The sequence below is a fragment of the Coregonus clupeaformis genome, chromosome 12 (assembly GCF_020615455.1).
Source record: "Coregonus clupeaformis isolate EN_2021a chromosome 12, ASM2061545v1, whole genome shotgun sequence".
NCBI lineage: Eukaryota > Metazoa > Chordata > Actinopteri > Salmoniformes > Salmonidae > Coregonus > Coregonus clupeaformis.
This window is the reverse complement of record NC_059203.1, coordinates 18,865,339-18,937,194: the sequence shown is the minus strand read 5'-3', so window position 1 is coordinate 18,937,194 and position 71,856 is coordinate 18,865,339. Positions and strand designations below refer to the sequence as shown.

The 71,856-nt window shown below is 46.5% G+C and overlaps 1 protein-coding gene across 1 annotated transcript; it reads right to left on the bottom strand.

Annotated features, from left to right (window-relative positions):
• Positions 1–17,503: 17,503 nt before the first annotated feature.
• Positions 17,504–54,102, bottom strand: LOC121577911 (rhamnose-binding lectin-like). The gene is made up of 17 exons (XM_041891900.2): positions 54,032–54,102; positions 53,046–53,081; positions 52,918–52,962; positions 52,640–52,775; positions 52,441–52,559; positions 51,051–51,095; positions 50,773–50,908; positions 50,591–50,694; positions 21,241–21,321; positions 20,248–20,283; positions 20,114–20,158; positions 19,838–19,973; positions 19,639–19,757; positions 18,220–18,264; positions 17,942–18,077; positions 17,754–17,861; positions 17,504–17,684 (listed from the first exon to the last, which is right to left on the bottom strand). Exons 1-16 carry the CDS (start codon positions 54,054–54,056, stop codon positions 17,756–17,758), a joined length of 1,350 nt encoding a protein of 449 aa, XP_041747834.2. The 5' UTR covers positions 54,057–54,102; the 3' UTR covers positions 17,504–17,684; positions 17,754–17,755.
• Between the last annotated feature and the right edge of the window lie 17,754 nt (positions 54,103–71,856).

Here is a 71,856-nt window from a genome sequence, read left to right as displayed (position 1 = left end):
TGGGGACAACAGACTGGGATAGGGAGATATTGAATATGTCCAGTACCCTGCCCTGAACCTTAGTCACTGTTACTGGCCGGCAATCACCCGGTACTCTACCCTGCACCTTAGATGCTGCTGTACTATGTACAAAGCAGTGGAGGCTCCTCAGAGGAGGAAGGGGAGGACCATCGTCCTCAGTGAATTTCATTAAAAATAATATTGTAAAACATTTTAAAAGTTATCCTTTTTAGATAAAACTGTACTAAATATAATCACGTCACCAAATAATTGATTAAAACGCACTGTTTTGCAATGAAGGTCTACAGTAGCCTCAACAGCACTCTGTAGGGTAGCACCATGGTGTAGCTGGAGGAAAGCTAGCTTCTGTCCTCCTCTTGGTACATTGACTATAATACAAAACCTAGGAGGCTCATGGTTTTCACCCCCTTCCATAGACTTTCACAGTAATAATGACAACTTCCGGAGGATGTCCTCCAACAAATCAGAGCTCTTGCAGGATGAACTGACATGTTGTCCACCCAGGATCAGAGAATGAATCTAGTACTGAAAGCATAAGCTACAGCTAGCTAGTACGGCAGTGCATAAAATGTGGTGAGTAGTTGACTCAAAGAGAAAGACAGTAGTTGAACAGTTCTGAACAAATTAATTTATTCCAAAATGAAAGAGAAGCAAGATAGAAATACTCAGTTTTTTTCACTTTCAGTTTCACTTACTTAGCTAGCAAATGCAGCTACTGAAACACCCTGCTCAAACAGTGACATGCTATGTTAGCTAGCTGGCTATAATAATAATAATAATATGCCATTTAGCAGACGCTTTGCGTGCATACATTTTTGTGTATGGGTGGTCCCGGGGATCGAACCCACTACCTTGGCGTTACAAGCGCCGTGCTCTACCAGCTGAGCTACAGAGGACCATATGACTTTCCAACACAACACTGGAACTCTTCCAAGTCAAGGTAAGCTTTTGGTTTTACAAATGTATTGCCACCGGGGCCCGCCAGTGTAACTGCTTACTTAGTGTACACTGATACGTTACTGCATGATTGTAGCGGGTTTACTAATGCATTGGTTCTATTAGCTATGCTGACTATGACGTGACTTTAGCTAATATGGTGACAACGATGTAGGCTGTGTGTAGCGGTTTGGCTTGGAAGGGTTTTTTCGCCTGGTCACATACAGCTGATGTGTTGTGCATTGAAGTCCACAAGCAAAGGGAAGAGGTGAGAGGAGAGCGCATAGATGCGAGAATGAATACAACGTGGCTGCTATGAAAGTGAACTGTGTTTACAAGTGATCAGGGGTGTATTCAATCCGCCGATTCTGTTGAAAAACATTTCTTATACGGAAGCAAACGGAACAAAATGGGGACAAACATACCTGAATTTGTCCAATAGAAACTCTTGTTTGCAACTGTTGGACTAATGATTACACACTATTTCAGCTAGATGCAGGCAAAAGTGTGCAAGGCGGTATTGTCTGTCACCTCACATTTGTCTCTCGAACTTTGTGCCTCAATTTGTCGGGGCATGGTCAAAAGTGTTCCACAGGGATTCTGGCCCATTTTGACTCCAACGCTTCCCACATGTATCAAGAGATGTGGTGGACCATTCTGGATACACACAGGAAACATTTGAGCATTTATATATATATATACACACACAAACATTTACATTTTTACATTTTACATTTACGTCATTTAGCAGACGCTCTTATCCAGAGCGACTTACAAATTGGTGCATTCACCCTATAGCCACTTCACAATTTATTTTTTATTTTATTTTCTTTTCTTTTAGGGGGGGTAGAAGGATTACTTTATCCTATCCCAGGTATTCCTTAAAGAGGTGGGGTTTCAAATGTCTCCGGAAGGTGGTGAGTGACTCCGCTGTCCTGGCGTCGTGAGGGAGCTTGTTCCACCATTGGGGTGCCAGAGCAGTGAACAGTTTTGACTGGGCTGAGCGGGAACTATGCTTCCGCAGAGGAAGGGGAGCCAGCAGGCCAGAGGTGGATGAACGCAATGCCCTCGTTTGGGTGTAGGGACTGATCAGAGCCTGAAGGTACGGAAGTGCCATTCCCCTCACAGCTCAATAGGCAAGCACCATGGTCTTGTAACAGATGCGAGCTTCAACTGGAAGCCAGTGGAGTGTGCGGAGGAGCGGGGTGACGTGAGAGAACTTGGGAAGGTTGAACACCAGACGGGCTGCGGCATTCTGGATGAGTTGTAGGGGTTTAATGGCACAGGCAGGGAGCCCAGCCAACAGCGAGTTGCAGTAATCCAGACGGGAGATGACAAGTGCCTGGATTAGGACCTGTGCCGCTTCCTGTGTAAGGCAGGGTCGTACTCTCCGAATGTTGTAGAGCATGAACCTGCAGGATCGGGTCACCGCCTTGATGTTAGCGGAGAACGACAGGGTGTTGTCCAGGGTCACGCCTAGGCTCTTCGCACTCTGGGAGGAGGACACAACGGAGTTGTCAACCGTGATGGCGAGATCATGGAACGGGCAGTCCTTCCCCGGGAGGAAGAGCAGCTCCGTCTTGCCAAGGTTCAGCTTGAGGTGGTGATCCGTCATCCATACTGATATGTCTGCCAGACATGCAGAGATGCGATTCGCCACCTGGTTATCAGAAGGGGGAAAGGAGAAGATTAGTTGTGTATCGTCAGCGTAGCAATGATAGGAGAGGCCATGTGAGGATATGACAGAGCCAAGTGAATTGGTGTATAGGGAGAATAGGAGAGGGCCTAGAACTGAGCCCTGGGGGACACCAGTGGTGAGAGCATGTGGTGCGGAGACAGCTTCTCGCCACGCCACTTGGTAGGAGCGACCGGTCAGGTAGGACGCAATCCAGGAGTGAGCCGCGCCAGAGATGCCCAGCTCGGAGAGGGTGGAGAGGAGGATCTGATGGTTCACAGTATCAAAGGCAGCAGACAGGTCTAGAAGGACAAGAGCAGAGGAGAGAGAGTTAGCTTTAGCAGTGCGGAGAGCCTCCGTGACACAGAGAAGAGCAGTCTCAGTTGAATGACCAGTCCTGAAACCTGACTGGTTTGGATCAAGAAGGTCATTCTGAGAGAGATAGCAAGAGAGTTGGCTAAAGACGGCACGCTCAATAGTTTTGGAAAGAAAAGAAAGAAGGGATACTGGTCTGTAGTTGTTGACATCAGTGGAATCGAGTGTTGGTTTTTTGAGAAGGGGTGCAACTCTCGCTCTCTTGAAGACGGAAGGGACATGGCCAGCGGTCAAGGATGAGTTGATCAGCGAGGTGAGGTAGGGGAGAAGGTCACCGGAGATGGTCTGGAGAAGAGAGGAGGGGATGGGGTCAAGCGGGCAGGTTGTTGGGTGGCCTGCAGTCACAAGTCACAATATTTTATCTGGAGAGAGGGAGAAAGAAGGTCAAAGCATAGGGTAGGGCAGTGTGAGCAGGACCAGCAGTGTCATTAGACTTAACAAACGAGGATCGGATGTCGTCAACCTTCTTTTCAAAGTGGTTGACGAAGTCATCCACAGAGAGGGAGGAGGGGGGGGGGAGGAGGATTCAGCAGGGAGGAGAATGTGGCAAAGAGCTTCCTAGGGTTAGAGGCAGATGCTTGGAATTTAGAGTGGTAGAAAGTGGCCTTAGCAGCAGAAACAGATGAAGAAAATGTAGAGAGGAGGGAGTGAAAAGATTCCAGGTCGGCAGGGAGTTTAGTTTTCCTCCATTTCCGCTCCGCTGCCCGGAGCTCTGTTCTGTGAGCTCGCAATGAGTCATCAAGCCACGGAGCTGGAGGGGAGGACCGAGCCGGCCGGGAGGATAGGGGACACAGAGAGTCAAAGGATGCAGAAAGGGAGGAGAGGAGGGTTGAGGAGGCAGAATCAGGAGATTGGAGGGAGAAGGATTGAGCAGAGGGGAAGAGATGATAGGATGGAAGAGGAGAGAGTAGTGGGAGAGAGAGAGCGAAGGTTGCGGCGGCGCATTACCATCTGTGTAGGGGCAGAGTGAGTAGTGTTGGAGGAGAGCAGAGAGAAAAAGGATACAAAGTAGTGGTCGGAGTCATGGAGGGGAGTTGCAGTGAGATTAGTAGAAGAGCAGCATCTAGTAAAGATGAGGTCAAGCGTATTGCCTGCCTTGTGAGTAGGGGGGGAAGGTGAGAGGGTGAGGTCAAAAGAGGAGAGGAGTGGAAAGAAGGAGGCAGATAGAAATGAGTCAAATGTAGACGTAGGGAGGTTGAAATCCCCCAAAACTGTGAGGGGTGAGCCATCCTCAGGAAAGGAGCTTATCAAGGCGTCAAGCTCATTGATGAACTCTCCAAGGGAACCTGGTGTCAGGGGTGGAGTGTAGTGGGATGTGGAATCACACGCAGGACACAGAGATATAAATCCAAAGCTCTTTTAGTGAAGTCCGTAGTGCACGCCAAAACCGGCAACAGGCCACAGGCGACAACAAACACACACTAGACAGTCAAAGTAAGTATGCACAACGTGCAGGACTCTCTATTACAACCCGAAAATAAGAGAGAACAAAATACAGAGGACCAAACAACCACACGACAGCAGAACAATTACACACAACCCCTGACCTAACACAAGGGAACTAAATAGGGTGCCTAATGATACTAAACAACGAACAGGTGTGACAAACAGACAAAACCAATCAAACAAGAAACATCGAACGGTGGCAGCTAGTACTCCGGAGACGACGACCGCCGAAGCCTGCCCGAACAAGGAGAAAGGGCCGCCTCGGCCAAAACCGTGACAGTACCCCCCCCTTGACGTGCGGCTCCAGCCGTGCGCCGCCCCCGGCCTCGGGGACGACCAGGAGGACGCGGAGCAGGGCGCGTAGGATGACCACGATGGAATTCGGTCAAAAGAGACGGGTCCAGGATGTCCCTCCTCGGCACCCAGCACCGCTCCTCCGGGCCGTACCCCTCCCACTCCACGAGATATTGGAGACCCCCCATCCGGCGTCTCGAATCTAAGATGGCCCGAACAGTGTGCGCCGGAGCCCCCTCGATGTCCAACGGGGCGGAGGAGTCTCTTCTATCTCAAAGTCCTGGAGTGGACCAGCTACCACCGGCCTGAGGAGAGACACATGGAACGAGGGGTTAATATTTTTGTAATCAATGGGCAGTTGTAACCTGTAACACACCTCGTTCAATCTCCTCAGGACTTTAAAAGGCCCCACAAACTGCCGACCCAGCTTCCGGCAGGGCAGGCGGAGGGGCAGGTTTCTGGTTGAGAGCCAGACTCGATCTCCAGGTGCGTACACTGGCCCCTCACTGCGGTGGAGGTCGGCGCTCGTCTTCTGTCGACGGATGGCTCGCTGCAGATGGACGTGTGCAGCGTTCCACGTCTCCTCCGAGCGCCGCACCCACTCATCCACAGCAGGGGCCTCGATCTGGCTCTCATGCCAAGGTGCCAGGACCGGCTGGTACCCTAACACACACTGGAAAGGGGTTAGTTTAGTGGAGGAGTGGCGGAGAGAGTTCTGTGCCATTTCGGCCCAGGGCACATATCTCGCCCACTCCTCCGGCCGGCCCTGACAATATGACCTCAGAAACCTACCCACATCCTGGTTGACACGTTCGACCTGCCCATTACTCTCCGGGTGGTAACCCGAGGTAAGGCTCACCGAAACCCCCAACCGTTCCATAAACGCTCTCCAGACTCTGGAGGTAAACTGGGGGCCTCGATCAGACACTATATCCTCGGGTACCCCGTAATGCCGGAAGACGTGAGTAAATAGAGCCTCAGCGGTCTGTAGGGCAGTAGGAAGACCCGGCATGGGAAGGAGACGACAGGCCTTCGAGAACCGATCCACAACGACCAGGATGGTGGTATTCCCCTGTGAGGAGGGAAGGTCGGTAACAAAATCCACCGAGAGGTGAGACCAGGGTCGTTGTGGAACAGGCAGGGGTTGTAATTTACCCCTGGGCAAGTGTCTGGGCGCCTTACACTGGGCACACACTGAGCAGGAGGAGACATAAATCCTCACATCCCTGGCTAACGTTGGCCACCAGTCCTTTGTACTAAGGCAGTGCACTGTCCGGCCAATACCTGGATGTCCAGAGGAGGGTGACGTGTGAGCCCAATAAATAAGCCGATCCCGGACCTCGAGCGGGACGTACGTCCGACCCACCGGACACTGTGGAGGGCTAGGGTCGGTGCGTAATGCCCGCTCGATCTCTGCATCGACCTCCCATACCACCGGTGCAACCAGACAAGACTCAGGTAGTATGGGAGTGGGCTCCACGCACCTCTCCTCTGTGTCATACCGCCGAGACAGGGCATCTGCCTTCCCGTTCTGGGACCCAGGGATGTAAGTGATCTTAAACACAAACCGGGCGAGAAACATAGTCCATCGAGCCTGGCGAGGATTCAGTCTCCTAGCTGCCCGAATGTACTCCAGGTTACGGTGGTCAGTCAGAATGAGAAAAGGGTGTTGAGCCCCCTCAAGCCAATGCCTCTACACCTTTAGGGCCTGTACCACGGCTAACAGCTCCCTGTCCCCTATGTCATAATTCCGCTCCGCCGGACTGAGCTTCTTAGAATGAAAAGCACAGGGGTGGAGTTTAGGTGGTGTGCCGGACCGTTGTGAAAGAACATCCCCGATACCGGCTTCCGACGCGTCCACCTCCACTTGGAATGGTAAAGTGGGATCCGGGTGCGCCAGCACTGGAGCCGAGGTAAACAGGTCCTTCAGTCTCCCAAAAGCCCTGTCCGCCTCAGCTGACCACCGCAAGCGCACCGGACCCCCCTTCAGAAGGGACGTTATGGGAGCTGCCACCTGTCCAAAACCCCGGATAAACCTCCGGTAGTAATTCGCAAAACCCAAGAACTGCTGCACCTCTTTAACCGTGGTTGGGGTTTGCCAATTACGCACGGCTGACACACGGTCAACCTCCATCCGCACCCCTGACGCAGACAACTGATAACCCAAAAAGGAGACCGACTCCTGGAAGAACAGACATTTCTTGGCTTTGACATACAGGTCATGCTCCAACAATCTCCTCAATACCCTGTGCACCAGGGCTACATGCTCGGCACGAGTAGAACTGTACACCAGAATATCGTCTATGTACACCACTACTCCCTGCGCCTGCATGTCCCGGAAAATCTAATCCACAAAAGATTGGAAGACTGATGGAGCATTCATTAACCCGTATGGCATGACGAGATACTTGTAATGACCGGAGGTAGTACTAAATGCTGTCTTCCACTCATCGCCCTCTCTAATGCGCACCAAGTTATATGCGCTCCTGAGGTCCAATTTTGTGAAGAACCGTGCCCCGTGTAATGACTCCGTCATAGTCGCAATCAGCGGGAGTGGATAACTATATTTCACAGTCACCTGATTGAGACCGCGGTAATCAATACACGGACGCAAACCTCCATCCTTTTTCTTCACAAAAAGAAGCTCGAGGACGCGGGAGAAGTGGAGGGCCGTATGTATCCCTGTCTCAGAGACTCGGCAATGTACGTCTCCATTGCCCTCTTCTCCTCCTGTGACAAAGGATACACATGGCTCGCTGGGAGCGCAGCTCCTGCCTGGAGGTCTATCGCACAATCCCCCTGTCTATGAGGCGGCAACCGTGCCGCTCTTGTCTTGCTAAACACGAATGCCAAATCCTCATACTCAGGTGGAATGTGCAGTGCGGCCATCTGGTTCGGACTCTCCACCGAGGTCGCCCCTACGGAAACACCCAGACATAGCCCCTAACATTGAGCAGACCACCCTTTAAGAGCCTTCTCTCGCCACGAAATTGTAGGATCATGGGTAATCAACCAGGGAAGCCCCAGTACCACCGGATAAACAGGAGAGTCGATCAGATAGAGTTGAATCGTCTCCTCATGACCCCCCTGCGTCTTCATCCTAAGTGGCGCTGTGACCTCCCTAATCAACCCAGATCCTAACGGACGACTATCTAGGGCATGTACAGGGAAAGGATTATCAACCGGAAGGAGGGGAATCCCTAACTCAACACAGAATTTACGATCTACAAAATTTCCAGCTGCGCCTGAATCTACTAGCGCCTTATGCTGGGAACGAGGTGCAACCTGTGGAAAACAAACAGGTATGGTTATGTGTACGACAGAAAGCTCTGGGTAAGTGGGGCGCCTACTCACCATGGGAGGACTCCCCAATGTGTGGTCTGCCGTCTGCTCCACCAGGGGACCCTCCCCAGCACCTAGCCGCGGTGTGCCCTCCACGGCCACAGTTGGTGCAGGGGACGGCCCCCCTCGGGCTCCTTCTTCTCCCTCCTCTAGCGCCAGCACCTCCGAGCTCCATCGGGCTCGGCTCGGAGGCGCTGGAGGGTGGAATGGGTGACCCCCACCTGGGACGTCCGCGGTTAGCGAGCAGGGTGTCCAGCCGAATGGCCATGTCCACCAACTGGTCAAATGAGAGTGTAGTATCCCTGCACGCCAACTCTCTGCGGACGTCCTCCCTGAGGCTGCAACGAAAGTGGTCTATGAGGGCCCGCTCATTCCACCCTGCATCTGCCGCTAGAGTCCGGAACCCCAGCGCAAACTCTTGAGCGCTCCTCATCCCCTGCCGGAGGTAGAATAGACGCTCCCCCGCCGCCTTCCCCTCTGGTGGATGGTCGAAGACCGCACGGAAGCGGCGGGAGAACTCCGCATAGGTGATAGTGGCGTTGTCTATTCTCCTCCATTCGGCGTTGGCCCACTCCAACGCCTTGCCGGTGAGACAGGAGATGAGGGCGGACACGCTCTCGTGTCCCGAGGGCGCCGGGTGTACGGTGGCAAGGTAGAGTTCCACTTGTAACAGGAACCCCTGACACCCGGCAGCGGTGCCGTCGTACGCCCTCGGGAGCGATAGCCGAATCCCACTGTGTTCCGGTAGTTGGACGGGCGGGCTGACCGATGGTGATGGTGCGGTAGGTGGGGGTGTGGGTACCCCGCTGGTCTCCCATCGATGGAGGGTGTTCATCACTCGGTCCAGGGCGTGCCCGATTTGGTTGATCCGATCTTCTTGACCACGAAGGCGCTCCTCCATGATCTCGGTGGGTGCGGGTGCTCCTGCTGATTCCATCAGATGGTGTGTAATTCTGTCAGGGGTGGAGTGTAGTGGGATGTGGAATCACACGCAGGACACAGATATATAAATCCAAAGCTCTTTTAGTGAAGTCCGTAGTGCACGCCAAAACCGGCAACAGGCAACAGGCGACAACAAACGCACACTAGACAGTCAAAGTAAGTATGCACAACGTGCAGGACTCTCTATTACAACCCGAAAATAAGAGAGAACAAAATACAGAGGACCAAACAACCACACGACAGCAGAACAATTACACACAACCCCTGACCTAACACAAGGGAACTAAATAGGGTGCCTAATGAAACTAAACAACGAACAGGTGTGACAAACAGACAAAACCAATCAAAGAAGAAACATCGAACGGTGGCAGCTAGTACTCCGGAGACGACGACCGCCGAAGCCTGCCCGAACAAGGAGAAAGGGCCGCCTCGGCCGAAACCGTGACACCTGGAGGGCGATAGATGACAAGGATATTAAGCTTAAATGGGCTAGTGACTGTGACAGCATGGAATTCAAATGAGGAGATAGACAGATGGGTTAGTGGAAAAATTGAGAATGTCCACTTGGGAGATATGAGGATTCCTGTGCCACCACCCCGCTGACCAGATGCTCTCGGGGTATGCGAGAACACATGGTCAGACGAGGAGAGAGCAGTAGGAGTAGCAGTGTTTTCAGTGGTAATCCATGTTTCCGTCAGCGCCAAGAAGTCGAGGGATTGGAGGGTAGCATAGGCTGGGATGAAGTCTGCCTTATTGGCAGCAGAACAGCAGTTCCAGAGGCTGCCTGAGGCCTGGAACTCCAGGTGAGTGGTGCGTGCAGGGACCACCAGGTTAGAGAGGCAGCAGCCACGCGGTGTGAGGCGTTTGTGTAGCCTGTGCGGAGAGGAGAGAACAGGGATAGGCAGAGGCATAGTTGACAGGCTGCAGCAAATGGCTACAATAATGCAGAGGAGATCGGAAGGAAATGAACTAAACATCTGGGAAAGGAGAGAGCGGGCCTCCCTCACCAAAACTCCCAAATATAACTCTCCCAACTTCCACCTCAGAAACTATAATTGTTGTAAACTACAGCGGTTCAATGTTTTCTATGAATAGACTAACTCAGCTAGCTAACTAGGCGCAGCACGAATGGCACGAACACACAGAGAGAGCCAAACTAACGTTAACAAGTCACCCATGTCCCGAATTCCCTGAACGACTCGGGCTATCAATATGTAAAAAACAAAACACAAATGTAGGTTATGACTTACCCCTAGCAGCTACTGTTAGCTAGCCAAGTGCAAAGCTAACCACTGAATTGACTCAGCCAGTTCGCGTCTGTTCGCTAGGTCGTTCCAGCTATTGTTTACTAGTAGCTATCCAGGTAGCAACAAGCTAGCTAAATTTCAAGCACAGTAGCCACTTGCTACCTAACGTTAACGGTTCAGACATGAGGTTAGAAAACAGCTGAATGGTAGGCAATTATTGTATGTAATCATTGTAGGCAGCCAGCTGGCGTAATTACAGGCACTCCCAGGCGTGAAATAACTATACCGTTGCTAATTGCTACTCGCCAGCTAGTCCAGGTGGAGGGTTAGCCAGCTAGCTTCGTGCTACGCCCGGCGCCGCCGAATACAGTACTAACCTACAATAATTACATACAACAACCCACGATAACTACCAACAATACCTAACTACAATCTAAATACATATGTAGGTTATGACTTACCCCTAGCAGCTACTGTTAGCTAGCCAAGTGCAAAGCTAGTCACTGAATTGACTCAGCCAGTTCGCGTCTGCTCGCTCGGTCGTTCCAGCTATTGTTTACCAGTTAGCGTTAACGGTTCAGACAATGAGGTTAGAAAACAGCTGAATGGTAGAAAACAGCTGAATGGTAGGCAATTAAGGTATGTAACTATTGTAGGCAGCCAGCTGGCGTAATTACAGGCACTCTCAGGCGTGAAACAACTATACCGTTGCTAATAGTTGCCAGTAATAATAATAATAATAATAATAATATGCCATTTAGCAGACGCTTTTATCCAAAGCGACTTACAGTCATGCATGCATACATTTTTGTGTATGGGTGGTCCCGGGGCTCGAACCCACTACCTTGGCGTTTCAAGCGCCGTGCTCTACCAGTTGAGCTATCCGCCAGCTAGTCCAGGTGGTGGGTTAGCCAGCTAGCTTCTAGCTTCAGCCGAATACAGCTAGCTTCGTGCTCAGCCGAATACAATACTAACCTACAATAATTACATACAACAACCCACAATAACTTCCTACAATACCTAACTACAATCTAAATACATAGTTTTAGCCTTTCTCGACAAAGCCCAAACGATGTATAAAGCCAAGCTTACCCGACGACCTCACCCGACCTCACCCGTCCACCGCAAGCACACAAACGTCATGACTCTCCACGAGAATCCAAATAGGCCAGGTAAGGTTCGAAGTGAATAACTTCAGTCAGATCCCCTCTCACCCGCAGTGGGGGGAAGGAAGGACTAGTGGTGATTAACAGCTCACACCCTGTTGTAAATCAAAGGAGAACATTCAGGCTGCTCCCTCAGGATTAACTAAAGCAATGTTCTTTATTTCAACAGACTTTTTCCCGCTGAAACTTTAGCGCTTTCAAAAGCGAATATTGGAATAATATTCCTACTGTAAAACGTGGGGAATGGTCAGAGGCGATCTGTTTCTTACTCAAAGCGGGCGGCGGTTCGTGTGCCAAGTATGTAATTACTGTAGGTGAGAAGTTTCTGAATGTATCCATGTTAAGATTCTCTGTTGCTCTCTTTCTTCCTCTTCCTCTTTTTCTTTAACAAGCCATGTTGTTGTCATTCCACTAGTGACCTGTTTTCTCCAGTCAATAACCGTTGTTTATCCTGTTTTCCCATTTAATTTACTAGTAAATAAATAATTAAACCAATTTGTGTAGTACTAAATCATAAGCAAGTCTTGGTTACGACGTTCAGAATGATGATATGATACGAGGTTATGATTAATAAGTTAACTGTTTATAGATGTGATAGGTAAAGACCTTTTAGAGTTTCATTCAGGAGATGGTGACTCTTTAAAGAACTGCTCTCGTGGTGCCCCAAATCCTAATGAGTTAATTGTTTCATGATTAATTGAAATCGGTTAACAATTAGACATATTTAGTTAATTAGAGATAAGAGTCTTCATATTAATGTTAAAATCACGACACACAGTACCAGTCAAACGTTTGGACACACGTACTCATTCAAGGGTTTTTCTTTATTTTTTGCTATTTTCTACATTTTTACACACATGGAATCATGTATTAACCAAAAAAGTGTTAAACAGATCAAAATATGTTTGAGATTTGCGATTCTTCAAAGTAGCCACCCTTTGCCTTGATGACAGCTTTGCACATTGTTGGTAGTCTCTCAACCAGTTTCATGAGGTAGTCACTTAGAATGCATTTCAATTAATAGGTGTTCCTTGTTAAAAGTTAATTTGTGGAATTTCTTTCCAAGGTAGGGGTGTTATACAGAAGATAGCCCTATTTGGTAAAAGACCTAGTCCATAGTATGGCAAGAACAGCTCAAATAAGCAAAGAGAAACGGCAGTCCATCATTACTTTAATACATGAAAGTCAGTCAATCCAGAAAATGTCAAGAACTTTGAAAGTTTCGTCAAGTGCAGTCGCAAAAACCATCAAGCGCTATGATGAAACTGGTTCTCATGAGGACCGCCACAGGAATGGAAGACCAAGGAGTTACTTCTGCTGCAGAGGATCAGTTCATTAGAGTTACCAGCCTCAGAAATTCCATCCCAAATAAATGCTTCACAGAGTTCAAGTAACAAACACATCAACATCAACTGTTCAGAGGAGACAGCGTGAATCAGGCCTTCATGGTCGAAATTCTGCAAACAAACCACTACTATAGGACACCAATAAGAAGAAGAGACTTGCTTGGGTTAAGGAACACGAACAATGGACATTATTCCAGTGGAAATATGTCCTTTGGTCTAATGAGTCCAAATTTGAGATTTTTGGTTCCAACGTTGTGAGACGCAGAGTAGGAAAATGGATGATCTCAGCACGTGTGGTTTCCACCATGAAGCATCTGGTTTGTGATTAGCGGGACTATCATTTCTTTTCAACAGGACAATGACCCAACACAACTCCAGGCTGTGTACGGGCATCAGATGAGCTGGCTTCCACAATCATCCGACCTCAACCCAATTGAGATGGTTTGGGATGAGTTGGACCGCAGAGTGAAGGAAAAGCAGCCAACAAGTGCTCAGCATATGTGGGAACTCCTTCAAGACTGTTGGAAAAGCATTCCTCCTGAAGCTGGTTGAGAGAATGCCAATAGTGTGAAAAGCTGTCACCAAGGCAAAAAGGGTGGCTATTTTGAAGAAACTAAAATCTATACTATATTTTTATTAGTTGACATTTTTTTGGGTTACTCCATGATTCCATGTGTGTTATTTCATAGTTTTGATATATGCACTATTATTATACAATGTAGAAAATAGTGCAAATAAAGACAAACCCTTGAATGAGTAGGTGTCCAAACTATTGACTGGTACTGTATATATATATATATATAAAAAATTATACTCAGATTGCAAATTTTAATATTTCTTCATTCCTTTATTTAAATGTTTGAGATGTGTGTTTTGTTTTGTATTGTTAGTTATTACTGCACTGGAACTAAAGATTGAAACATAGGCATTTTGTTGCACCTGCGATAACATCTGCAAAATATCTGTAGTCAGCAGTCTGATGGCTTGTAAATAGAAACAGTCTCCAAGCCTGTTGGTATCAGATTTCATACTCCTATACGGTCTGCCCGACAGTAAGGGAGAGAAGAGCTCGTGGCTGGGGTGTGTGGGGTCCATGATAATGCTGCGTGCCTTCCTCAGGCAGTCGATGTCCTGGATGGGATGGAGCACGGTCCCAGTGATGTACTGCGCCATCTTCACCACACGCTGGAGTGCCTTGCAGTTGTGGACGGAGTAATTCTCATACCAGGCCATGATGCATCTGGTCAGGACGCTCTCGATGGTGCAGCTGTAGTATTTGGAGATGACCCGGAGCGGCATGCCGAATTTCATCAGCCACCTTAGGAAGTATAGAGGCTGTTGTCATGTTGGTCCATGACAAGTCTGCAGTGATGTGGACGCCAAGGAACTTAAAACTCGTGACTCTCTCTACTGCAGTCCCGTTGATGTGGATCGGGGTATGTTCCCTCTGCTTTCTGAAGTCAACAATCAAGTCCTTTCTTTTGCTGACGTTGAGGGAGAGGTTGTTCTCATGACACTACAATGCCAGTACACATAGCTGCTCCCTATAGGCTGACTCGTCATTGTTGGTTATCAGGCCTACAACCGTGGTGTCGACAACAATCTTGATGGAGTTGGTGTTGTGCAAAGCCACGCAGTCATGGGTAAACAGGGACTACAGCAGAGGACTGAGGACACACCCCTGGGGGTCACCGGTGTTGAGTCAGTGTCTCATTAAAGCAGGTGGGGACTACAGCCTGGGACAGGTACAGGTTGAAGATGTCCGAGAAGATGCCCGCCAGCTGGTTAGCACACACTCAGAGGATGCGGCCAGGGATTCCAACTGGGCTGGCAGCTCTGTGAGTAATTTAGCATTGAGAGTTTTTCTTCACGTCTGACTCAGAGAGTGAAAGCACCTGATTGTCTGGAAGAGCAAAAGTCTTCCTGGATGACTTGGTATTGTCGCATCGAAGCGAGCATAGAATGTGTTCAGCTCTTCTGATCAGGAGGTCTTGGTGGATATCGCACAGCTGGATTGGCCTTTGCAGTCTGTGATAGTCTGCAGTCCTTGCCACAAGCGATGCAAGTCTGTTGTCAAACATCAATTCAAGTTTGAGTCTGTATTGTCTTCTTGCATCCCTAATGGATTTGTGGAGCTCTTGAATGCTGCAGAACGGCCTCTCAGCATGGTACGGATTTCTACGTTCATCCAGGGTTTTTGGTTGGGGTATGTCCAAATTATTATTGTGTGGACATCATCACATTTCCTAATGAAGCCTGTGACTGACAATGTATATTCCTTAATGTTGATGGATGGGTATTATCCAAACAATCTTGCAGCATTGAGCCTGCCTCTGTCCAGTGCCTCACTATTTGCTGTGCTGGTGGCTCCCTCGAGTTGCTGCTTGTAGGCAGGAAGTATGAACAGAGAGACGTGATCGTATTGGCCGAAGTGGGGTGGCTTTGTACTTGTCATGGATGTTTGCTCCTACATGGTCAATCCCGGTGGATCCTCTTATTGGGCAGGATACACGTCAGTGATATTTTGGGAACATTTGTATTGAGGCTCCTAGCGCTGTCAGAGAGAGAAAGGAGATAGGAATCCCATTGGGCAATGAATGGAGAAAGGTCTAACACCCCACCAAGCAGACTGTAGACCAGGGTTCTTCAATTCCGGTCCTGGAGGGCCGAAACACTTCTGTTTTTTATTTCTACCTGGTGGTTAATTGCACTCACCTGCTGTCCCAGGTCTGAATTAGCCCCTGATTAGAAGGAGAGGATGAAAAACAGAGGTGTTTCGGCCCTCCAGGACCGGAATTGAAGAACCCTGCTGTAGACTAATCACATTCACCTTGTCATGCTGCGTCACATGGTTGCTAAACGTAATCCCTTCTCAAAGTCGAGAAACCTGCCTATTTTCCACGAAAGTACGTAATGTAACAATTCTAAATCTGTACGATACTATCAAACATGCAATGTACTTCTTGTGCACAAAATATATGCTAATGTTGGGGTTTTTGAACTAGCGCCCAATTGACTCCCATTCACTGTCCAGAGGGTCGTAAGTACGTACTGTTAGAGGTCCGCGATCGTTTGATCTATCGGGCTCACGTCACCCTCCTCCGAAATTAGTCATAAAATCCACCGATAGGTGGGACCACGGTCGCTGTGGAACGGGTAGGGGTAGTAATCTCTGGCACTGTCCGACACATTTCTGCAACGCTCCAATATTGGATGCCAGCTGCTGAAAAACCCCAGGGGACACAAGTACACAGTGTCCTTTGCCCCTGCCTGTGGAGCACTGCTTTGCTGCAGTTTCATAAAACATTGTGGTGAGGGACATAGATAGCTAATGTAATCAACCCAACGCTCACGTGGCACTACCGGGTAGTGATTACCCTCGCCTTAACATTAGAACTGCGGAAAAGCAGGACACTGTCGGTGTCCTAGCTAGCAACCTCAAGATTAGAGAGCGCGGCATGTAATAAGTAACATGTAGTGGGCGTGGCATGTAGCAAACGCAGTCTGCAGATAGTCCATACTCTGTAGAAGTGGCAACTGAAGTGTGATCAGCTATTCTCACCATGAACATTGTGTGGTCAGCTTCCAGCGCCTGCTCGAGCAGAGTGACCCAAGTGGGTGCTACACGGTGTTAGTGGCTATCTAGCTAACCATCTACAAAGCCGGAAGACAGAACTTGAGGGGAAAGCATAGTGTTGCCGAGTCTGCAGCTCAGAACTGACTGGCTCCCGTTTAGACCAGAAACGCATCATCCGCTCTTGATAATGACCTGCTTCAACTCCAGAGAAATTACCATCCTGACAATTAAAATGACATGTCAATGTTTGTATTGACTGCTATATGCATAGTACAACTTGATTAATATATATTATTAAAGCTGTAATAACTTTTTGGGGCGACTCGACCAAATTCACAGAAATATGTTGTAGATCTGTCCCTCATTCAAAGCAGTACATCTGTTTTGCACCATTTCTAGGGTTTTGAACACTGGCGTCAAAGAGCTGAAAATACTGGTATTTGTTATGAAAATGTATTTCACAGCGGTTTAGAGGGTACAACACAATACTTGTTGTGTAAAACTGAAATTAGGCAAACCAGAATTACAGCAACCAGGAAATGGCGGCGTGCTCTGCATAGTGCAGCTTTGTCTGTTATACCATCATTAATATGTCCTGTGGGACTGTCGTTGTGGTGCTGTGCTCATCCCCAACAAAAGCTTCATTATACACCGCACGCTAACATTTGTTTCACGATCTCATCAAGTCTACACACTGTATTAAAACTTCTTAGCCGTCAGTGTCCACATTCTTACCAGAATATTTGGTGCCGTGTGGCAATGACTGTCAATTTAATATGATAAAGACCATTAGGCCTACTAAGGTCATAAGTCAATGGTGCTACCTGGCGATGATTTTAGAGGCAGGTATAATTGATTTGACCGTCCAGATCAGTTCATACTTGATTGAGATCCAGACAAAATGCGTGCTTCACTACAGCCGGAGGTGGTCAGGAAGAGCTGATCACAATGAGTATTTTACTAGTCTACAACTGTGGGCAGAGAATATGGACATCAAGACAAAGAACACATGTTAGCGCCAGGTGTAAATGGGTCTTCAGTGAACAGTGTAAGAGAGAATACAGGACACATGTTCAGTAATATTGGTGTGACAGTAGACATTTAGTAATATAGAACTAAAGACACCAAGTCTTGGATTCATGCTGCTTAGTTTAATTCAGACCAACCACCACAGTTCAGAATTGTTTAAGAAACGATTTAGCACAAAAGGCACAGGTTTACAATGATTTGAAGTTCATTTTGGGGGTTGGAGGAAAATAAACTGATCCACTCGATGAAGAAATCCCAGAAGCCTTTAGGTTCCTCAGGGAAGATATCCTGCAAGACAAACAGTCAGCACCAGCATTCAAGTTCCCAGTCATGTGTGCGAGCATGTATATAACTCACATTTAGTCACAGGTGTAAGCCACCTCCAGGTACTTATAGGTTCCGACACAGGGGTCTCCAAACACGGAGTTGGATGCCTGGACGACACACTGGCTCTTCCCATCACACCTGTGTGTTTAAAATACAAGTAGAGGTTACAATTACAGCCAATGAGTGTACAGGTAAATACACACCGTTGGTTACCGTACCTTTCTGCCATCTTACTGGTGGTGGATTGGCTGAGGCAGTTGGTGTTGGTGAGTTGGTTATCGGGGCGCCCAATGGAACACACGTTGCGTTGACGACGACCATAGTTGGCACTCTGGATATGGATCTTACCTCGATCTGAGGGAGACGAGGAGGAGGAAGAGATAGATGAAGAAAAGGCAGAAGGCCAAGGCTGGGTGTTTGTGTGGGCTAGAGACTAATATACACAACACCACATGAGAGCGGAGAGGATACCGTACTGTAGTGTTGACCTGCTTACCACATTGTAGTTGAGAATCAGAGCCTTCACATATGATGCTGCTTACTGCAAGGACAAAACAGGAGTTACACCACACAGGCCTGACAAATAAAGGCATACTATGGCTTGGTGAAGTGTTAGTGATGGGCACTAATAGGGAACGTTGATTAATTAATGTTTAGGCATAAACAGAGTTGTAGAAAGTTAAATGCATTATCTTCAACCGTTACACTGTGGTTTAAGCTCCTTATGAGACGTCGTCATCTCAAACTGCTCAGAATGTGAAAGTAAGCTGGTTTAGCTAGTCGTACCGCTAGACCAAAGCTATATATTTCTATACAATTTGTGCCTGTGCCGTCTGAATAGCTATAAACGAGATTTGAGCTAGCTAACGTTGGCTGAAACAGATATTCACTGTTGCACCAGATGAAATGCGCGCAAGCATCAACTAAGCCACAATGTAAAGGAGACCTGTGTGGTACGACTACCCATCCTTCTTACCAAGTGCTAGCTGGCTAATTGAGTTAAAGAATAAAGTGACTTATAAATAGCAGCTTAAGTGACGGGGAGTAGATGCTTGCTGGTTCCAGACTTGGTGCCTCGGTACCACTTGCCATGCAGTAGCAGACAGTAGGACTTGGGTGGCTGGAGTCATTGAAAATGTAGGGCCTTCTGACAACGCATGGTATAGAGGTCCTGATGTCAGGGAGCGCGGTCTCAGTGATGTACTGGGCCGTACGCACTACCCTCTGTAGCGCCTTGCGGTCGGATGACAAGCAGTTGCCATACCTAGTGGTGATACAGCCAGTCAAAATGCTCACAATGGTGCAGCTGAAGAACTGAGGATCGGAGGGCCAATACCAAATATTTTTAGCCTCCTGGGCAGGTTGGAGAAGAGGCATTGTCGTGCCCTTTATACTACTGCTGGTGCATGGACCATGATGGATTCTTAGTGATGCGGACATTGAAGCTCACAAAATGCTCCACTACAGCACAGTCGATGAAAATGGGGGCGTGGTCGGCCCTCTGTTTCCTGTAGTCCACAATTATCTTCTTCGTCGACGTTAAGTGAGAGGTTGTCATTCTGGCGCCACACTGCTAGGTCTCTGATCTCCCAATAAGCTATGCTAACGAAAGTTGTTGCCGGCTACTTTGTTCCATAACCACCGTTTGTGGGCTAGCTAGGGTTAGTTAGGAATTGAGGGTGGTGTAAAAGTGGAGAATAGAAAAGGGCATGTATTAAAACACATGGTGGCCATAAAACAAAGTTCACAAGCTGGTCCCATTGGTGACCCAACCCATTCTATGGCTTTGCTAGCCATCAGCAGAGTGCGCTCTTACACCGAAGTATTAAACAATATCCCAACATGCCTCAGTCATACAGATATTCAATTTAACGATATTGGTGCCCACCACCAAGTATTATTAGCCCAGACTGACTTGCTACTTGCTGTTGGACACAGGAGTATTTGGTGTCCAGGTACTTATAGGTTCCGACACAGGGGTCTCCAAAAACAGAATTGGATGCCGGGACGACACACTGGCTGTTCCCGTCACACCTGTGTGTCAAAGACAGGGAGTGGTTATAGCTGCAGCCAATGGGTGTCTACAGGTAAATACACACCACAGGTTCCAGTACCTTGCTGCCATCTTACTGGTGGTGGATTGGCTGAGGCAGTTGGTGTTGGCGAGTTGGTTAGCGGGGCGCCCAATGGAACACACGTTGCGTTGACGACGACCATAGTTGGCACGCTCGATATGGATCTTACCTCTAGCTGAGGAAGAGACGGACAACGAAAAGATGGATAAGGAACGAAGGAGAGCCAAGGGTTGGCATCGTCGGTGTAGGTAATCTACAGTATAAAACAGGTGATAGCTGAGAATATACACTGTTCAGTAGTGTTGACTAGCTTACCACATTGTAGTAAAGCATCAGAGCCTTCACATGTGATGCTGCGTGCTGCCAGGACAAATAAACAGGAGTTACACACCACTCACATTAGCTTGGTGTAGTAGCATCATCATCATTATTATTATTACACACAGTACCTCCATCCGTTAGTGCACAGGAAGCTGCAACCAGCACTGAAACAACATCACACAGCCAGTTCAGCAACAATCCACATCATATGCATTTGGACCGTGAAGCTAGAAATGAGCATTTGTCTCCATCCTCAAGCATTTGAGATATTCTAGTGTATTAAAGTAGTCAAGTTTAGCATTTGGTCTCATATTCCATGCATGCAATGTGACTAAACTTGTTAGACGCATTTGTAGTTGGTCATAGATACTTTTTTGCCTAAAAGGAACTGAATGGTTAAGGTTGTCATTTTGAAGATTACAATACTTCTCAACACGTCTACATACATGCAGATGCTACCTTGAATTAATAGTGATGTGTGAGGAAGTTAAAGGAACAAAGATTATACCCCATAAAAATACTAACCTCCCCAGTTCTTGATAATGTGAGGGGTTGACATGTGCCCTTGTAGCCTGTCTCACTCATGCTTTCTTAATCATGGCATTAATTTAAAAGTGTTCAGAAAGATAACTCCAGCCACTATTGTGCAAAACATACACCAAAACACACTGCAAATGCAGCCAAAATACCTTGTAGAGTCACATGTTTGATGTAGTCATTGTGTGCTAGGAATATAGGACCAAATACTGATCTTTGGACTACTGCAATATAGTATGGGAAAGTGTCCTGACACTTTTGACAAATTCACGATAGGGCTCTAGATACAGTGCTTGTTTCTAGACGGTTAAACAGATATGTATTAAAATACCCTCCAAAAAAAGAGTTCTACCATCATCTCATGAAACATTCAAGCCCTGTCAAATGTCTATTCCCATACTATCAGTCTCCCTCTACATTTCCTGATGTACTATCAAATTATGGAAATACTGAACTTTAACTTAACACATCATACTGTAGACATCAAATCATATGACATGTACATCAAAAACTCTGAAATACAAATTCAAACATTTAGTGATATGTATTCTAACCTGCATCATATACAGAAGTTGTATACTCACAGGTGACCACCGTCAGTCTGAACATGATGCCAGGTACAAGCGTGGTAGTAGCAGATATGATGAAACTGATGGTGACCTGAGCTAATACACCTGTTATTTATGTTATGTGTCATGTCTTAATTAACCCAGCTGTATCTATTTGTCTCCAGGTGCACCTCATTGCAATCAGGGGCTGGGCTTTGCTGGTCTGTACCAGGCTTTTGTGTCAGTCTCATAGAGTTATATAGAGGACTCTAGATGGCTAAAATCCATTTTGGCATGAACATTGCCATTGAGGGCTTCCACCAATTTAAAGTAGTTATCTGGGTGGGGCTTCCTGGTTAAGGAAGAATCACATGGGCCACGTTCAGTTGCAAAACCTTCTCGAGCGTTGCCGATATACATTTCATGAATAGAGCCAACGTATTTCCTTATTATTACTATTATTATGTCGGAGAGACATGTTTGTTCACCATTGCACAGTTCTATCTGAACCTTCCAAAACGTTGCGTCCTGCTGAACGCGCCCCATTATTCCATCCGGGTCATCAGGAGGGATCAGCCAATGAATTATACTCGTGAGCAAACATTGCATGACTGTAGGTGGCAGAAAATCTCCAACTTTGATTTTATACCTATGTGGCAGTGTGCACCTTTTAGTTTGTTTGCCAACTCATAGAAATAGTAGAAGAAGAAAATGGACTACTTTTAAATGCATATTGACTCAATATTGTCTCAAATTTGATTTGATTTGCTTTGAATGGAGCTGCCCGTGCGCTCAGAGACTCCATAATGGGACACATATTAGATGATATACTGTATCTATCATTCTCTATGGTCAGATCCCCATGAGGTATACTTCTGGTGGCTGGGTGTCCTCTTCCTCACCTCACCACCATCTGGAGAGCCCTGTGGTTACAATTTCCATACACTGTAAACCCTAATAAGTTCACATAACTCAAAAATTATTTTGTAACAGATTACACAAAAATATTTTAGTGATGTTTTTAAATGTTTTAAGTTTACATAAAATAAAAATTACATTTACAGTTGCCTTAAATTATCTCAATGTTATCTTATAAATATTGATATTCCTCAATTTATAATTAGGGAGTAATTCACTCAAAATTTTCAATATTTTTCAACTCATATAATGTGGGAAATACACTCAAAATTTTCAATATTTTTCAACTCATATAATGTGGGAAATACACTCAAAGCTTTCAATATTCTTCAACTCATAAATGTGGGAAATACACTCAAAATATTAAATATTCTTCAACTCATATAATGTGTGAAATACACTCAAAATGTTCAATATTCTTCAACTCATAATGTGGGACATGCAATCAAAATTAATTCTAAACTGAAATACTGATGTCGGTCCATTACACAATTATAATCAGCGAATAATGTTAGAAAACATGAATGTGACACCACAGTGACAATTTAACTTTTTTTTTATTCAACACAATGTGCTTTTAAAAAGGCACGAATCAAAAGGAGCTCAGTCAAAACAAAGTGCTTGTCATAAATTAAAACAAAAAGGAAAAGGAAATGACTCCATAAAAACAAAATGTGTTTTAAAGTACATTAAGTGTTAATAGTTCCATATTCTGATAGTGGTCATTGCTACAGAGGGTAGATTCAGTATTTTGGGTCTCCATATCACATTATTCAGTAAACATTATGATAAAAACTCACAAAGGCTTCATGATAAAATTCAATAAGATTCTAATTATAATCCATCCTCAAAAGCAATGACAACTATTAGAATGTGGAGCCATTTAAAACGTTTTGGCACTTACTGTACCTTGAAGGCTGCAACTCACTTTTTAAATAAAACATTCAAATAAAAGTACTGGTTTCTACTGTGCCGTACTTCAACTGGCAACATCAAGGTAAGCATTAGGTCACACAACATTAAACATGTATAGTGCATGAATTCAACAGTCGTTTCCAACAAGTACAGTACAAAAACTTGGGCTTGGCAATACGTCAATGTTGTGATATTTATCTATTAACAATCAATGTATTAAATCTGAGGTAGAAGAGGCAAACAGTGTAACATATTAATCTTCAGTGTAATAATATGAAACGTTTGGGTGTCAAGAGCAATCTTCCATCTATGTTGTAAGCGCAGAGAGGTGTTTTGTCATTTAGCTCTGATGGGGTGTGAACAGCCAGATTGTTTGGGAAAAGTTCGTAAGATCTCAGGTGTTCAATGTAGTGTGATGTGTGCTCTTGGCAAAGAAAGACAACACTACTGTTAACCAGGAGAACCTGTTCAATTCTACAGTAATTAGGCAGTCCTCACCTCTTGTCCCACGGACAAAAACATTCCTACATCATAATCAGTTCCATCAATGCAGACTTTTGATGTGCTGTAAATAACATTGCTTGCTGTTATTTGTTCAATGTATGTCTTGGCAACATTTGGAAGCATTGATACCAGTACAGAAGAGACATTTGATGTCTGCTGGTGAGGTTTGAAGAATCCGGAGGCACTGAGATGGTATGCTACCATGTATTGATGCCTGTCTGCAAGTGTTTTTAACAAATTTTTAAAGTTTTGTGTGTCGTGTACAACTCTCTTGGTGGAGGTGATATGATCCTTAACTAGCTTCTCAAAGTACTTCATGATGACAGAACTGACTGCTATTGGGCAATAGTCATTTGGTATTTTATTAGGATCCCCATTAGCTGTTGCAAAAGCAGCAGCTACTCTTCCTGGGGTCCACACAAAACATGAAACATGACATATTACAGAACATTAATAGACATGAACAGCTCAATTACAGATTTACATACATTTTCTTTTAAAAGCACACAAAGCCTACATATGAATGCATACACACAAACTATCTAGGTCAAATACGGGAGAGGAGTTGTGCCGTGAGGTGTCGCTTTATCTGTTGTTTGAAACCAGGTTTGCTGTTTATTTGAGCAATATGAGAAGGAACGTAGTTCCATGCAATAATTGCTCTGTATAATACCACACTGTTTTGCAATGAAGGTCTACAGTAGCCTCAACAGCTCTCTGTAGGGTAGCACCATGGTGTAGCTGGAGTACAGCTAGCTTCTGTCCTCCTCTTGGTACATTGACTATAATACAAAACCAAGGAGGCTCATGGTTTTCACCCCCTTCCATAGACTTTCACATTAATAATGACAACTTCCGGAGGACGTCCTCCAACAAATCAGAGCTCTTGCAGCATGAACTGACATGTTGTCCACCCAGTCAAATGATCAGAGAATTAATCTAGTACTGAAAGCATAAGCTACAGCTAGCTAGTACTGCAGTGCGTAAAATGTGGTGAGTAGTTGACTCAAAGATAAAGACAGTAGTTGAACAGTTCTGAACAAATTAATTTATTCCAAAATGAAAGAGAAGCAAGATAGAAATTCTCAGTTTTTTTCACTTTCAGTTTCACTTACTTAGCTAGCAAATGCAGCTACTGAAACACCCTGCTCAAACAGAGACATGCTATGTTAGCTAGCTGGCTATAATAATAATAATATGCCATTTAGCATACGCTTTTATCCAAAGCGACTTACAGTCATGCGTGCATACATTTTTGTGTATGGGTGGTCCCGGGGATCGAACCCACTACCTTGGCGTTACAAGCGCCGTGCTCTACCAGCTGAGCTACATGAGGACCATTTGACTTTCCAACACAACACTGGAACTCTTCCAAGTCAAGGTAAGCTTTTGGTTTTACAAATGTTTTGCCACCGGGGCCCGCCAGTGTAACTGCTTACTAACTGTACACTGTAACATTACTGTATGATTGTAGCAGGTTTACTAATGCATTGGTTCTATTAGCTATGCTGACTATGACGTGACTTTAGCTAATATGGTGACAACGATGTAGGCTGTGTGTAGTGGATTGGCTTGGAAGGGTTTTTTCGCCTGATGTGTTGTGCATTGAAGTCCACAAGCAAATGGAAGAGGTGAGAGGAGAGTGCATAGATGCGAAAATGAATAAACGTGGCTGCTATGAAAGTGAACTGTGTTTACGAGTGATCAGGGGTGTATTCATTCCGCCGATTCTGTTGAAAAACATTTCTTAAACAGAAGCAAACGGAACAAAATGGGGATGAACATACCTGAATTTGTCCAATAGAAACTCTTGTTTGCAACTGTTGGACTAATGATTACACACTATTTCAGCTAGATGCAGGCAAGAGTGTGCAAGGCGGTATTGTCTGTCACCTCACATTTGTCTCTCGACCTTTGTGCCTCAATTTGTCGGGGCATGGTCAAAAGTGTTCCACAGGGATTCTGGCCCATTTTGACTCCAACGCTTCCCACATGTATCAAGAGATGTGGTGGACCATTCTGGATACACACAGGAAACTTTTGAGCATGTATATATATATATATACACACACAAACGTCATGACTCTCCACGAGAATACAAATAGGCCAGGTAAGGTTCGAAGTGAATAACTTCAGTCAGATCCCCTCTCACCCGCAGTGGGGGGAAGGAAGGACTAGTGGTGATTAACAGCTCACACCCTGTTGTAAATCAAAGGAGAACATTCAGGCTGCTCCCTCAGGATTAACTAAAGAAATGTTCTTTATTTCAACAGACTTTTTCCCGCTGACACTTTAACGCTTTCAAAAGCGAATGTTGGAATAATATTCCTACTGTAAAATGTGGGGAATGGTCAGAGGCGAACTGTTTCTTACTCAAAGCGGGCGGCGGTTCGTGTGCCAAGTATGTAATTACTGTAGTTGAGAAGTTTCTGAATGTATCCATGTTAAGTTTCTCTGTTGCTCTCTTTCTTCCTCTTCCTCTTTTCTTTAACAAGCCATGTTGTTGTCATTCCACTAGGGACCTGTTTTCTCCAGTCAATAACCGCTGTTTATCCTGTTTTCCCATTTAATTTACTAGTAAATAAATAATGAAACCAATTTGTGTAGTACTAAATCATAAGCAAGTCTTGGTTACGACGTTCAGAATGATGATATGATACGAGGTTATGATTAATAATTTGACTGTTTATAGATGTGATAGGTAAAGACCTTTTAGAGTTTCATTCAGGAGATGGTGACTCTTTAAATAACTGCTCTCGTTGTGCCCCAAATCCTAATGAGTTAATTGTTTCATGATTAATTGAAATCGGTTAACAATTAGACATATTTAGTTAATTAGAGATAACAATCTTCATATTTGTGTTAAAGTCACGTCACGACCAGTGGCGGCTCCTGAAAAAATTCTCAGGAGGGGCAATTTTTCTGATGATTTAGGTGACCTACACACATTTTAAAAAAGATATGTCCAGCAACAACATGAAGACAGGGGCAGCATATAAGTCAATACCAGAAGCATTTATTGACTGATCTGGGGAGATGGATTCCAGTTTCTGTGACAGATTATAAATAATCTCTGATGCCTTTGTTATATTAGCTTTTGGTTGAATGTACTGTCGTAGTAAATATATAATGTTATAGCTTGGTCTGACTAAAATCTTGTGCATGACCCATTTTGTGTTGGGCGTTTGTTTTCAATCAATGCTGTTCCTATCCTATAACAATGGACAAATGAGTCCTATCTTGTCAGCCTTGTCAGCAGGTGGCCAAGGACAACACCCACGCCATAGGTCTCTCAGTTCTTCCAACTCACGAGTTCTTGCTCTGAGGACACACACACACACACACATCATCACTGATAACACACACACACATCATCACTGTTAAACACACACACACACACACACACAAAAATCCCCTCTCTTTAGGCTGAACATTTGAAGACAGAGAACCCGACTCAGAGCCAATGCAACAGTGGAGGGGACCTCGCCCAACTCATCAGGACCAATCAGAAGATCCGAACTACTAGATTCAACCTACATCATTTATTGTATAAAATGTCTGCACACAATGTTTTCGGGGCTCTCTTCAGATAGCTCCCTAAGAGTTTGACGAACGAGTCCGTGCACGCGATTCCAGATATCTTTACCTCTGAATAAACTGCCTTTATTATACCATATCCACCCTGTCCAAAGTCTCTACTTGGTCTCAGTTCTCCAGTAAACTTGTGATTATCAACAGTACACAACGGTAACAAACAATTGGGGGAACTCACGGGGCAGATAGTAAGGTCGCAGTGACACAGAAAGCAGTTCAATGTCGGGGGTACAGAGTCGCTCTCTTACCAGGATCGATTTTCCCTGTGACTGTCAGATCGCGGTCCGCTCTGACCAGGGTGAAGCCGGCCGGCTCCACTTCTCTGTCCGGGACTCTGTCATCCAGCCAAGTCTCCCAGCTGTATTGGATTCCGCTGCCAGCAGCGTTTCATTATTTAGTCCGTTCGTAGCGGGTATGTACACGATCAACAAGATCAGTCCAAAACCCACCACTGGAAATCCATGGTTGGCAGAATGTTTGTAAACTAAGTGTACAAATTAAAAACATAAAATAACGCCACTAAGTGTACAAATTAAAAACATAAGATAACGCCACACTGCAGGTCGCAACAGAGACGCTGCTAGCCGCTATTTTCTTAGTTACGTTCATGGTTACGTCACGTATGACGAAAGCGCGTAAGTGCAAGCCCTCAGAAACACATAGAGATTGTATTGAAAGCTTTGAAATTTGAAAAAAATAGATTTTACATGAGAGTCTATGACAGACTTCTGGGCGATTTTCAACCTGACTGAAATCGCCCAAAAACGGGCGGGGCCATTTGAAGCAAGACTTTAGCCTGATTTGACATTTAGTGGCAGTCAGATCAGATTAGAACACTGATAACTACTGTTGCCGTGATATAATTGATTAGAAAAAAAATCCCTTCCTTTTCCCGTTTGGCAGTGCGTCGCCCATATCGCCCTATTGAACACACCGCCCCTGGTCACGACACACAGTACCAGTCGAACGTTTGGACACACGTACTCATTCATGGGTCTTTCTTAATTTTTTGCTATGTTCTACATTTTTACACACATGGAATCATGTATTAACCAAAAAAAGTGTTAAACAGATCAAAATATATTAGAGATTTCAGATTCTTCAAAGTAGCCACCCTTTGCCTTGATGACAGCTTTGCACAGTGTTGGTATTCTCTCAACCAGCTTCATGAGGTAGTCACCTAGAATGCATTTCAATTTACAGGTGTTCTTTGTTAAAGGTTAATTTGTGGAATTTCTTTCCTTCTTAATGCATTTTAGCCAATCAGTTGTGTTGTGACAAGGTAGAGGTGTTATACAGAAGATAGCCCTATTTGATAAAAGACCTAGTCCATATTATGGCAAGAACAGCTCAAATAAGCAAAGAGAAACGGCAGGCCATCATTACTTTAAGACATGAAGGTCAGTCAATCCAGAAAATTTCAAGAACTTTGAAAGTTTCTTCAAGTACAGTCGCAAAAACCATCAAGCGCTATGATGAAACTGGCTCTCATAAGGACCGCCACAGGAATGGAAGACCAAGGAGTTACCTCTGCTGCAGAGGATCAGTTCATTAGAGTTACCAGCCTCAGAAATTGCATCCCAAATAAATGCTTCACAGAGTTCAAGTAACAAACACATCAACATCAACTGTTCAGAGGAGACAGCGTGAATCAGGCCTTCATGGTCGAAATGCTGCAAAGAAACCACTACTATAGGACACCATTAAGAAGAAGAGACTTGTATGGGTTAAGAAACACAAGCAATGGACATTATTCCAGTGGAAATGTGTCCTTTGGTCTAATGAGTCCAAACTTGAGATTTTTGGTTCCAAAGTTGTGAGACGCAGAGTAGGACAATGGATGATCTCAGCACGTGTGGTTTCCACCATGAAGCATGGAGGAGGAGGAGGTGTGATGGTTTGGGGGTGCTTTGCTGGTGACACTGTCTGTGATATATTTAGAATTCAAGGCACACTTAACCAGCATGGCTACCACAGCATTCTGCAGCGATACGCCATCCCATCTGGTTTGCGATTAGCGGGACTATCATTTCTTTTCAACAGGACAATGACCCAACACAACTCCAGGCTGTGTACGGGCATCAGATGAGCTGGCTTCCACAATCATCCGACCTCAACCCAATTGAGATGGTTTGGGATGAGTTGGACCGCAGAGTGAAGGAAAAGCAGCCAACAAGTGCTCAGCATATGTGGGAACTCCTTCAAGACTGTTGGAAAAGCATTCCTCCTGAAGCTGGTTGAGAGAATGCCAATAGTGTGAAAAGCTGTCACCAAGGTAAAAAGGGTGGCTATTTTGAAGAAACTAAAATCTATAATATATTTTTATTAGTTGACATTTTTTTGGGTTACTCCATGATTCCATGTGTGTTATTTCATAGTTTTGATGTATGCACTATTATTATACAATGTAGAAAATAGTACAAATGAAGACAAACCCTTGAATGAGTAGGTGTATATATATATTGTGACGTCACGAGAGGCTACACAGCTTTCAGCGGGATTGCTCAAGTAGTGCAAGGAGACCAGGTTCAATCAAAACAAGGATTTTATTAAAGGTCTTGGGAAACTAACGAAAGTATAACACCATTCTGTTCTCTGGTGGCTCTTTAAGGGTTAACAGTTCAGGGATGTCTCTTCCACATCCAAAATCATAACTCTCCCTCGCTCAAATAACTTTTCCCCAGTCTTACTGTATTCCACGTTGCAGCTAGTGGCCAACCCAGCAAAACGTCCTTCCAAATGTCCCACACGTATTTCCACAGGTGCATATATCCAAAGGTGAGTATTTCCCAAAGGTAAGTATCTCCAAATCCTTATATTCCTCATGGAAGTGGACGTGCAGCACTCTTGTCCTCCAGAGAGCCCCGCCTGGAGACCGTGTCTCTTCCCTTCAACAAACCTTCAGCTCATCAGCTCCTGATTGGTTTCAGCTGCGTGGGAAGATTGGCCATAGAGGGTTGGAGTTCCCGACCATACCAGCAGATGGAGCCATAGCTGTCTGGGTTTGCAGCCATCTCAGGGGGATGTAACGTCCCTCCAGGACACAGCCTCTCGTGACATCACAATATATATATATATATAATTATTTTTTTTATACTCAGATTGCACATTTTAATATTTCTTCATTCCTTTATTTAAATGTTTGAGATGTGTGTATTGTTTTGTATTGTTAGTTATTACTGCACTTGAACTAAAGATTGAAACAGGCATTTTGTTGCACCTGCGATAACATCTGCAAAATATCTGTAGTCAGCAGTCTGATGGCTTGTAAATAGAAACAGTCTCCAAGCCTGTTGGTATTAGATTTCATACTCCTATACGGTCTGCCCGACAGTAAGGGAGAGAAGAGCTCTTGGCTTTGGTGTGTGGGGTCCATGATAATGCTGCGTGCCTTCCTCAGTCAGTCGATGTCCTGGATGGGATGGAGCACGGTCCCAGTGATGTACTGCGCCATCTTCACCACACGCTGGAGTGCCTTGCAGTTGTGGACGGAGTAATTCTCATACCAGGCCATGATGCATCTGGTCAGGACGCTCTCGATGGTGCAGCTGTAGTATTTGGAGATTACCCGGAGCGGCATGCCGAATTTCATCAGCCACCTTAGGAAGTATAGACGCTGTTGTCATGTTGGTCCATGACAAGTCTGCAGTGATGTGGACTCCAAGGAACTTAAAACTCGTGACTCTCTCTACTGCAGTCCCGTTGATGTGGATCGGGGTATGTTCCCTCTGCTTTCTGAAGTCAACAATCAAGTCCTTTCTTTTGCTGACGTTGAGGGAGAGGTTGTTCTCATGACACTACAATGCCAGTACACATAGCTGCTCCCTATAGGCTGACTCGTCATATTTGGATATCAGGCCTACAACCGTGGTGTCGTCAGCAATCTTGATGGAGTTGGCGTTGTGCAAAGCCACGCAGTCATGGGTAAACAGGGACTACAGCAGAGGACTGAGGACACACCCCTGGGGGTCACCGGTGTTGAGTCAGTGTCTCATTAAAGCAGGTGGGGACTACAGCTTGGTACAGGTTGAAGATGCCCAAGAAGATGCCCGCCAGCTGGTCAGCACACACTCGGAGGATGCGGCCAGGGATGCTATCTGGGCCGGCGGCTTTGTGAGTATTCAGCTTTGAGAGTTTTTCTTCACGTCTGACTCAGAGTGAAAGCACCTGGTTGTCCGGAGGAGCAAGAGTCTTCCTGGATGACTTGGTATTGTCTGCCTCGAAGCGAGCATAGAATGTGTTCAGCTCTTCTGATGAGGAGGTGTTGGTGGATATCGCACAGCTGGATTGGCCTTTGCAGTCTGTGATAGTCTGCAGTCCTTGCCACAAGCGATGCAAATCTGTTGTCAAACATCAATTCAAGTTTGAGTCTGTATTGTCTTCTTGCATCCCTAATGGATTTGAGGAGCTCGTACCTGTTTGCCTTGTATGCGTTGAACACCACCAAGACATCGGGGTTCGTTCTGCGGATATTGAATGCTGCAGAATGGGCTCTCATCATTGTACGGATTTCTACGTTCATCAAGGGTTTTTGGTTGGGGTATATCCAAATTATTATTGTGTGTACATCAACACATTTCCTAATGAAGCATGTGACTGACGATGTATATTCCTTAATGTTGATGGGATGGGTATTCTCCAAACAATCCTGCAGCATTGAGCCTGCCTCTGTCCAGTGCCTCACTATTCGCTGTGCTGTTGGCTCCCTCTTTTAGGCGGGAAATAGGAACAGAGAGATGTGATCTGATTGATCGAAGTGGGATGGCTTTGTACTTGTCATGGATGTTTGCTCATACATGGTCAAGCACGCTGGATCCTCTTGATGGGCAGGATACATGTTGGTGATATTTTGGGAACATTTGTAATGAGGCTCCTAGCGCTGTCAGAGATAGAGAAAGGAGGAGATAGGAATCCCAATGAATGGAGAAAGGTGTAACACCCCACACAGCAGACTGTAGACTAATCACATTCACCTTGTCATGCTGCGTCACACGGTTGCTAAACTAATCATCACGTAATCCCTTCTCAAAGTCGAGAAACCTGCCTATTTTCCTCGAGAGTACGTAATGTAACAATTCTAAATCTGTACGATATAATCAAACATCTCGGATTACATTTGCAATGTACTTCTTGTTCACAAAATAGGCTAATGTGTCACGAATTCCGCCGAGACTGCTCCTCCTCCTTGTTCGGGCAGACTTCGGCATTCGTCGTCCCCGGAGTACTATCTGCTACCGTTTGATGTTATCTATGTTTATTTATTTGTATTTTATATGCCATTTAGCAGACGCTTTTATCCAAAGCGACTTACAGTCATGCGTGCATACATTTTTGTGTATGGGTGGTCCCGGGGATCGAACCCACTACCTTGGCGTTACAAGCGCCGTGCTCTACCAGTTGAGCTACAGAGGACCACATGTTTGTTTGGTCTTGTCTGATTAGTGCACCTGTTCCATATCTCGTATTGATTATGTCACCTATAAGTTTCCTTTGGTTTTGTTTGTAGTTGTGTGTTGTTGTACGCCTGTCCGTTGGTGTAGGTTATTTGTTTTCTTGTTGTTAGTGCTTTTCGCACTTTACGCACTGTTTTGCGTATTCGCTCGCCTCCTTTTTGTTGAGGCCCGTTGGATTTCTATTTTGCTCCTGTGACTATTGAAGTCGGATCAACTAAGCTTCTGTGTCCTGCGCCTGACTCCAACACCGCATCCACATCAGCCCCTGACAGAACAACACACCATACAATGGAGTCAGCAGGAGCAGCGGCGGCGACCGAGTCGCCGGAGGATCGGGTCAGCTGCCAGGACGCCATGATCCAGCAACTCGGCTCCGCCATGCAGGAGGTAATGAACACCCTGCGCCGATGGGAAAGGGGAGGCGTGCCCACACCTCCTCCTACATTACCACCACCATCGGCCAGCCCCACCAGACCAGCTCCGGAATCCAGTGGGATTCGGCTCTCGCTCCAGAGGGAGTATGATGGCACCGCAGCCGGGTGTCAGGGGTTCCTCCTTCAGGTGGTACTCTACCTGGCCACCATACACCCGGCGCCCTCGGGATACGAGAGCGTTTCCGCCCTCATCTCCTGTCTCTCCGGCAAGGCGTTGGAGTGGGCCAACACCGAATGGAGGGGAATAGACGCCGCCACCATCAGCTACGCGGAGTTCTCCCGCCGCTTCAGGGCAGTTGTCGATCACCCTCCTGAGGGTAAAGCGGCGGGGGAGCGTCTGTTCCACCTCCGACAGGGGAAGAGGAGCGCACAAAAGTTCGCCCTGGATTTCCGGACTCTAGCGGCGGATGCGGGGTGGAATGAGAGGGCCCTCATCGATCACTATCAGTGTAGCCTGCGTGAGGACGTTCGTCGAGAGCTGGCCTGCAGGGACACCAATCTGTCCTTCGACCAGCTAGTGGACATGTCTATCTGTCTGGATACCCTGCTGGCCACCCGCGGACGTCCCGAGATGGGGCCGTCCATTCCATCCCCCAGCACCTCCGAGCCGAGCCCAATGGAGCTCGGGGGTGCTGGCTCTAGAGAGATTAGGAGAGAGAACCCGAGGGGGGCCGTCCACTGCACCAGCTGTGGCCATAGAGGACACACTGCGGCTAGGTGCTGGGGAGGGTCTCCAAGGAATCGAGGCAACAGGTCGCGCACTGGGGAGTCATATCAGGTGAGTAGGCGCCCCACTCACCCAGAGCTCTGTGTTGTTCACTTGTGTATACCTGTGGTATTTCCTCAGGTTGCATCTCATTCCCAGCATAAGGCGCTAGTCGATTCAGGCGCAGCTGGGAATTTTATTGATCTGAAATTTTGTTCTAAGTTAGGGAATTCCCCTCCTGCCCGTTGATGCACCCTTTCCTGCCCATGCCCTATATAGCTGGGTTGATTAGGGAGGTCACAGCGCCACTAAAGATGAAGACATTTACATTTACATTTTAGTCATTTAGCAGACGCTCTTATCCAGAGCGACTTAGAGGAGCAATTAGGGTTAAGTGCCTTGCTCAAGGGCACATTTACGTCATTTAGCAGACACTCTTATCCAGAGCGACTCACCAATTGGTGCGTTCACCCTATAGCCAGTGGGATGACCACTTTACAATTTTGGGGGGGTATAAGGATTACTTTATCCTATCCCAGGTATTCCTTAAAGAGGTGGGGTTTCAAATGTCTCCGGAAGGTGGTGAGTGACTTCGCTGTGGGGTGGGGGGGGGGGTAGAAGGATTACTTTATCCTATCCCAGGTATTCCTTAAAGAGGTGGGGTTTCAAATGTCTCCGGAAGGTGGTGAGCGACTCCGCTGTGTGTGTGGGGGGGGGGGGTAGAAGGATTGCTTTATCCTATCCCAGGTATTCCTTAAAGAGGTGGGGTTTCAAATGTCTCCGGAAGGTGGTGAGTGACTCCGCTGTCCTGGCGTCGTGAGGGAGCTTGTTCCACCATTGGGGTGCCAGAGCAGCGAACAGTTTTGACTGGGCTGAGCGGGAACTATGCTTCCGCAGAGGAAGGGGAGCCAGCAGGCCAGAGGTGGATGAACGCAATGTCCTCGTTTGGGTGTAGGGACTGATCAGAGCCCGAAGGTACAGAGGTGCCGTTCCCCTCGCTTCTCCAAAGGCAAGCACCATGGTCTTGTAACGGATGCGAGCTTCAACTGGAAGCCAGTGGAGTGTGCGGAGGAGGGGGTTGACGTGAGAGAACTTGGGAAGGTTGAACACCAGACGGGCTGCGGCATTCTGGATGAGTTGTAGGGGTTTAATGGCACATGCAGGGAGGCCAGCCAACAGCGAGTTGCAGTAATCCAGACGGGGAGATGACAAGTGCCTGGATTAGGACCTGTGCCGCTTCCTGTGTAAGGCAGGGTCGTACTCTCCGAATGTTGTAGAGCATGAACCTGCAGGAGCGGGTCACCGCCTTGATGTTAGCGGAGAACGACAGGGTGTTGTCCAGGGTCACGCCAAGGCTCTTCGCACTCTGGGAGGAGGACACAACGGAGTTGTCCACCGTGATGGCGAGATCATGGAACGGGCAGTCCTTCCCCGGGAGGAAGAGCAGCTCCGTCTTGCCAGGGTTCAGCTTGAGGTGGTGATCCGTCATCCATACTGATATGTCTGCCAGACATGCAGAGATGCGATTCGCCACCTGGTTATCAGAAGGGGGAAAGGAGAAGATTAGTTGTGTATCGTCAGCGTAGCAATGATAGGAGAGGCCGTGTGAGGATATGACAGAGCCAAGTCTGCTAAATGACTAAAATGTAAATGTAAGTGACTTGGTGTATAGGGAGAAAAGGAGAGGGCCTAGAACTGAGCCCTGGGGGACACCAGTGGTGAGAGCACGTGGTGCGGAGACAGCTTCTCGCCACGCCACTTGGTAGGAGCGACCGGTCAGGTAGGACGCAATCCAGGAGTGAGCCGCGCCGGAGATGCCCAGCTCGGAGAGGGTGGAGAGGAGGATCTGATGGTTCACAGTATCAAAGGCAGCAGACAGGTCTAGAAGGACAAGAGCAGAGGAGAGAGAGTTAGCTTTAGCAGTGCGGAGAGTCTCCGTGACACAGAGAAGAGCAGTCTCAGTTGAATGACCAGTCCTGAAACCTGATTGGTTTGGATCAAGAAGGTCATTCTGAATGAGATAGCAAGAGAGTTGGCTAAAGACAGCACGCTCAATAGTTTTGGAAAGAAAAGAAAGAAGGGATACTGGTCTGTAGTTGTTGACATCAGTGGGGTCGAGTGTTGGTTTTTTGAGAAGGGGAGCAACTCTCGCTCTCTTGAAGACGGAAGGGACATGGCCAGCGGTCAAGGATGAATTGATCAGCGAGGTGAGGTAGGGGAGAAGGTCACCGGAGATGGTCTGGAGAAGGGAGGAGGGGATGGGGTCAAGCGGGCAGGTTGTTGGGCGGCCTGCAGTCACAAGTCGCAGGATTTTATCTGGAGAGAGAGGGAGAAAGAAGTCAAAGCATAGGGTAGGGCAGTGTGAGCAGGACCAGCAGTGTCATTAGACTTAACAAACGAGGATCGGATGTCGTCAACCTTCTTTTCAAAGTGGTTGACGAAGTCATCCACAGAGAGGGAGGAGGGGGGGAGGAGGATTCAGCAGGGAGGAGAATGTGGCAAAGAGCTTCCTAGGGTTAGAGGCAGATGCTTGGAATTTAGAGTGGTAGAAGGTGGCCTTAGCAGCAGAAACAGATGAAGAAAATGTAGAGAGGAGGGAGTGAAAAGATGCCAGGTCGGCAGGGAGTTTAGTTTTCTTCCATTTCCGCTCCGCTGCCCGGAGCTCTGTTCTGTGAGCTCGCAATGAGTCATCAAGCCACGGAGCTGGAGGGGAGGACCGAGCCGGCCGGGAGGATAGGGGACACAGAGAGTCAAAGGATGCAGAAAGGGAGGAGAGGAGGGTTGAGGAGGCAGAATCAGGAGATTGGAGGGAGAAGGATTGAGCAGAGGGAAGAGATGATAGGATGGAAGAGGAGAGAGTAGTGGGAGAGAGAGAGCGAAGGTTGCGGCGGCGCATTACCATCTGTGTAGGGGCAGAGTGAGTAGTGTGGGAGGAGAGCGAGAGAGAAAAGGAAACAAAGTAGTGGTCGGAGACATGGAGGGGAGTTGCAGTGAGATTAGTAGAGGAGCAGCATCTAGTGAAGATGAGGTCAAGCGTGTTGCCTGCCTTGTGAGTAGGGGGGGACGGTGAAAGGGTGAGGTCAAAAGAGGAGAGGAGTGGAAAGAAGGAGGCAGAGAGAAATGAGTCAAATGTGGACATAGGGAGGTTGAAATCCCCCAAAACTGTGAGGGGTGAGCCATCCTCAGGAAAGGAACTTATCAAGGCGTCAAGCTCATTGATGAACTCTCCAAGGGAACCTGGAGGGCGATAGATGACAAGGATATTAAGCTTAAATGGGCTAGTGACTGTGACAGCATGAAATTCAAATGAGGAGATAGACAGGTGGGTTAGGGGAAAAATTGAGAATGTCCACTTGGGAGAGATGAGGATTCCTGTGCCACCACCCCTCTGACCAGATGCTCTCGGGGTATGCGAGAACACACGGTCAGACGAGGGAGAGCAGTAGGAGTAGCAGTGTTTTCAGTGGTGATCCATGTTTCCGTCAGCGCCAGGAAGTCGAGGGACTGGAGGTTGGCATAGGCTGGGATGAAGTCAGCTTTGTTGGCAGCAGAACGGCAGTTCCAGAGGCTGCCTGCGACCTGGAACTCCAGGTGTGGGGTGCGTGCAGGGACCGCCAGGTTAGAGAGGCAGCAGCCACGCGGTGTGGTGCGTTTGTGTAGCCTGTGCAGAGAGGAGAGAACAGGGATAGGCAGAGGCATAGTTGACAGGCTGTAGCAAATGGCTACAAAAATGCAGAGGAGATCGGAATGAGATGAGCTAAGCATCTGAGAGAGGAGAGAGCAGGGCCTCCCTCACCAAAACTTCTACCTCAGAAACTAAAATTGTTTCACTGAACCACCCGAACAAAAACTCTCCCAACTTCCACCTTTAGAAATCAGAATTGTTGTGAACCACAGCGGTTCAATGTTTAAAGGAATAGACTCAACCCACTTTATTCAGCTAGCTAACTATGACACCATAGCTAACTAGCATGCTAGCATCCAATAACAATAACACGCAGTTTAGCACCAACACTTGGTCACAACAAACCACCAATAGTGTGTTAACTAGCTAACTAGCATGCTAGCATCCAGTAACACACAGTTTAGCACCAACACTTGGTCACAACAAACCACCAATAGTGTGATAACACACTAAACAGATCATTCGTGTCTGTGTCAAGTTCCTTTCATGACGCAGCAATGATTAAACGTTGGCTAGCTAGGACAAGTATATTGTATTTAGCTACTACAGTACAGTTAGCTGGTCGTGTTGGGTAGCTAGCAGTGGCCACTGTGTTGACGCAGGGGGGTCATGAGGAGATTATTCAGTTGTACCTCATTGACTCTCCTACGTATCCCGTGGTGCTGGGGCTTCCTTGGTTAATCACCCATGACCCCACCATTTCGTGGCAACAGAGGGCTCTCAACGAATGTTCTGGCCAGTGTGTTGGGCGATGTTTAGGTGTTTCCGTTGGGGCGACTACGGTGGAGAGTCCGAACCAAGTTCCCGCAATGCACATTCCCCCTGAGTATGAGGATTTGGCACTCGTGTTCAGCAAGATGAGGGCGACGCGATTGCCACCTCATAGACAGGGAGATTGTGCGATAATCCTCCAGACAGGTGCGGCACTTCCGCGGAGCCATGTGTATCCTCTGTCTCAAGAGGAGACGGCGGCTATGGAAACCTACATAGCTGAGTCCCTGAGACAAGGATACATACGGCCCTCCACTTCCCCTGCGTCCTCGAGTTTCTATTTTGTGAAGAAGAAGGATGGAGGTTTGCGCCCGTGTATTGATTATCGTAGTCTCAATCAGATCACTGTGAAATACAGTTACCCTCTACCTCTGATTGCGAGTATGACTGAATCATTACGCGGAGCGCGTTTCTTCACAAAACTGGATCTCAGGAGCGCTTATAACTTGGTGCGCATTAGGGAGGGAGATGAATGGAAGACGGCATTTAGTACCCCCTCAGGTCATTATGAGTTTCTTGTCATGCCATACGGTTTAATGAATGCTCCTTCAGTCTTCCAATCATTTGTGGACGAGATCTTCCGGGACCTGCATGGGCAGGGAGTGGTAGTGTACATTGACGACATCCTAGTGTACTCTGCTACACGAGCCGAGCATGTAGCCCTGGTGCGCCGAGTGTTGGGTGGGCTGTTGGAGCATGACTTGTATGTCAAGGCAGAGAAATGTCTATTTTTCCAAGAGTCCATCTCCTTCTTGGGTCATCGGTTGTCCGCGTCAGGGGTGAAGATGGAGATTGACCGGGTGTCAGCCGCGCGTAACTGGCAAACCCCAACCACTGTTAAAGAGGTGCAGCAGTTTTGGGGTTTTGCCAATTACTACCGGAGGTTTATCCGGGGTTTTGGACAGGTAGCAGCTCCCATTACTTCCCTGCTGAAGGGGGGCCCGGTGCGTTTGCAGTGGTCGGCTGAAGCGGACAGGGCGTTTCGTAAACTGAAGGACCTGTTCACTTCGGCTCCGGTGCTGGCGCACCCGGACCCCACTTTAGCGTTCCAGGCAGAGGTGGACGCGTCAGAGACCGGGATTGGGGCAGTACTGTCGCAACGCTCCGGCACGCCTCCTAAGCTCCGTCCCTGCGCTTTTTATTCTAAAAAGCTCAGCCCGGCGGAGCGTAATTATGACGTAGGGGACAGGGAGCTGTTAGCCGTTGTTCAAGCCCTAAAGGTGTGGAGGCATTGGCTTGAGGGGGCTCAACACCCTTTTCTCATTCTGACTGACCATCGTAACCTGGAGTACATCCGGGCAGCGAGGAGATTGAACGCTCGTCAGGCTAGGTGGAACATGTTCCTGACCCGGTTCATTTTTAAGATCACTTACATCCCAGGGTCCCAGAACGGTAAGGCAGACGCCCTGTCCCGGCGGTATGACGCAGAGGAGAGGTCCATTGAGCCCACTCCCATACTGCCGGAGTCTTGTCTGGTGGCACCGGTGGTATGGGAGGTCGATGCGGAAATTGAGCGGGCGTTACGCACCGACCCTACTCCCCCAGAGTGTCCAGTGGGTCGGACGTACGTGCCGCTCGAGGTCCGTGATCGTCTCATCTATTGGGCTCATGCGTCACCCTCCTCTGGACATCCAGGTATTGGCCGGACAGTGCACTGCCTTAGTGTTAAGTACTGGTGGCCAACATTGGCTAGGGACGTGAGGGTTTATGTCTCCTCCTGCTCGGTGTGCGCTCAGTGTAAGGTGCCTAGACACCTGCCCAGGGGGAAGTTACATCCCCTGCCCGTTCCACAACGGCCGTGGTCTCACCTCTCGGTGGACTTTGTCACGGACCTTCCCCCCTCTCAGGGGAATACCACTATTCTGGTCGTTGTGGATCGGTTCTCTAAGGCCTGTCGTCTCATTCCAATGCCGGGTCTCCCTACTGCCCTACAGACCGCTGAGGCTTTGTTCACCCACGTCTTCCGGCACTACGGGGTTCCCGAGGATATAGTGCAGGGGTGTCAAACTCATTTTAGCTCATGGGCCACATGGAGGAAAATCTATTCCCAAGTGGGCCGGACCGGAAAAATCATGGAACATATAACTTAAAAACAACAACTTCATATTGTTTTCTTTGTTTTAATACGATCAACATACAACATAAAGCTGGAGCCTGAGGACAGTGTGTCCAAAATAGTACAAGCACAACATCACTATTAATCATAAAACACGTTAAGTTTATTTGAAAATTCTAAAGAAAAAGAACACACAAACACACAATGCCTCAGTAATTAACAGAACTGTTTCACAGATCACAGAACTATATCAGGGTGTCATTTCTCAGGCAGAAAACAAGTCCAAACAAGTGCAAGAACCACAGAGTCAAGAATAGGTTAAATATACAAATAAAATAAAATCAATTAAAAACAATAGCACATCAACATAAAAACATATAAACATAAATCTGAAAGCGTTGCTCAAACTCCCGTAACAGTCCCGTTATTTTATCTTTGAACCGCTTCATGTCTGCCACATGTTGGGTCGCGCACACATTTTTCAGACAGGGGAAGTGAGCTGCATCACCACCGGCAAGTTGCGTCTCCCACAATGACAGCTTCAACTTGAAAGAACGTATGCTGTCATAATACTGCGTGACAACTTTGTTGCGCCCTTGCAGCTGTTTGTTCAAGTTATTCAGGTGCTCTGTAACATCCACCATAAATGCAAGGTCCGGCATCCATTCTGCGGAATGAAATTCTAACACTGGTTTGCCCTTTTCTTCCATGAACTGTTCAATTTCTTCTCGTAAATCAAAGAAACGCCTCAGCACAGCACCTCGGCTTAACCATCTTACCTCAGTGTGGTATGGCAGGCCATAGATGTGGTCTTTCTCTCTGAGAAGGCTGTCAAACTGACGGTGATTCAGGCTTCTGGATCGGATGAAATTAACAGTTTGGATGACCACCTTCATGACGTTATCCATCTTTAATGACTTGCAACACAAAGCCTCCTGGTGCAAAATACAGTGAAAAATCAAAAAATCACGTCCTCCATTTGCAGATTGCACTTTCTCTCTGAACTTTGTTACAACGCCTGCTTTTTTCCCGATCATTGAGGGCGCACCATCTGTAGCCAGGCTGACAGTGCGGGACCAGTCCACTCTGACCCTGTCCAGCGCGCCGACGAGTGCGGTAAAAATATCAACTGCTGTCGTTGTATCTGTCATCGGCACCAACTCCACGAACTCCTCGGTGACGGTCAATGTGTCATCAACTCCGCGGATGAAAAAATGGCCAGTTGTGCAACATCTGTAATGTCCGTGCTTTCATCAATTGCAACCGAAACGCAATAAATGACTTTACTTTTGCTTCAACTGGCTGTCCAAATCCACTGAAAGATCGGAAATCCTGTCTGCAACTGTGTTTCTTGTCAGGCTGATTTTTGCAAAAGCCTGCCGCTTTTCAGGGCACACAATCTCCGCTGCCTTCATCATGCATGTTTTTACAAATTCACCCTCACTACATGGTTTTGAAGCCACTGCGATTTCATTAGCAATGAGGTAGCTAGCTTTCACTACAGCGTCACTGATGTCTCGGCTGTGAGTAAACACAGACTGCTGTTTCTTCAGACCCGCCAACAGTTCATTCACCTTCTCTCATCTCCGCTGTCCTTGAAAGTTGTCATATTTGTCGGCATGAAGACTCACATAGTGGCGACGGAGGTTATATTCTTTCAGCACTGCAACATGCTCTGAACACACCAAACATACAGCTTTCCCATTCAATTCCGTGATTAAATAGGATGACCATTTTTCTTGGAACACTCTGCACTCTGCGTCCACTTTTCTCTTTTTTGACAGAGACATATTGGGGCAATGAGGGTGCCAAAGCACATAATGTTAAAAGTAGAAGCCGTAATAAATATCGCGGGCAAACAAAGTAGCTCATTGGCTGCACGTGCTTGACCTACTTGCTCTGCCCCGGTATAAATAGTTTGCTTGCTTAACACAATTGCTATTGCGCCATCCAGTGGACGCAATTGGAACAGCAGTTTATTTTATTGAAAAATTGCAGCCTATTTTTTTTTTAATCATCTCGCGGGCCGGATTAAACCTGTTTGCGGGCCTGATCCGGCCCGCGGGCCGTACGTTTGACCCCCCTGATATAGTGTCTGATCGGGGTCCCCAATTCACCTCTAGAGTCTGGAGGGCGTTCATGGAACGCTTGGGGGTCTCGGTTAGCCTTACCTCGGGTTACCACCCGGAGAGGCCGGACAGTGCACTGCCTTAGTGTTAAGTACTGGTGGCCAACATTGGCTAGGGACGTGAGGGTTTATGTCTCCTCCTGCTCGGTGTGCGCTCAGTGTAAGGTGCCTAGACACCTGCCCAGGGGGAAGTTACAACCCCTGCCCGTTCCACAACGGCCGTGGTCTCACCTCTCGGTGGACTTGTCACGGACCTTCCCCCCTCTCAGGGGAATACCACTATTCTGGTCGTTGTGGATCGGTTCTCTAAGGCCTGTCATCTCATTCCAATGCCGGGTCTCCCTACTGCCCTACAGACTGCTAGGGCTTTGTTCACCCACGTCTTCCGGCACTACGGGGTTCCCGAGGATATAGTGTCTGATCGGGGTCCCAAATTCACCTCTAGAGTCTGGAGGGCATTCATGGAACGCTTGGGTGTCTCGGTTAGCCTTACCTCGGGTTACCACCCGGAGAGTATATATATTTTTTATTTATTTTTTTCACCTTTATTTAACCAGGTAAGCCAGTTGAGAATAAGTTCTCATTTACAACTGCGACCTGGCCAAGATAAATAAATAGTAATGGGCAGGTGGAGAGAGTGAACCAGGATGTGGGTAGGTTTCTGAGATCCTATTGCCAGGGCCGGCTGGAGGAGTGGTTGGGGTATATCCCCTGGGCAGAGATGGCTCAGAACTCTCTCCGCCACTCCTCTACTAACCTGACCCCTTTTCAGTGTGTGTTAGGTTATCAGCCGGTTCTGGCACCATGGCATCAGAGCCAGATCGAGGCTCCTGCGGTGGATGAGTGGTTTCGGCGCTCGGAGGAGGCGTGGAACGCTGCCCACGTACATCTGCAGTGGGCCATCCGCAGGCAGAAGGCGAGCGCCGACCTCCACCGCAGTGAGGGTCCAGTCTACGCCCCTGGAGATCGAGTCTGGCTCTCGACTCGAAACCTGCCCCTTCGCCTGCCCTGCCGGAAGATTGGCCGGCGGTTTGTGGGGCCATTTAAAGTCCTGAGGAGATTGAATGAGGTGTGTTACAGGTTGCAACTGCCTAATGACTATCACATTAACCCCTCATTCCATGTGTCTCTCCTCAGGCCGGTGGTAGCTGGTCCACTCCAGGAGAGTGAGATAAGAGAGACCCCTCCGCCCCCACTGGACATCGAGGGGGCTCCGGCGTACTCAGTCCGGTCCATCGTGGATTCAAGACGTCGGATGGGGGGTCTACAATATCTCGTGGAGTGGGAGGGGTACGGTCCGGAGGAATGGTGCTGGGTGCCTAGGAGGGACATCTTAGATCCATCCCTCCTGACTGAGTTCCATCGTAGTCATCCTACGCGCCCTGCTCCACGTCCTGCTGGCCGTCCCCGAGGCCGGGGTCGTCGCACAGCTGGAGCCGCGCGTCAAGGGGGGGGGGGTACTGTCACGAATTCCACCGAGACTGCTCCTCCTCCTTGTTCGGGCAGGCAGTACTAGCTGCTACCGTTTGATGTTATGTTTGTTTGGTCTTGTCTGATTAGTGCACCTGTTCCATATCTCGTATTGATTATGTCACCTATAAGTTTCCTTTGGTTTTGTTTGTAGTTGTGTGTTGTTGTACGCCTGTCCGTTGGTGTAGGTTATTTGTTTTCTTGTTGTTAGTGCTTTTCGCACTTTACGCACTGTTTTGCGAATTCGCTCGCCTCCTGTTTGTTGAGGCCCGTTGGATTTGTATTTTGCTCCTGTGACTATTAAAGTCGGATCAACTAAGCTTCTGTGTCCTGCGCCTGACTCCAACACCGCATCCACATCAGCCCCTGACAGAACAACACACCATACAATGGAGTCAGCCCAAGCCGAGCCCAATGGAGCTCGGGGGTGCTGGCGCTAGAGAGAGTAGGAGAGAGAACCCGAGGGGGGCCGTCCCCTGCACCAGCTGTGGCCGTAGAGGACACACTGCGGCTAGGTGCTGGGGAGGGTCTCCAAGGAATCGAGGCAACAGGTCGCGCACTGGGGAGTCATTTCAGGTGAGTAGGCGCCCCACTCACCCAGAGCTCTCTGTTGTTCACTTGTGTATACCTGTGGTATTTCCTCAGGTTGCATCTCATTCCCAGCATAAGGCGCTAGTCGATTCAGGCGCAGCTGGGAATATTATTGATCGGAAATTTTGTTCTAAGTTAGGGATTCCCCTCCTGCCCGTTGATGCACCCTTTCCTGTCCATGCTCTAGATAGCCGCCCGTTGGGATCTGGGTTGAATAGGGAGGTCACAGCTCCATTAAAGATGAAGACGCAGGGGGGTCATGAGGAGATTATTCAGTTGTACCTCATTACCTCTCCTGCGTATCCCGTGGTGCTGGGACTTCCTTGGTTAATCACCTATGACCCCACCATTTTGTGGCAACAGAGGGCTCTCAAGGAATGTTCTGGACAGTGGGACAGTGTGTTGGGCGATGTTTAGTTGTTTCCGTTGGGGCGACCACGGTGGAGAGTCCGAACCAAGTGCCCGCAATGCACATTCCACCAGAGTATGAGGATTTGGCACTCGTGTTCAGCAAGATGAGGGCGAGGCGATTGCCACCTCATAGACAGGGAGATTGTGCGATAAACCTCCAGACAGGTGCGGCACTTCCGCGGAGCCAAGTGTATCCTCTGTCTCAAGAGGAGACGGCGGCTATGCAAACCTTCATAGCTGAGTCCCTGAGACAAGGATACATACGGCCCTCCACTTCCCCTGCGTCCTCGAGTTTCTTTTTTGTGAAGAAGAAGGATGGAGGTTTGCGCCCGTGTATTGATTATAGTAGTCTCAATCAGATCACTGTGAAAAACAGTTACCCTCTACCTCTGATTGCGAGTATGACTGAATCATTACGCGGAGCGCGTTTCTTCACAAAACTGGATCTCAGGAGCGCTTATAACTTGGTGCGCATTAGGGAGGGAGATGAATGGAAGACGGCATTTAGTACCACCTCAGGTCATTATGAGTATCTTGTCATGCCATACGGTTTAATGAATGCTCCTTCAGTCTTCCAATCATTTGTGGACGAGATCTTCCGGGACCTGCATGGGCATGGAGTGGTAGTGTACATTGACGACATCCTAGTGTACTCTGCTACACGAGCCGAGCATGTAGCCCTGGTGCGCCGAGTGTTGGGTAGGCTGTTGGAGCATGACTTGTATGTCAAGGCAGAGAAATGTCTGTTTTTCCAGGAGTCCATCTCCTTTTTAGGTCATCGGTTGTCCGCGTCAGGGGTGAAGATGGAGATTGACCGGGTGTCAGCCGCGCGTAACTGGCAAACCCCAACCACTGTTAAAGAGGTGCAGCAGTTTTTGGGTTTTGCCAATTACTACCGGAGGTTTATCCAGGGTTTTGGACAGGTAGCAGCTCCCATTACTTCCCTGCTGAAGGGGGGCCCGGTGCATTTGCAGTGGTCGGCTGAAGCGGACAGGGCGTTTTGTAAACTGAAGGACCTGTTCACTTCGGCTACGGTGCTGGCGCACCCGGACCACACTTTAGCGTTCCAGGTAGAGGTGGACGCGTCAGAAGCCGGGATTGGGGCAGTACTGTCGCAACGCTCCGGCACGCCTCCTAAGCTCCATCCCTGCGCTTTTTATTCTAAAAAGCTCAGCCCGGCGGAGCGTAATTATGACGTAAGGGACAGGGAGCTGTTAGCCGTGGTTCAAGCCCTAAAGGTGTGGAGGCATTGGTTTGAGGGGGCTCAACACCCTTTTCTCATTCTGACTGACCATCGTAACCTGGAGTACATCCGGGCAGCGAGGAGATTGAACGCTCGTCAGGCTAGGTGGAACATGTTCCTGACCCTCACATCCCAGGGTCCCAGAACGGTAAGGCAGACGCCCTGTCCCGGCGGTATGACGAAGAGGAGAGGTCCATTGAGCCCACTCCCATACTGCCGGAGTCTTGTCTGGTGGCACCGGTGGTATGGGAGGTCGATGCGGAAATTGAGCGGGCGTTAATCACCGACCCTACTCCCCCAGAGTGTCCAGTGGGTCGGACGTACGTGCCGCTCGAGTTCCGTGATCATCTCATCTAATGGGCTCATACGTCACCCTCCTCTGGACATCCAGGTATTGGCCGGACAGTGCACTGTCTTAGTGTTAAGTACTGGTGGCCAACATTGGCTAGGGACGTGAGGGTTTATGTCTCCTCCTGCTCGGTGTGCGCTCAGTGTAAGGTGCCTAGACACCTGCCCAGGGGGAAGTTACAACCCCTGCCCGTTCCACAACGGCCGTGGTCTCACCTCTCGGTGGACTTTGTCACGGACCTTCCCCCCTCTCAGGGGAATACCACTATTCTGGTCATTGTGGATCGGTTCTCTAAGGCCTGTCGTCTCATTCCAATGCCGGGTCTCCCTACTGCCCTACAGACTGCTGGGGCTTTGTTCACCCACGTCTTCCGGCACTACAGGTTTCCCGAGGATATAGTGTCTGATCGGGGTCCCCAATTCACCTCTAGAGTCTGGAGGGCGTTCATGGAACGCTTGGGTGTCTCGGTTAGCCTTACCTCGGGTTACCACCCGGAGAGTTATTTTTTATTTATTTTTTTATTTCACCTATAATTAACCAGGTAAGCCAGTTGAGAACAAGTTCTCATTTACAACTGCGACCTGGCAAAGAGAAATAAATAGTAATGGGCAGGTGGAGAGAGTGAACCAGGATGTGGGTAGGTTTCTGAGATCCTATTGCCAGGGCCGGCCGGAGGAGTGGTCGGGGTATATCCCCTGGGCAGAGATGGCTCAGAACTCTCTCCGCCACTCCTCTACTAACCTGACCCCTTTTCAGTGTGTGTTAGGTTATCAGCCGGTTCTGGCACCATGGCATCAGAGCCAGATCGAGGCTCCTGCGGTGGATGAGTGGTTTTGGCGCTCGGAGGAGGCGTGGAACGCTGCCCACGTACATCTGCAGTGGGCCATCCGCAGGCAGAAGGCGAGCGCCGAACTCCACCGCAGTGAGGGTACAGTCTACGCCCCTGGAGATCGAGTATGGCTCTCGACTAGAAACCTGCCCCTTCGCCTGCCCTGCCGGAAGATTGGCCGGCGGTTTGTGGGGCCATTTAAAGTCCTGAGGAGATTGAATGAGGTGTGTTACAGGTTGCAACTGCCTAATGACTATCACATTAACCCCTCATTCCATGTGTCTCTCCTCAGGCCGGTGGTAGCTGGTCCACTCCAGAAGAGTGAGATAAGAGAGACCCCTCCGCCCTCACTGGACATCGAGGGGGCTCCGGCGTACTCAGTCCGGTCCATCGTGGAGTCGAGACGTCGGATGGGGGGTCTACAATATCTCGTGGAGTGGGAGGGGTACGGTCCGGAAGAACGGTGCTGGGTGCCTAGGAGGGACATTTTAGATCCATCCCTCCTGACTGAGTTCCATTGTAGTCATCCTACGCGCCCTGCTCCATGTCCTCCTGGCCGTCCCCGAGGCCGGGGTCGGCGCACAGCTAGAGCCGCTATGGTTTTATTTTATGTATCATTAAGGCAAAAGTAGGGAGAGGTCAAAGGTAAAATAATAATATTAGTAATAAACATGATTATGTTTAAATGAATGTATGTGCTCTGTCGCAGGGGCTCTCAAACTGTGGCCCATGGGCTTGTTATGGACACATGGTATGCATTACCGTAGTTCTTTTTTAAGAAGGGGCCTAAGCCACGCAGCCAATAGAATGATAGAATGAGAGGCTTCATATAGAAAAAAGCATTCATGACCTTTTGGAGTGGACATTGTGTGACAGCTGGACGTTGAAAAAGAAGGGTGGTGCAGAACTAAAATAAGTTAGGAATGTACGCATGTTTGTTCATTTGTGTGTATATAAGAGATCTCTAAGCCAGAGAGAGACAGTTGTTCCATGGAGCAAGCTCGGCTTTGTTATGCAATAAAGTCTAAATTCTTGGATTCACAAGCTCTGGTGTCTTGCGAGATATTTTTGAGTTGATTAATTATTAGTCAAATATTTATACGACACCGCGCGTCAAGGGGGGGTACTGTCACGAATTCCGCCGAGACTGCTCCTCCTCCTTGTTCGGGCAGGCTTCGGCGTTCGTCGTCCCCGGAGTACTAGCTGCTACCGTTTGATGTTGTTTGGTCTTTTCTGATTAGTGCACCTGTTCCATATCTCGTATTGATGTCACCTAAGTTTCCTTTGTTGTGTGTTGTACGCCTGTCCGTTGGTGTAGGTTATTTGTTTTCTTGTTAGTGCTTTTCGCACTTTTTTGCGTATTCGCTCGCCTCCTGTTTGAGGCCCGTTGGATTTGTATTTTGCTCCTGTGACTATTAAAGTCAGATCAACTAAGCTTCTGTGTCCTGCGCCTGACTCCAACACCGCATCCACATCAGCCCCTGACATAATTTTGGGTTTTGAACTAGCGCCCAATTGACTGCCATTCCCTCCTGGAGAGATCTACTTGTTCCAGAATGCACTGCGCAGCCCTTTGACAACATACAAAATGGGCATTAATACGATTCCAATGGAGTTTCCCCATCTCCTCAAAAGTATCTCTGGCCTGTACCACACATTGCTGCAACGCACCAATATTGGATGCCAGCCACTGAAACCACAGGGGACAGTGTCCTTTGCCCCTGCCTGCAGAGCACTGCTTTGCCTCAGTTTTGTAAACATTATGGTGAGGGACATAGATAGCTAATGTAATCAACCCAACTCATGTGGCACAACCGGATATTGAATACCCTCGCTTTAACGTTAAAATAACAGCGGAAAAGCAGGCGGCAGTGCAGGACACTAGCAACATCAAGGTTAGAGAGCACGGCATGTAGTAAACGCAGTCTCCAAACTCTGTAGAATTGCCAACTGAAGTGTGATGAGCAATTCGGACCATGAACATTGTGTTTTGAGCTTCCAGCACCTGCTCAAGTAGAATGACTCAAGTGGGTGCTACGTGGTGTGTGGCTATCGAGCGAACCATCTACAAAGCCGGAAGACAGAACTTGAGGGGAAAGGCGTAGTGTTGCTGAGGATGCAGCTCAGATCTGACAGTTCATCATCCGCTCTTGATAACATCTGAACTACGTCAACGCCCAGAGAAATTACCATCCTGACATTTAAAATTGTTTAAATTACTAATGTTGGTGTTGACTGCTATGTGCTTCATACAACTTAATATAGATCGTTAACGCTGTAATATATCACTTTTTGGGCAACTTGACCAAATCACAGAAATGGGTTGTAGATCTGTCCCTCAATGAAAGAACGTCTAAGCGGTACATCTGTTGTGCGCTGTCTATGCATAGTTTTATACACCGGCATCAGCTGAAAAACAAGTTTGTTATAAAACTATTTCACAGCGGTTGAGACAGTACAACAATACTTGTTTTGTTAAACTGAAATTAGGCAAACCAGAATAGGGACCGTCGTTGTGGTGCTCCGCTCATCCCCAATAAAAGCGGCATTTCACACCTCATGCTAACATTTGTTTCATGTGATCAAGGTTTGGAGAGTCTACACGTTGTATTAAAACTTCTTAACCGTCCATGTCCACATTCTGACTAGATTATTTAGTGCCGTGTGACAATGACATTCCCAAAATAATATGGATTAAGTCCATTAGGCCTACTGAGGTCATAAGTCAACGGTTCTACCTGGCAATGATTTTAGAGGCAGGTATAATTGATTTGACCGTCCAGATCAGTTCACACTTGATAGAGATCCAGACAAAATGCGTGCTTGACTACAGCCGGAGGTGGTCATGAAGAGCTGATCACAATGAGGATTTTACTAGTCTACAACTGTGGGCAGAGAATATGGACATCAAGACAAAGAACACATGTTAGTGCCAGGTGTAAATGAGTCTTCAGTGAACAGTGTAAGAGAGAATACAGGACACATGTTCAGTAATATTGGTGTGACAGTAGACATTTAGTAATATAGAACTAAAGACACCAAGTCTTGGATTCATGCTGCTTAGTTTAATTCAGACCAACCACCACAGTTCAGAATTGTTTAAGAAACGCTTTAGCACAAAAGGCACAGGTTTACAATGATTTGAAGTTGATTTTGGGGGTTGGAGGAAAATAAACTGATCCACTCGATGAAGAAATCACAGAAGCCTTTAGGTTCATCAGGGAAGATATCCTGCAAGACAAACATTTCAGTCAGCACCAGCATTCAAGCACCAGCACCAGCACTCAAGCTCCCAGTCATGTGTGCGAGCATGTATATAACTCACATTTAGTCACAGGTGTAAGCCACCTCCAGGTACTTATAGGTTCCGACACAGGGGTCTCCAAACACAGAGTTGGATGCCGGGACGACACACTGGCTCTTCCCATCACACCTGTGTTTAAAATACAGGTAGAGGTTATCACTACAGCCAATGAGTGTACAGGTAAATACACACCGTTGGTTCCCGTACCTTTGTGCCATCTTACTGGTGGTGGATTGGCTGAGGCAGTTGGTGTTGGTGAGTTGGTTAGCGGGGCGCCCAATGGAACACACGTTGCGTTGACGACGACCATAGTTGGCACTCTGGATATGGATCTTACCTTCATCTGAGGGAGACGAGGAGGAGGAGGAGATAGATGAAGAAAAGGCAGAAGGCCAAGGCTGGGTGTTTGTGTGGGATAGAGACCAATATACACAACACTACATGAGAACGGAGAGGATACCGTACTGTAGTGTTGACCTGCTTACCACATTGTAGTTGAGAATCAGAGCCTTCACATATGGTGCTGCTTACTGCAAGGACAAACAGGAGTTACACCACACTGGCCTGACAAAAAAAGGCATACTATGGCTTGGTGAAGTGATTAATTAATGTTTAGCCATAAACAGAGTTGTAGAAAGTTAAATGCATTATCTTCAACCGTTGCACTGTGGTTTAAGCTCCTTATGAGACGTCGTCATCTCAAACTGCTCAGAATGTGAGAGTAAACTGGTTAAAATTAGCTAGTCGTACCGCTAGACCAAAGCTATATTTCTATACAATTTGTGCCCGTGCCGTCTGAATAGCTATAAATGAGATTTGAGCTAGCTAATGTTGGTTGAAACAGATGTTCACTGTTACACCAGATGAAGTGCACGCAAGAATCAACTAAGCCACAATGTAAAGGAGACCTGTGTGGTACGACTACCCATCTTTCTTACCATGTGCTAACTGGCTAATTGAGTTAGATATGTACATATAACTAGGAATAAAGTGACGGGAGTGGGGGGGACTGCTGGTTCCAGACTTGGTGCCGCGGTACCACTTGCCATGCAGTAGCAGACAGTAGGACTTGGGTGGCTGGAGTCATTGAAAATGTAGGGCCTTCCGACAACGCATGGTATAGAGGTCCTGATGTCAGGGAGCGCGGTCTCAGTGATGTACTGGGCCGTACGCACTACCCTCTGTAGCGCCTTGCGGTTGGATGCCAAGCAGTTGCCATACCTAGTGGTGATACAGCCAGTCAAAATGCTCTCAATGGTGCAGCTGTAGAACTGAGGATCGGAGGGCCAATACCAAATATTTTTAGCCTCCTGGGCAGGGGGGAGAAGAGGCATTGTCGTGCCCTCTATACTACTGCATGGACCATGATGGATTCTTAGTGATGCGGACATTGAGGAACTTGAAGCTCTCGAAAAGCTCCACTACAGCCCAGTCGATGAACATGGGGGCGTGGTCGGCCCTCTGTTTCCTGTAGTCCACAATCATCTTCTTCGTTGACGTTGAGCGAGGGGTTGTCATTCTGGCGCCACACTGCCAGGTCTCTCACCTCCCTGTAAGCTATGCTAACGAAAGTTGTTGCCGGCTACTTTGTTCCATAACCACCGTTTGTGGGCTAGCTAGGGTTAGTTAGGAAGTGAGGGTGGTGTAAAAGTGGAGAAAAGAAAAGGGCATGTATTAAAACACATGGTGGCCATAAAACAAAGTTCACAAGCTGGTCCCATTGGTGACCCAACCCATTCTATGGCTTTGCTAGCCATCAGCAGAGTGCGCTCTTTCACCGAAGTATTAAACAATATCCCAACATGCCTCAGTCATACAGATATTCAATTTAACGATATTGGTGCCCACCACCAAGTATTATTAGCACAGACTGACTTGCTACTTGTTGTTGGACACAGGAGTATTTGGTGTCCAGGTACTTATAGGTTCCGACACAGGGGTCTCCAAAAACAGAATTGGATGCCGGGACGACACACTGGCTCTTCCCGTCACACCTGTGTGTCAAAGACAGGTAGTGGTCATCACTACAGCCAATGGGTGTCTACAGGTAAATACACACCACAGGTTCCAGTACCTTGCTGCCATCTTACTGGTGGTGGATTGGCTGAGGCAGTTGGTGTTGGTGAGTTGGTTAGCGGGGCGCCCAATGGAACACACGTTGCGTTGACGACGACCATAGTTGGCACGCTCGATATGGATCTTACCTCTATCTGAGGAAGAGACAGACAACGAAAAGGTGGATAAGGAACGAAGGAGAGGCAAGGGTTGGCATCGTCGGTGTAGGTAATCTACAGTATAAAACACAGGTGATAGCTGAGTATATACACTGTTCAGTAGTGTTGACTAGCTTACCACATTGTAGTAAAGCATCAGAGCCTTCACATGTGATGCTGCGTGCTGCCAGGACAAATAAACAGGAGTTACACACCACTCACATTAGCTTGGTGTAGTAGTATCATCATCATTATTACACACAGTACCTCCATCCGTTAGTGCACAGGAAGCTGCAACCAGCACTGAAACAACATCACACAGCCAGTTCAGCAACAATCCACATCATATGCATTTGGACTGTGAAGCTAGAAATGAGCATTTGTCTTTTTCCTCAAGCATTTGAGATATTCTAGTGTATTAAAGTAGTAAAGTTTAGCATTTGGTCTCATATTCCATGCATGCAATGTGACTAAACTTGTTAGACGCATTTGTAGTTGGTCATAGATACTTTTTTGCCTAAAAGGAACTGAATGGTTAAGGTTGTCATTTTGAAGATTACAATACTTCTCAACACGTCTACATACATGCGGATGCTACCTTGAATTAATAGTGATGTGTGAGGAAGTTAAAGGAACAAAGATTATACCCCATAAAAATACTAACCTCCCCAGTTATTGATAATGTGAGGGGTTGACATGTGCCCTTGTAGCCTGTCTCACTCATGCTTTCTTAATCATGGCATTAATTTAAGTGTTCAGAAACATCTAGAGAGATAACTCCAGCCACTATTGGGCAAAACATACACCAAAACACACTGCAAACGCAGCCAAAATACCTTGTAGAGTCACATGTTTGATGTAGTCATTGTGTGCCTGGAATATAGGACCAAATACTAATCTTTGGACTACTGTAATATAGTATGGGCAAGTGTCCTGACACTTTTGACAAATTCACAAGGGGGCTCTAGATACAGTGCTTGTTTCTAGACGGTTAAACAGATATGTATTAAAATACCCTCCAATAATGAGTTCTACCATCATCTCATGAAACATTCAAGCCCTGCAAAATGTCTATTCCCATACTATCAGTCTCACTCTACATGTCCTTATGGAAATACTGAACTTTAACTTAACGCATCATACTGTAGACCTCAAGTCATATGACACGTACTTCAAAAACTCTGAAATACAAAATGTATACATTTAGTGATATATATTCTAACCTGCATCATATACAGAAGTTGAATACTCACAGAAGACCACCGTCAGTCTGAACATGATGCCAGGTACAAGCGTGGTAGTAGCAGATATGATGAAACTGATGGTAACCTGACCTAATACACCTGGTATTTATGTTATGTGAATGTCTTAATTAACCCAGCTGTATCTATTTGTCTCCAGGTGCACCTCATTGCAATTAGGGGCTGGGCTTTGCTGATCTGTACCAGGCTTTTGTGTCAGTCTCATAGAGTTATATAGAGGACTCTAGATGGCTAAAATCCATTTTGGCATGAACATTGCCATTGAGGGCTTCCACCAATTTAAAGTAGTCATCTGGGTGGGGCTTCCTGGTTAAGGAAGAATCACATGGGCCAAGTTCAGTTTCAAAACCTTCTAGAGCGTTGCAGATATACATTTCATGAATAGAGCCAATGTATTTTATTTTCTACATGTCGGAGAGACATATTTGTTCACCATAGCACATTTCTATCTGAACCTTCCAAAACGTTGCGTCCTGCTGAACGCGCCCCATTATTCCATCCGGGTCATCAGGAGTGATCAGCCAATGAATTATGCTCGTGAGCAAACATTGCATAACAGTAAGTGGCAGAAAATCTCCAACTTTGACTTTATACCTTCCTATCATTGCTACGCAGACGACACACAACTAATCTTCTCCTTTCCCCCTTCTGATAACCAGGTGGCGAATCGCATCTCTGCATGTCTGGCAGACATATCAGTGTTGATGACGGATGACCACCTCAAGCTGAACCTCGGCAAGACCGAGCTGCTCTTCCTCCCGGGGAAGGACTGCCCGTTCCATGATCTCGCCATCACGGTTGACAACTCTGTTGTGTCCTCCTCCCAGAGTGCAAAGAGCCTTGGCATGACCCTGGACAACACCCTGTCGTTCTCCGCTAACATCAAGGCGGTGACCCGATCCTGTAGGTTCATGCTCTACAACATTCGGAGAGTACGACCCTGCCTTACACAGGAAGCGGCACAGGTCCTAATCCAGGCACTTGTCATCTCCAGTCTGGATTACTGCAACTCGCTGTTGGCTGGGCACCCTGCCTATGCCATTAAACCCCTACAACTCATCTAGAATGCCGCAGCCCGTCTGGTGTTCAACCTTCCCAAGTTCTCTCACGTTACCCCGCTCCTCCGCACACTCCACTGGCTTCCAGTTGAAGCTTTCATCTGCTACAAGACCATGGTGCTTGCCTACGGAGCTGTGAGGGGAACGGCACCTCCGTACCTTCAGGCTCTGATCAGTCCCTACACCCAAACGAGGGCATTGCGTTCATCCACCTCTGGCCTGCTGGCCCCCCTACCTCTGCAGAAGCACAGTTCCCGCTCAGCCCAGTCAAAACTGTTCGCTGCTCTGGCACCCCAATGGTGGAACAAGCTCCCTCACGATGCCAGGATAGCGAAGTCACTCACCACCTTCCGGAGACACTTGAAACCCCACCTCTTTAAGGAATACCTGGGATAGGATAAAGTAATCCTTTTACCACATTGTAAAGTGGTTATTCCACTGGCTACCAATTTGTAAGTCGCTCTGGATAAGACCGTCTGCTAAATGACGTAAATGTAAATGTAAAATTAGCCAAGAGAGAATGGGATACATAGTATTTATATCAGCCCTCTGATTATATCAGCCCTCTGGCATGCATAGTATTTATATCAGCCCTATGATTGGTTCAGTCACCTTTGCTTTCTTGGGTACAGGAGCAATTGTGGATATCTTGAAGCAAGTGGGGACAACAGACTGGGATAGGGAATTATTGAATATGTCCAGTACCCTGCCCTGAACCTTAGTCACTGTTACTAGCCGGCAATCACCCGGTACTCTACCCTGCACCTTAGATGCTGCTGTACTATGTACAAAGCAGTGGAGACTCCTCAGAGGAGGAAGGGGAGGACCATCCTCCTAAATGAATTTCATTAAAAATAATATTGTAAAACATTTTAAAAGTTATCATTTTTCTATAAAACTGTACTAAATATAATCACGTCACCAAATAATTGATTAAAACACACTGTTTTGCAATGAAGGTCTACAGTAGTCTCAAATCAGAGCTCTTGCAGCATGAACTGACATGTTGTCCACCCAGTCAAAGGATCAGAGAATGAATCTAGTACTGAAAGCATAAGCTACAGCTAGCTAGTACTGCAGAGCATAAAATGTGGTGAGTAGTTGACTCAAAAAGAAAGAGTAGTTGAACAGTTTTGAACAAATTCATTGATTACAAAATGAAAGAGAAGCATGATAGAAATAGTCTGTTTTTTAACTTTCAGTTTTACTTACTTAGCTATGAATTTCCAACATACACTGGAACTCTTCCAAGTCAAGGTAAGCGTTTGGTTTTACAAATGTCTTGCCACCAGGGCCCGCCAGTGTAACTGCTTACTTACTGTAAACTGTAATGTTACTGCATGATTGTAGCGGGTTTACTAATGCGTTAGTTCTATTAGTTCTGACTATGACGTTACTTTAGCTAATATGGTGACAATGATGTAGGCTGTGTGTAGAAGTTATGACATGGTTTGGCTTGGAAAGGTTTTTTCGCCTGGTCACATACAGCTGATGTGTTGTGCATTGAAGTCCACAAGCAAATGGAAGAGGAGAGAGGAGAGCGCATAGATGCGAGAATGAATACAACGTGGCTGCTATGAAAGTGAACTGTGTTTACGAGTGATCAGGGGTGTATTCATTCCGCCAATTCTGTTGAAAAACATTTCTTAAACGGAAGCAAACAGAACAAAATGGGGATGAACATTCCTTGAATTTGTCCAATAGAAACTCTCGTTTGCAACTGTTGGACTAATTATTACACACTATTTCAGCTAGATACAGGCAAGAGTGTGCAAGGCGTTATTGTCACTGTCTGTCCGTGTGTTACTGTCTGTCACCTCACATTTGTTTCTCGACCTGTGTGCCTCAATTCGTCGGGGCATTGACTCTTCAAGGTGTCAAAAGTTTTCCACCTTGATGACAGCTTTGCACACTCTCATTTTACATTTAAGTCATTTAGCAGACGCTCTTATCGAGAGCGACTTACAGTTAGTGAGTGCATACATTATTTTTGTTATTTTTCATACTGGCCCCCCGTGGGAATCGAACCCACAACCCTAGCGTTGCAAACGCCATGCTCTACCAACCGAGCTGCATCCCTGCCGGCCATTCCCTCCCCTACTATGGACGACGCTGGGCCAATTGTGCGCCGCCCCATGGGTCTCCCGGTCACGGCCGGCTACGACAGAGCCTGGATTCGAACCAGGATCTCTAGTAGCACAGCGATGCAGTGCCTTAGACCACTGCACACTCTCAACCAGCTTCATGAGGTAGTCACTTAGAATGTGTTTCAATTAACAGGTGTACCTTGTTAAAGGTTAATTTGTGGAATTTCTTTCCTTCTTAATGCGTTTGAGCCAATCAGTTGTGTTGTGACAAGGTAAGGGTGGTATACAGAAGATAGCCCTATTTGGTAAAAGACCAAGTCCATATTATGGCAAGAACAGCTCAAATAAGCAAAGAGAAACGGAAGTCCATCATTACTTTTAGACATGAAGGTCAGTCAATCCAGAACATTTCAAGAACTTTGAAAGTTTCTTCAAGTGCAGTCGCAAAAACCATCAAGCACTATGATGAAACTGGCTCTCATGAGGACTGCCATAGGAATGGAAGACCCAGAGATACCTCTGCTGCAGAGGATAAGCTCAATAGAGTTACCCGCCTCAGAAATTGCATCCCAAATAAATGCTTCACAGAGTTCAAGTAACAAACACATCTCAACATCAACTGTTCAGAAGAGACAGCGTGAATCAGGCCTTCATGGTCAAATTGCTGCAAAGAAACCACTACTAAATGACACCAATTATAAGAAGAGACTTGCTTTGGTTAAGAAACACGAGCAATGGACATTATTCCTGTGGAAATCGGTCCTTTGGTCTAATGAGTCCAAATTTGAGATTTTTGGTTCCAACGTCGTGTCTTTGTGAGACGCAGAGTAGGTAAACGCATGATCTCCGCATGTGTGGTTCCCACCGTGAAGCATGGAGGAGGAGGTGTGATGGTATGGGGGTGCTTTGCTGGTGACACTGTGATTTTGTTTAGAATTCAAGGCACACTTAACCAGCATGGCTACCACAGCATTCTGCAGTGATACGCCATCCCATCTGGTTTGCGCTTTGTGGGACTATCATTTGTTTTTCAACAGGACAATGACCCAACACACCTCCAGGCTGTGTAAGGGCTATTTGACCAAGAAGGAGAGTGATGGAGTGCTGCATCAGATGACCTGGCATCCACAATCCCCCGACCTCAACCCAATTGAGATGGTTTGTGATGAGTTGGACCGCAGAGTGAAGGACAATCTGCCAACAAGTGCTCAGCATATGTGGGAACTCCTTCACACTTGTTGGAAAACATTCATGTCATAAGCTGTCATCAAGGCAAAGGGTGGCTACTTTGAAGAATCTAAAATCTAAAATATAATTTGATTTGTTTAACATTTTTGGTTACTACATGATTCCGTATGTGTTATTTCATAGTTTTGACGTCCCCACTATTATCATACAATGTAGAAAATAGTGAAAATAAAGCAAAACCCTTGAATGAGGAGGTGTGTCCAAACTTTTGACTAGAACTGTAAATAAATATTTTACTATATATATATAAAAGTCCCAAATCAATACTTTAAATTACCCGAACGTCACCAGAACATCAAGATGAAATTTATTTTGAATTTTGTTCCAGCATTTGACCCTTGGAACCTCAATAGTTAACCAATCCTGTGAACGGGTTAGGCAACTCAGGTGTCTATACTTCAACAGCAAAGTTAGATAGGAGTTTATGAAGTACGGCCTTGTAAACAAAAAGGGAGTAATGTAGAGATCTATGGGTCTTTAGCGAACCTTTTGATACAGGATGCAGTGATGAGTATCAAAACTGTCGCCTGTAACAAAATGAAGGGCACTATGGTAGATGGCATCCAAAGGTTTAAGAGTAGTAGCAGCTGCACTTTGATGAATAATATCAACATAATCAAGAACAGATAAAAAGGTTGACTGAATAATCTGCTTCCTACTGGGTTAGAGAAAGGCACAATCTGTTTCTGTAGAAAAGCCACATTTAAATCTTAGCTTCTTAACCAGCTCATCTTTATGTTTTTAAACATCAAATCCATATAAATCAAAATGCTTAAGTATTTATATGCAGAAACACGTTCGATTGGAGAAACATCTAATGAGTCAACATGTAATTCATCTGAAGCATTCTTTAGAGAGAAAAACAACAACATGTATTTAGTTTTGCCCGTATTAAGCACAAGTTTTAAATCAACAAGGTATTCCTGCATAACTAGACAATCTGACTGTAGTTTTGACACAGCCAGATCAACAGTCGGGGCAATAGCATCCATAATAGTAACAGCCGCATATAGATGAAGTTTACAATTTTTAACAAATTGACCAATGCTGTTTATATAAATAGTGAAGAGAACAGGTCCCAAAATCAACCCGTGTGGTACACCTTTATGTACTTCAAGAAATTCAGACTTAACCCCGTCAATCACGATGGCCTGAATTCTGTCACTAAGATAATCATGAAACCATGAACAGGCGTCAGACCTCAGGCCTATCGAGGACAACTTATTCAATAAAAATAGTGTGATCAACAGTATCAAAAGCTTGTTTCAGGTCCACAAACAAAGCAGCACATTTCATTTCAGTGTCCAAAGCATCGACAAGATCATTAAGAACTAAAGTGGTTGCTTTAATAGTGCTATGCCCAGGCCTAAACCCTGATTTGTTTACATTCAAAATACATTTCTCAGATAAAAAAGAGCACAGTTGTACATTTACCAAGGATTCGAGAATCTTAGCTAGAAAAGGGAGCCTTGAAATGGGGAGATAATTATTAAGAACACTACTATCTCACCCTTATGCATGAGAGCTGATTTCCATACTTTTTAAATATTTCCCGATATCATGTTATCATGTTAAATAAAAATACAAAATTGGTAATTGAGCCAGCAATGACGGGTGCTGCACACTTAAGCAGACCAGGATCCAATTGGTCGGCCCCTGTGGATTTCTTGTTGTCTATTGCTAGTAAAGCCAGGACTTATTTTTCTGTAAATAGCCTAAAAGAAAATCTTTGACTATAATGTGTCTGATCATTCAGCAAGTTTCCCCTATCAGCATCCAGCCCAATATTGTGAATATGCTTAGAAGTGCCTTAGAAGTTATTTCAAAGAGATAGCCTGCTGAAATAAAATGGTGATTGAATGCATCAATGATGGCATTTTTGTCCCATAATGAGGCCAGTGTCTGAAAGTTCCTCTTTGTGATGACACAAGGCTTAGATTTTTGTATTTCTCTAACACAAACAAATGGGCAATGTTCACTAACATCTTGGGGCGAAGACACCAGTAGAAAGATATTTCTCTGGTGTATTCATTAAAATAAAATCATTCCGAGTTGACATTGAAGGATCTTTAGGGTTGGGCTGTATAGGCTTAGTAAGCAGCTGGGCTAGGTTTAGATCATTACACAAGCCTTTTAGATTACTTGAAGCCTGCATTTCTCAATCATAATTTAGGTCACCCAGGATAATAAGCTAGTTAACTACTCGAGTGCCCCAAAGGTTAGCTGAGGGAGGACAGTAGACCCCTTTAACAGTTATGGATACATTATTATTTTTTTATTAAAATGGCCACTCCACCACCTCTACCCTGTCAGTCAGTACTAAACACAATATAACCCTCAATATTACAATCAGAGTCCAGAATGTTCCTAGAGATCCAAGTTTCAGTCAATACCAGAATGTCTGGATTTGTCTGCATAGCCCAGATCTTGATGCAATCCAGTTAAGGAAGTAAACTGGATAGAGGGTAGTGCGTACGGCCCAGTACATCACTGGGGACAAGCTTCCTGCCATCCAGGACCTCTATACCAGGCGGTGTCAGAGGAAGGCCCTAAAAATTGTCAAAGAGTCCAGCCACCCTAGTCGTAGACTGTTCTCTCTGCTACCGCACGGCAAGCTGTACCGGAGCGCCAAGTCTAGGTCCAAAAGGCTTCTTAACAGCTTCTACCCTCAAGCCATAAGACTCCTGAACAGCTAATCAAGGCTACCCGGACTATTTGCATTGTCCCTCCTCCACCCCACCCCACCCCACCCTTCCCCACCCCCTCTTTTATGCTGCTGCTACTCTCGTTTACGATTTTTAAAGTTACATGAATCTCAAACTCAAATAAGCTACGTTCAATAATCTGATGCAGGCCTTGTCTGATGGTTGATATTTAAATAGTTGGTATGGCTATAAGATTGCATAGAACTGCACCATTTATTCTCTCCCTATTGGCCTTAGGCCGCAGTTAATGTCAATATGAGGAACTCTCAGAGTAACCAATGATGGAATGTTATAAACTGACTTACATGGGCTTCAGTTGCTATCGTGCAACAGCCCAAGCCCTCTACGTGATTTGAAAACCAAGGGGGTATTCAAGTTTATGGAATTCACATTTGAACTAAAAGCACTGAGTGAGCAGACCACAGTGGGCTTCTCTTTTGAGCTAAGGCTTAGGATGGGAAGTGCGGGTGAGATGGGAGGGGAGAGGTGACTTCACTAGGGATAGGTCTCTGCATCTTGTGTCATCATGCTGGAATGAATTGGCAGTTGGTTTTTGAATCGGAATGGCATTTACATTTTGAATTTGAATTTGAATTGAATAAGAGTGTGTGCTTTTAATATACACATACTTTTCTCTGGCTTCTAGCTAGCATTTAGATTGCAACAGAAAGGTTTGTATGAATCTTGGTATTTCCCACTCAGACCTCAGCAAAAATGTTGCAAAAAATGAATTTGATCTTCCCATTGCCATAGAGAGCTAACGGTGTCGGACATCAGCTAGCCATTTTTCTGACCAGGCTAAATCATACAGCAGCATCATTAATATGGATATAAATGGAAATGGAAAACAGCTCAAACAAATGAAAAGGGAATGTTAGCTGTCATTTCAGAGTTTGATGCGACTGGGTTAGCTTTTATTAGCTGTTGATTTCTAAAATCCCCATTACACGCTGGGGTAGGGATATATAACCCTCAAGGTTCCAATAGGTTCTATATAGAACCCCAAATAACCCATTTTTTCTGAGTGTAGATCACTTTCGTTCCCAGTTCTGATTCTGTTCCTCTAAAAACGTCATTCTTTTCCGGTTTTCTGTTCTGTTCCCTGAACCGTTTCCAACCCCTGCTTTGGACTAGGGACCCCATCTCCGGGGTGTCTATGGAAGTACAAGCTGATTATCTCAAGTAATCTCCGGGGTGTTTATGGAAGTAGAAGCTGAATACCTCAAGTCATCTCCGGGGTGTCTATGGAAGTACAAGCTGATTACCTCAAGTCATCTCCATGGTGTCTATAGAAGTAGAAGCTGAGTACCTCAAGTCATCTCTGAGCCTGAGTAGAGATTGGTTTTGGGTTTTTTGTTTTTAACAGAAGAAATATGATGTTTTTGTTTAGTGTTTGTTTTTTTTGTGTTGTTGGTAGTTTGTACGGATTTCTTTCCCAAACCCCACGATGTTCTCGTTTCGTGGGATCTTTTTGTATTCATCCTGCACAGTTCATGGTGGCAATACACCTTTTTGTTTTTTTTGCCAATAAACCAGGAAGAATTATAATAATAAGTCTACATATCCCCATGATGGGGCGGCAGGTAGCTTAGTGGTTAAGAGCGTTGTGCCAGTAACCGAAAGGTCGCTGGTTCTAATCCCCGAGCCGACTAGGTGAAAAATCTGTCGATGTGCCCTTGAGCAAGGCACTTAACCCTAATTGCTCCTGTAAGTCGCTCTGGATAAGAGCGTCTTCTAAATGACAAAAATGTGAATGTAAGACTGGTTGCATTTTTCCAGTCCCATCTTTCAGCTTTTTACCAAAAACAGAAGGATCTTGACATACTATGGCTAAATAATAGTACAATCATATCTTACTCCCGTTACACAAGTTGGTCTTGACCTTGACACAATCAGGGCATCATGAATGAGTGTAGGAGGACTCTGATATTAACTTCCCAATGCGTTAACACTTGTTCTTGTTTTGCGTACGTGAGGACCTTTTTATTACAGTTTGATGCCACATAATGAACACCACAATGAAAGGGGTTCTGTTTGCTTTCATAATGTAATCAAGCCGCGAGCCTTTCATAATATAACGATCCTTTCATTGTGCCTCATTCTCATCCTTCCCATTGGTTCTTCAAGTTGCAATTTCGGAGAATCACTTCATATGAAACACATTGATTTGAATAAATGATCGTGGTATTGTTGTTAATTTACACGCTAAATCTGTCTAAGGGATGTAAAAAGGACAATATGGAGACCCTCAACAGGCACAGAGGAAAACAGAATAGCATTGTATTCACCGCTGACTGTGATTTGATGGAGGTCCTGAACATGTTCTACAGGAACACACCTACTGTTATCCTGTGCGACTAGTGTGCGAACTGAGGTGTTGGGACATGATTTCTTTTTTTGTCTCCCCCTCAGTTCGCTCAGCAGGGAAACAAACAATCTGGTCATGCTCACTGCACATCCCTTTCCATTCCATTAACCGGCACAACCCAGGAGCTCTCTGCTACCTAAAGGTGTCAAGGACAGGAGTAATGTGATCAAGGCTAGGGCTCAACCATAAATCAGGCATTTTCTTTCAACAGACGAACAGAACGACCATTCACGATTGCATTCTCTCTCTCTCTCTCTCTCTCTCTCTCTCTCTCTCTCTCTCTCTCTCTCTCTCTCTCTCTCTCTCTCTCTCTCTCTCTCTCTCTCTCTCTCTCTCTCTCTCTCTCTCTCTCTCTCTCTCTCTCTCTCTCTCTCTCTCTCGTCTTTTTCACATTAAAACTTTAAATGTCCGAACTCAGAATGAAATATGCTTCCCGATCAAAGTGGTAGAACTTTATTTTGATTGGCTATTTTCTGCATTTATCAGATTATCATCAGGTAGCCTGATTTCAGATGTCCATGTAAACAGGATTGTTATGGAAATTGTTGTTCTTGCAAAGCATGTAAACCTTTTAATCAAACTCTTATATTATTCTGACTATCCACAATGATTGCATTTTTGTGTGCATGTTACCACACATTTACATTTACGTCGTTTAGCAGACGCTCTTATCCAGAGCGACTTACAAATTGGTGCATTCACCTTATAGCCAGTGGGATAACCACTTTACAATATGTTTTTTTTGGGGGTGGGGGGGGTAAAAGGATTACTTTATCCTATCCCAGGTATTCCTTAAAGAGGTGGGGTTTCAAGTGTCTCCGGAAGGTGGTGAGTGACTCCGCTGTCCTGGCGTCATGAGGGAGCTTGTTCCACCATTGGGGTGCCAGAGCAGCGAACAGTTTTGACTGGGCTGAGCGAGAACTGTGCTTCCGCAGAGGTAGGGGGGCCAGCAGGCCAGAGGTGGATGAACGCAATAACCTCGTTTGGGTGTAGGGACTGATCAGAGCCTGAAGGTACGGAGGTGCAGTTCCCCTCACAGCTCCGTAGGCAAGCACCATGGTCTTGTAGCAGATGCGAGCTTCAACTGGAAGCCAGTGGAGTGTGAGGAGGAGTGGGGTGACGTGAGAGAACTTGGGAAGGTTGAACACCAGACGGGCTGCGGCATTCTGGATGAGTTGTAGGGGTTTAATGGAACAGGCAGGGAGCCCAGCCAACAGCGAGTTGCAGTAATCCAGATAGGAGATGACAAGTGCCTGGATTAGGACCTGTGGATTCCTGTGTAAGGCAGGGTCGTACTCTCCGAATGTTGTAGAGCATGAACCTACAGGATCGGGTCACCGCCTTGATGTTAGCGGAGAATGACAGGGTGTTGTCCAGGGTCACGCCAAGGCTCTTTGCACTCTGGGAGGAGGACACAACGGAGTTGTCAACCGTGATGGCGAGATCATGGAACGGGCAGTCCTTCCCCGGGAGGAAGAGCAGCTCGGTCTTGCCGAGGTTCAGCTTGAGGTGGTCATCCGTCGTCCACACTGATATGTCTGCCAGACATGCAGAGATGCGATTCACCACCTGGTTATCAGAAGGGGGAAAGGAGAAGATTAGTTGTGTGTCATCTGCGTAGCAATGATAGGAGAGGCCATGTGAGGATATGACAGAGCCAAGTGACTTGGTGTATAGCGAGAATAGGAGAGGGCCTAGAACTGATCCCTGGGGGACACCAGTGGTGAGAGCACGTGGTGCGGAGACAGATTCTCGCCACGCCACTTGGTAGGAGCGACCTGTCAGGTAGGACGCAATCCAGGAGTGAGCCAAGCCGGAGATGCCCAACTCAGAGAGGGTGGAGAGGAAGATCTGATGGTTCACAGTATCAAAGGCAGCAGACAGGTCTAGAAGGACAAGAGCAGAGGAGAGAGAGTTAGCTTTAGCAGTGCGAAGAGCCTCTGTAACACAGAGAAGAGCAGTCTCAGTTGAATGACCAGTCTTGAAACCTGACTGGTTTGGATCAAGAAGGTAATTCTGAGAAAGATAGCAAGAGAGTTGGCTAAAGACGACACGCTCAAGAGTTTTGGAGAGAAAAGAAAGAAGGGATACTGGTCTGTAGTTGTTGACATCGGAGGGATCGAGTGTACGTTTTTTGAGAAGGGGTGCAACTCTCGCTCTCTTGATGACGGAAGGGACATAGCCAGAAGTCAAGGATGAGTTGATGAGTAAGGTGAGGTAAGGGAGAAGGTCTCCGTAAATGGTCTGGAGAAGAGAGGAGGGGATAGGGTCAAGCGGGCAGGTTGTTGGGTGGCCGGCCGTCACAAGTCGCAAGATTTCATCTGGAGAGAGAAGGGAGAAAGAAGTCAAAGCATACGGTAGGGCAGTGTGAGCAGGACCAGCAGTTTCATTTGACTTAACAAACGAGGATCGGATGTCGTCAACCTTCTTTTCAAAATGGTTGACAAAGTCATCCACAGAGAGGGGGACGATTCAGCAGGGAGGAGAAGGTGGCAAAGAGCTTCCTAGGGTTAGAGGCAGATGCTTGGAATTTAGAGTGGTAGAAAGTGGCTTTAGCAGCAGAAACAGAGGAAGAAAATGTAGAGAGGAGGGAGTGAAAAGATGCCAGGTCTGCAGGGAGTCTAGTTTTCCTACATTTCTGCTTGGCTGCCCGGAGCCCTGTTCTGTGAGCTCGCAATGAGTCGTCAAGCCACGGAGCAGGAGGGGAGGACCGAGCCGGCCGGGAAGATAGGGGACATAGAGAGTCAAATGATGCAGAAAGGGAGGAGAGGAGGGTTGAGGAGGCAGAATCAGGAGATTGGAGGGAGAAGGATTGAGCAGAGGGAAGAGATGATAGGATGGAAGAGGAGAGAGTAGCGGGAGAGAGAGAGCGAAGGTTGCAACGGTGCATTACCATCTGAGTAGAGGCAGAGTGAGTAGTGTTGGAGGAGAGCGAGAGAGAAAAGGATACAAAGTAGTGGTCGGAGACATGGAGGGGAGTTGCAGTGAGATTAGTAGAAGAACAGCATCTAGTAAAGATGAGGTCAAGCGTATTGCCTGCCTTGTGAGTAGGGAGGGACGGTGAGAGGGTGAGGTCAAAAGAGGAGAGGAGTGGAAAGAAATGAGTCAAAGGTAGACGTAGGGAGGTTAAAGTCACACAGAAATGTGAGGGGTGAGCCATCCTCAGGAAAGGAACTTATCAAGGCGTCAAGCTCATTGATGAACTCTCCAAGGGAACCTGGAGGGCGATAAATGATAAGGATGTTAAGTGGTTGGGCCTGCTGCAGGCTGGTCGACATCGCTCTCGACATGGTGGTCCTCAGTTTTTTTCTCTTGGCATTGCCCAGCCATTTTTTGGATGTCCATGCTGATCAAAGCTTAGCCAGCTAGCTGTAATTATTCAGCGCGCTAGAAGCTACTAGATAGCCTGTTATTTAGCTGTAGGTGTTGGCAAAAGTGAACAACTTTTCCCCCTCTCTGTGAGAAAACCCCCGCCTGTCCTGGGATCCAATGAGCTTCCTAAACAAGGTAATGAAGGCGGTACCTTATGACATTGCATGGCTAGGTGCACGATCAGAAGGATTTTTTTTATTTTAACTACTAAATATGACATGATTAGGTCCCCCATCCCTCACCACTCACCCCTCTTAAGATCATGGGCAGTATAGGCATACAGTACATTCGGAAAGTATTCAGACCCCTTGACTTTTTCCACATTTTGCTACGTTACAGCCTTATTCTAAAATTTATTAAATTAATGTTTTTCCTCATCCATCTACACACAATACCGCATAATGACAAAGCGAAAAGAGATTTCTTTAAATTTTAGCAAATTTCCACACAAAAACAGAAATACCTTTTTTACATAAGTCTTCAGACCCTTTGCTATGAGACTCGAAATTTAGCTCAGGTGCATCCTCTTTCCATTGATCATCTTTGAGATGTTTCTACAACTTGATTGGAGTCCACCTGTGGTAAATTCAATGGATTCGACATGATTTGGAAAGGCATATACCTGTCTATATAAGGTCCTCACAGTTGACAGTGCATGTCAGAGCAAAAACCAAGCCATGAGGTCGAAGGAATTGTCCGTAGAGCTCCGAGACAGGAGTGTGTCGAGGCACAGATCTGGGGAAGGGTACCAAAAAATGTCTGCAGCATTGAAGGTCCCCAAGAACACAGTGGCCTCGATCATTCTTAAATGGTAGAAGTTTGGACCCACAAAGAATCTTCCTATATCTGGCCACCCGGCCAAACTGAGCAATCGGGAGAGAAGGGCCTTGGTCAGGGAGGTGACCAATAACCTGATAGTCACTTGGACAGAGCTCCAGTTCCTCTGTGGAGATGGGAGAACCTTCCAGAAGGACAACCATCTCCGCAGCACTCCACCAATCAGGCCTTTGTGGTAGAGTGGCCAGACGGAAGCCACTCCTCAGTAAATGGCACATGACAGCCCACTTGGAGTTTGCCAAAAGGTACCTAAATGACTCTCAGACCATGAGAAACAAGATATTCTGGTCTGATGAAACCAAAATTGAACTCTTTGGCCTGAATGCCAAGCGTCACGTCTGGAGGAAACCTGGCACCATCCCTACGGTGAAGCATGGTGGTGGCAGCATCATGCTGTGGGGATGTTTTTCAGTGGCAGGAACTGGGAGACTAGTCAGGATCGAGGGAAAGATGAATGGAGCAAAGTACAGAGAGATCCTTGATGAAAACCTGCTACAGAGCACTCAGGACCGCAGACTGGGGCGAAGGTTCACCTTCCAACAGAACAATGACCCTAAGCACACAGCCAAGACAATGCAGGAGTGGCTTCGGGACAAGTCTCTGAATATGCTTGAGTGGCCCAGCCAGAACCCGGACTTGAACCCGATCGAACATCTCTGGAGAGACCTTAAAATAGCTGTGCAGCGACGCTCCCCATCCAACCTGACAGAGCTTGAGAGGATCTGCAGAGAAGAATGGGAGAAACTCCCCAAATACAGTTGTCCAAGCTGGTAGCGTCACACCCAAAAAGACTCGAGGCTGTACTCACTTCCAAAGGTGCTTCAACAAAGTACTGAGTAAAGGGTCTGCATATGTATGTAAATGTGATATTTCCGTTTTTCATTTTTAATGCATTTGCAGAAATGGCTAAAAACCTGTTTTTGCTTTGTCATTATGGGGTATTGTGTGTAGATTGATGAGAGGGAAAAAACAATTTAATCAATTTTAGAATAAGGCTGTAAAGTAACAAAATGTGGAAAAAGTCAAGGGGTCTGAATACTTTCCGAATGCACTCTTGCGCTACTGGTAGCAATGCTACATTGGCAAAACAGGGCTTGGTAATTCATATACCATTTGTTATGTTAATGGGGAAGCAAAACTCGGGGGCACAAATTCTGGGGGGCCCATGCCCAGCTTTGCCAGCCTGTAGAGCTGGCCTTGCCAACAGGAGTGACAAGAAAAGGGAAAAAGAGGTTACTTTTCCAGTCTAATTCACCCCCTTTTCATCAGAATTGTTCTAACTAAAACAATAAAGCATTATACATATTTTTTTTCTAGAGCAAGTCTTTACATCTTTTACATCTAGCTAAGGAGTTTTGTGGTTGAAGGAGGATGTTTTTGTTCGGTTCAGTTTAAAAAATGTGCACCTGCTCATTAGTTAGCTAGCTAGTCACTTCATATGAAAACGAATGAGATGGTAAGTGCAGTACAATGCACACAACACTAAATGCTTTACCAAGCTAGCTATCTAGCAAGATGGTGAAGAAATAATTGCTAGCTAACGTTAGATAAATGGTTAGTACAACATGGCTAGCTAGCTCCTCCACCAACCCTCGACAGCTAGCAGGCAGCTGTTTAATTCAAAAACGAATCAATTGCGATTTAATTATAATGTTGCTAACTACGCTAGTTATCTAGTTGTGGCTATCTGGTTAGTATCAACAAGGGCTTACTACAAATTCTAGATAGCTAGCAACAACATTAGCGCAGCTTGCCAGTTAGCTTACATTAGCTACAGCAGGCACAAGCCAAACAAGCTACTGCCACCTTGTATTACACACGCATGCTAGCAGATACCCATAGACTTCCAGTCATTGTGCTAACGCTAGTTAGCATTGGCTCGCGAAACTACCTTTAACTTCCTTCATACTCGACACAGAGACATAAAATGGTATCCATGAGTTCATCTGACTCTGGGGAAGTAGAAAAAGGGCATCATTGCCAAAATGCCAAAGTATCCCTTTAAGGCGCTTACAGACGGGCAGCGGTAAACAGCAATAGAACCGCAATAAAATCTGCCTATGGTGTGTAGAGACCAGAAGTCCCGGTTCTTGTCCATTGTTTAATTGGTTGACAAGATGAACTCTGGTCTTTGGTCAACCATGTGAGGCGGCTGCAGAAGACTTCAGCTAATTTCATCTTTTGGCGCCTCAATCGCCGAGCCAGCGGCGCCGATCACCGGAGCGAGCACCACGAACAACGGCACTTGCAAAACTGCTTGCGTTGTGCCGTCCGCTGCCCTACTCCAATTGAAGTCCATGAGACCTTCACTGCTTACTGCGGCCTGTCTGTAAGCGCCTTTAGGTATAATGGCAGGAGCCACTTGTGGATTTGACAGCTCTATCCCAGTTCCACCTCCGACATCGCCAAAACAACCGCTATGCCCTACATCTGTATGATTTAACTGTTGGAAAGTTGAAATTTGAAAGTTTTACTTCACAATCAAGATAATATTAGTATTTAACATTAAAGAGCATAGAAAATGTGTCCTCTTTTATAGTACTTGAAAGAGGTTATAAAGGATGTTTGATGTCAAATTCAATAATGATATAAACTAATTTCTTCATTATTCTTTATTGTATTTTGACCTTTAAATGCCAATTAAAAAGAAAAATGGACGAGTAAGAAATACAATTTTAGAGTTGTTCCTACTTTTGATAACAAAAAAAAGTCAAATGTTTCAATTTCATTGTAAAAACTAGCCTTCGGATAAAAAATATGAATTATTCTAAACTGCAGAACAATGAAGTTCAAAAGGAAACCGAAATGAGAAACTAGTTATATATGTATATAATAAATAAATAAAAGATTAGCCACATTGTGTTATTTCTTATACAAAACTGGGTGGAACGGAAATGACTTGTGTCTGAACCCGGCACGGCACGGAACGGCTGTGACAGCAGCAGTTCCAATAGTTTGGTGCTTTGATCTGATGTGTCCCCATGCTCTGAATACAAACCAGGCCCTGCATGTCTGTCAAGTAGAGCACATATTCCCCGTTGGCTAGCTTGGCTAGCGCAGTGCAGAAAAACATGCAGCAATCTTGGAGAGAAAATATACAGAGAAATCCCACTCATACTGTTTTATTAGAAGACATTGAAAGTTACACAGGCCTATGACTCTGTCAGATAATACACTTCCAGCCTGTATATTAAATGTGTATGGGATTTATGCATCAGACAAAGTAGGCTAAAATGGATGGTGTAGTTAAGCAGGGTGTTTGTATAAAACATGAACACCCACAGTGTCCTCAATGTAAGGTTACCAATTAGTCATACCCTCATGGAGTGGTAATATGATTATCCAGCAGTATCACTCACCTGTATCATTTTCTCACATCCCAACAGTACGCTAACACGGAACTCTCTCGCGATTCTCCATTTATCTGTGATTTTACGGCTCTTTCTCACTCCCGTCTGCCATTTTGTACCGTAAATGCTCAATTATGAGTGGCTGTGGTGAGTGTACTGTGTTATTTGGAGCCCTCCAGTTGGAGTGAGGGAGAGAGAGAGAGAAAGCGTGTCGCACACACACTTCTCCTGCAGGATAAAGCATTTATACACTCTATTGGGGATATAACTGAGAGATAAAGGGTTCAGTGAGAGGGCTGTCCTGAGGCATGGTCTGTCAACGTGATATCTACACAGTGCCATGGTCTGTCAACGTGATATATACACAGTGGCATGGTCTGTCAACGTGATATCTACACAGTGGTATTGTCTGTCAACCTGATATCTACAGTAGTACGCCTGTGGATTGAAAAAAAGATGCCCCAAAGTATGAAAGTACTAATTTCTGTCATTTGCACGTTACACACAGACCAACTTCAGCAGCTGTAAAGCTTACAGAATGTATTTATTCAACATTATTTTACCAAGTAAGATCACTGAGAACGTATTCCCTTTAAGAGCAACGATCTGGGGAAGAGTCATGCGGGGTGGAGAGGGGATCAATCAGCCAGTTGGAAGCATAAGAATAGAAGACAGTCATAGATATCAGGACAAGGGCCATTTTCCAATAGTCAGGGGCTTAGTCATACTCTCCTCTCTGCTTTAGCCTGAGGCAGGAAGTGTGGAGTGGGAACACTGCGTGCAAAGGGTGC

Coding starts and splice junctions, on each gene's coding strand:
- LOC121577911 (XM_041891900.2), bottom strand. CDS start 54,056: ATGTTCAGACTGACGGTGGTCTTCT. Junction 21,322..50,590: donor GGTGGCTTACACCTGTGACT/AAATGTGAGTTA, acceptor CAGGTGTATTAG/CTCAGGTCACCATCAGTTTC. Junction 18,078..18,219: donor TGATTCTCAACTACAATGTG/GTAAGCAGGTCA, acceptor CGTCTCCCTCAG/ATCGAGGTAAGATCCATATC.